Raw genomic sequence first — 72089 nt, forward strand, 5'->3', positions numbered from 1 at the left:
AAAGGATGTTCTGGGGCAAGAGACTCTAATTCTTCAGTTTCTTCTGTAATCTCAGGTTCTTGCGGTGTGTTCATCAACACATGAGGACCTTGTGTTCCAGACTCAGCTGTTGATACAGAGATATCAGTTCCTCGATCGGAAGAGGAAGAGCTGAAGTGCTGTAGTTCAAACCGAGATAGATCTGAATCTGAAATATATGACCCAGTTGAAGAGGAGGTAGACTCCGTAAAGATAGGAGGGTTTTGCTGTATAGCCATCTGTGTTTTAGCAGTCCTTTGTCTTTGAAGGCTTGGATGGAAAGGATGAGGGAGATGAGGATGTCCTTTTTGCAGGTTTGGATGCCGGTTTGGATGCTCGAGGGACCAAGTCTGAGATAGTAGCATATTGTTTAACAGGCATAACCGTGGACATAAAAGGGTGTGGTGTAGCAATGGGAAAATTTATTTGAGAAGAGGTAGACTGTTTAGAAGGGTAAAGATCTCTTTCTATTTCCCGGAGCTGCTCTTTCAGCCTTAAGATCTCTTTATCCTTTGCCGAATAAAGGTGATGTAGGCCGAGTTGCTGAATCGCTCCATCTCCCCGCTCAAGTTTAAATAGCCTAGACGAAAGCTTCGTGTGCATCCGTAAGGCTTCTTCTCCGAATGAGGTGACATGAGCTTCTATGGAACTGGTTTTTCATAGACTTGAAAGTCTATTGTCAATCTTTCCGGATAATGATTCGGGCAACAAGATTGTTTGTCCGCCAGCTCAAAACTTCCTCGAAATGAGAGGGGCTAAACTGCCTGCAGGTTGGACTGTATCCTTCACAATAAAAGGGCGGGCAGGAGCCTTAGTCTGTTCATTTTCTTTCCTTGCCAGAGGAGGAAATTCTTCTGAGTTGACCATAAAACATGGCACCGATGACTGGGATCTTTATTGGCTCAAAAGAACAGGAGCAAACTACTGGAGGAGGAGGACAAGTCAAGAGTCCTTCTTCCTTCAATATTTCAAAGCATCTCTTTAGATAGTCATCGTTGGACATCGGTTTGTTCTTCTCTAGTGGAAGACCGATCCAAGGTCTTTCTTTGTTTTTTGCAGGAACCTGAATGGAATCAGGTTGATCATCATCTTTGTCATCATATCTAGGTGGACTAGAGCATGTATGTTTTCTTTTCCAAGTCTTAGTCCCCTTTGATCCGATTTCTAGATCATCCAGATCATCTTGGCAGTTACATCCAAGATCACATCTGGAGGGATTAACATCCCAAATGAAGTGACCATCAATCTTGCTTTTATAAACTTCCCACCCATTTGATCCGTCGTGAATGGAATTTTCTTCTCATAAGATCTCCGCATCGGTTGAATCATGAGATAGTATGAGGATTTGAAGATGATGATAGGTATGAAACCTTGACGGACTTGTCAAGCCGTTTGATGAATATTGGATCTTGTTTCGGACAGTCGTGAGCTTTGGTGAAGCTTCTCATAATTTGTGATCCGGTAGGGGATCAACTTCTCCGCTTCTCAGGCAGTTGCCTAGGAGTTTGAACTATAGTGGGAGTAAGACCACCAAAGAAGATAAATAATGCGTCTCCACTAGAGAGACTGGGGTCCGCAGATTTATTGCATGGTCTTGAAGCCTGTAAACCATCCGATGATGAAGAGTAGCCGAAATGGTATCGCAACTGGTCAGCGCCTGTAACTGGACTTGAACCTTCAAGGCCCCGACTAAGATGTGAATCTTCTAATGACATGTTGAAATTAGGGAAAACGTTAGCACTACGCCTCCCCGCATTTAGTGTTGTAGCAATAGAGCCAATTACAGCATGTTCATAATTTAGATACCGGGTATCTAACAAGGAGAGTCTTGTCAGAATCGGAAGTCCTTGTCTCCCATGATAGGAGAGAACAAGTCCGATGGTTCAAGTGGAGGTGGGTATACCGTTGTTTCCACTGTTGGATGAAATGAGGTGGAATCTCTAAAGTCACGTACTGTTCAGTGGTTACAGAAGAGAGAACACACTGAGAAAGGGAAGACGACTGTACATATTCTTTTATATTGACAGAAGGTCTAGAAATAATATGTCTTAGTTGTCTAGAAAAAGACTGGTTACGTCGGAAGACAACATAAGGGTTGAGAATTGGGATAAGAGAATTTTGGACTTGAGCGGTTTCGGGAATATGGGAAATTTCTACTAGATTATCGATCTTATCTGTAATATACTGTTTACATGAAGTAGGTAGTGAGAGGGACGAGGTTTGAACAATAGGATTTGAAGTTGTTTCCATGATCTTATCAATTTCTTCTTCTCTCAACCTGGCTCTGATACCAGATGGACGCCGAGAGCTGTTCATGCTATAATCCTCATGCTGTAAACTCAAGGAGGATATCCTTACTCAAGGCAAGAGAGTTTCTTTAAGCTAAGACCAAAGAGGCACCTCGCCATGGGGGTCTTCAACCAGTACAGAGATCTTATGAGAAGAAAATTCCCATTCACAGCTTCAGATCAAATGGGTGGGAAGTTTATAAAAGCAAGATTGATGGTCACTTCATTTGGGATGTTAATCCCTCCAGATGTGATCTTGGATGTAACTGCCATCATTTGGGCCAAAAGCTGTGAGGCTGGGAGAAGAGATTACAAGCCCCTGAATCATTTTCTTTCAGATGACAAATTTCCAATTCCTAAAATCTCTTCTCTATTGGGGCAAGAGACTCTAATTCTTCAGTTTCTTCTGTAATCTCGGGTTCTTGCGGTGTGTTCATCAACACATGAGGGCCTGGCAATTTTTCCTATTATTTGACAATCAACAAGCATGGCAATATAGGCTCAGAAGGTTGGTTCTAAGGAATCTTCTCATTACAAGCAAAGAAAAGGAAAACAATTGAATTATATTTTAATATAAGAAAATAACCTCGTAAAAGCGGTATATTTATAAATATTAGAAAACAAACCCGTAATAGGAGTTTAATTGTGAGTATGAGAAAACAAAGGGGTATATTTTTTAATATGAGAAAACAACCCTGCAAAGGGGAGTATATTTGTAAATATTAGAAAACAACCACGTAACAGGGGTATAATTTTGAGTATGAGAAAACAACCACCGTAATAGGGGTATATTTGTAAATATTAAAATAAAACCATGTAAGAGGGGTATATTTGTGACTATGAGAAAACAACCTTATAATACGAGTATATTTATGAGTATGAGAAAACAACCCCGTAAGAGGGTTATATTTGTGAGTGTGATAAAACAACCTCGTAAAATATTTTTTAATATGAGAAAACAACCCCGTAAGAGGTGTATATTTGTAAATATTAGAACACAAGCCCATAACAAGGGTGTATTTGTGAGTATGAGAAAACAACCCCATAAATTGGGTATAATTGAAATATTTTTTAATATGAGAAAATAACCTTGTGATATGGACATGGCCAAGCTTAAAGATGGACTTGATGGAGAGGACAACAAGAAAACCAAAGATAAAGCTAAGGATCCATTGAGCATGCTACAAGGCCCAATTACAAGGTCAAGGTCCAAGAAGCTACAAGAAGCCTTAATTGGCTATATGCAAGATCGGGCTAGTCAAGGAAGCCCAATTGGTCATGCTAGGATAGGCCTAAGTAAAGACACATCTGAATGGGCTTTATTTAATGTTTTGCAAGTCCAAATACATGAAGACTAATGTGGGTTAATATTTGGGCTGAAATCTCTTCTTTAAGTTCAGAACAATGTTATTGCCTATTTTTCTTATGTGGCAGCTAGGGTTAATAGTTTTACTAGGGTTTATTATGTTAGGTGGCTATAAAAACGCCCCTTAAGTTGTGTTTTAAAACATTGGAATTTTGATAAAAAAATATAGTAGTTGTTTCCTTTGCATATTTGCTTGAATTCTTGAATTCTTGTTGAATGCGTAAACCACTTACCAAGGAATTGATCTATCCTTGTGGCGTGTTAAGGGTTAGGGTTTAAAGAACTTAGTTTTCTTTAGGTTCTGATCTTGATCAACCATACCTTGCAATCTGATTTAAGCGGTTCTTGGGTTTCTAAGATAGTAATTCACGGGTTCATAATCATTAGGGTTCGTGGTTCTAATCCTTGGAGGTTCTTAACATTTGGTATCAGAGCTTTGGCTCTTAAATCAGGTTATTTATCCCTTTTCTTTAAGTTATTGTTTGTTTTCCTTGAGTTCTTGATATTGTTCTTGAAGTATTCTTGGTATTCTTGAGATCTACATTGTTTAGTTCTTGATTCTTGTAGTTTTTGATTCTGATTCAAAAAAAAAAAAACGAAACAAGAAAAGAAAAATATCAGATCCGAATTAGCCAAAAAAAAAAAAAAGGAATAGGTCTGATTGGTTTGATTGTCTTTGTTAGTGGAAAAAGGTATTGAAATCATTGTTCTTGGGGTGATTATATAGATATTAGGGTTGTTAAAAGGTTTAGGGAGATTTTTACAATCCTACATAAATAAGGATTTGGTGGCTGTTTGGGAAGATTCAAAGGGACATTAAATTCCAATGACCTGAGCCTTATACATACCATCTTATTTGAATTGATTCAGCTCTAAATTCGTTTTTGTCCTTCATTTATTCTCCTCTTTGTGTGTCTTTTGAGTTTGGGCAGATTTGACACATTTAAAGCATAAAGAGGTAACCTTCCTTCTTGATCAACCTTCTTTGTGATTTTTACTTCTAAATCTGTTCCTTACATGTCTTATACATCAAATTGAAGTTTTAATTCGTTCTTGAGCTTGTTTCCAATGCTGTTTGGTTAGAGATTTCCATTCGGGTTGAAACTTGATTGCTTGGTTCTTGAACTTAATTTCTTGTTTCTTTCACCTTATTTTCGTTCCTTTTACATGCCCATTAATTCTTTTTGAGTTCTTCATTGTTCTTGATTCATTAAACACTTGTTCTTGTTACTGTTCCTTCTTTTTTTTTTTTTTCTTTCTTGACTTTGCGTTTTGCCTCAACTAAGCTTTTTAGATCATAATTCTTGGTGCATTACAAGCATAGTGAAATAAATTGATGTGTGGTTATTGATTCACATAAGAATCCTTGAAAACAAGCTGAGTGGTGTGAGTTTTCAGCCTTGTGTGATCATTCTTGATTGTGCGAAACACGAGTGACCATCCCCATTAATTGAGAGTAAACACGTGAGGGAGTGTTGGTGGTTCTAGTGGAGGTAATAATGTGCCAACTACCGGCATACCCACAGCACAAATGCATGAAAATGAGAGGGTGCAACGAAGCATAAGAAATATGAATGAGCAAATGGAGAGGTTGCAACTTGACATGGCAGCCCAATGAAGGGAAATGGCAACCAATCAACAAGCCATTATGGACCAAATTAATGCACTTGCCCGAGGTCTGGGAAATAGGCTTGATGAAGGGGGGAATGTGCAAGGTAATCATGGGCAGCCAATTGGGGTGAATGAGGATGACTTTGATGAGGGTTTTGAGGAGTATGATAATGGAGCCTATGGTGGGGTTGGTAGAGGCCTGGGTAGAGGAGCTAGGAGATACCAAAATCTTGGTAGAGGTAGAGGACACTTTGGTGGTGAGTTTGGTGGTTATGGGAACTTTGATGATGTTGATAGGAACTTAGGTAGTATCAAACTTAGTATTCCTACCTTCTTGGGAAAAACTGATCCGGAGGCATATTTGGAGTGGGAAAAGCGAGTTGACCTTATCTTTGATTGCCATAACTTTTCAGAGGAGAAAAAGGTGAAATTAGTGGTTACCCAATTTAGTGACTATGCTATAGTTTGGTGGGATCAGTTGGTGGTTAGTAGGAGGAGGAACATGGAAGAGCCTATTGGTAGTTGGATTGCACTCAAAACTATCATGAGAAGGCGTTTTGTACCCAGACATTACCATAGGGAGTTACATCAAAGACTCCAATCTTTGCGGCAAGGTACAAGGAGTGTTGAGGATTTTTATAAGGAGATGGAAATGCTCATGACTAGGGCTGATTTGGATGAGGATAGAGAAGCTACCATGGCACGATTCATTGGTGGGCTTAATAAGGAGATTGCTGATAGGGTAGAGTTGCAACATTATGTGGAGCTTGAGGAGTTAGTTCACCTTGCAATTAAGGTGGAAAAGCAACTAAAACCTAGAGGGACAGCAAGGTTTGAATATAAGGGCACTTCGAGTGGGAGGCCACATTGGTCTAATTCTTGGAAAGGAGGTAAGAAAGGTGATGATAAGGTTATTCCCAATGACAACAAAGGGAAAAGCATTTCAGGCAACAAAGACACATCTAAACCCGAAATTAACAAAGAAAAGAATAGAGACATCAAGTGTTTCAAATGCTTGGGGCGTGGCCATATTGCTTCACAATGTCCAAACAAGCGGGCAATGGTGGCTAGAGACCATGGGGAGATTGAAACAGCAAGTGAAGAGAGTGATAATGATGATGAGATACCACAATTGGAAGACGGCAGCGATGATTGCATTGAGGGTCCTATGGGAGGTGAGCTCTTGGTGGCTAGGCGCGCACTAAGTGTTCAAATGAAGGAAGATGATACCTTGGAGCAGCAAAGAGACAACATTTTCCACACAAGATGCCATGTACAAGGTAAGACTTGTCTTGTTATTATTGATGGTGGTAGTTGTACAAATGTTGCTAGCACTTTAATGGTTGAAAAATTGGATTTAAATCTAATTCCACATCCTAGACCTTATAAATTGTTATGGTTAAATAATTGTGGTGAGATCAAAGTGAATAAGCAAGTTGTTGTACCTTTCACAATTGGTAGATATTCGGATGAGGCGCTATGTGATGTAGTGCCAATGCATGCTGGCCATATCTTGTTAGGTAGGCCATGGGAATTTGATACGAGGGCCTTCCATGATGGCTTTCTAAATAGGTACTCATTTGTGAAGGATGGGAGAAAAGTTACTTTGACACCTCTTTCTCCTAAGGAAGTGTATGATGACCAATGTAAGTTGGAAAGAGAGAGGCGTGAGGCTGAAAATAACAAAAAGGAACATGAAAACCCAAAGGGTGAGATTCAGCCTAAAGAGAAAACAAAGGCAAAGGGTAGTTTTTTGGCTAGGGAAAGTGAAGTTAGGCATGCATTTCATTCAAGTCGGATGTTATTTGTTGTTACTTATAAAGATGTATATTTGAACACTACTGAACTTGATCTTTCCTTGCCGAGTGTGTTTGCTAATCTTTTGCAGGAATTTGCTGATGTCTTTCCGAGGAAATGCCAAGTGGATTACCTCCTCAAAGAGGGATAGAACATCAAATAGACTTCATACCCGGGGCTTCCATACCAAATAGACCAGCCTATAGAAGTAATCCAGAGGAGACAAAGGAGCTTCAAAGGCAAGTGGAAGAACTGATGTCAAAGGGGTATGTGCGTGAGAGCTTAAGTCCTTGTGCGGTTCCAGTGATTTTGGTTCCAAAGAAGGATGGCACATGGAGAATGTGTGTGGACTGCCGTGCAATCAATAAAATAACGGTAAAGTATCGTCATCCCATTCCTAGGTTAGATGATATGCTTGATGAGTTGCATGGTGCATGTTTGTTTACTAAGATTGATTTGCGTTCGGTTATTATCAAATTTGCATGAAAACTGGTGATGAGTGGAAAACGGCTTTTAAGACTAAATATGGTCTATATGAGTGGTTAGTTATGCCGTTTGGGCTTACAAATGCACCTAGTACTTTTATGAGGTTGATGAACCATGTCTTGCATGAGTGTCTTGGTAAATTTGTGGTTGTGTATTTTGATGATATCTTAGTTTATTCCAAGTCCATTGATGATCATGTCATGCATGTGCGTAGGGTTCTAAACATTCTTAGGGTAGAAAAATTGTATGCCAATTTGAAAAGTGTGCTTTTGCATGGATAAAGTTAATTTCCTTGGTTTTGTTATTAGTTCAAAGGGGCTCGAGGTTGATGTGGAGAAAGTGAAAGCAATTAGGGAGTGGCCAACACCTAAAAACATTAGCCAAGTTAGGAGTTTTCATGGCTTGGCTAGTTTCTATAGGAGGTTCATTAAGGACTTTAGTAGTATAGCTGCACCTTTGAATGAAATTGTCAAGAAAAATGTTGGGTTTACTTGGGGTGATGCACAAGAACATGCTTTTAATATGCTTAAAGATAAGTTGTGTGCTGCTCCTTTGTTGGTTTTACCTAACTTTGACAAAACCTTTGAGATTGAGTGTGATGCTAGTGGCATTGGGATTGGGGCTGTTTTGATGCAAGAAGGCAGACCTATATGCTATTTTAGTGAAAAACTAAATGGAGCAGCCCTTCGGTACCCAACCTATGACAAAGAACTCTATGCTTTGGTTCGGGCCTTGCAAACATGGCAACACTATTTATGGCCCAAAGAATTTGTCATCCACACGGATCATGAGAGTTTGAAGCATCTCAAGGGGCAAGACAAACTGAACCGAAGACATGCTAAGTGGATGGAGTTCATTGAGACATTCCCATATGTGATCAAATACAAGAAAGGTAAGGAGAATGTGGTTGCTGATGCACTATCTCGAAGGTATGCTTTACTTACTACTCTTGATTCTAAATTGTTGGGCTTCGAGTTCATAAAAGAGTTGTATGTGAGTGATAATGATTTCAGCGGCATGTTTACAACTTGTGCTAATGGGGCTGTTTCTGCTGATTTTTATGCGTTTGAGGGATTTCTTTTCAAGAAAAATCACCTTTGTATTCCTAATTGTTCTTTGCGGGCTGTATTGGTTAGGGAAGCACATGGGGGCGGTTTAATGGGTCATTTTGGGGTGCAAAAGACTTATGATATTCTGATTGAGCATTTTTATTAGCCATGCATGAAACGTGATGTGCATAAAATTTGTGGTCAATGCATTGTGTGTTTGAAAGCTAAGTCCAAACTGCAACCCCATGGGTTATATACACCTTTACCTATTCCTGATGTTCCTTGGACAGAATTGTCTATGGACTTTGTGCTTGGTTTGCCGAGATCTAGGAAAGGTAGAGATAGTATATTTGTTGTTGTGGATAGGTTTAGTAAAATGGCTCACTTTATCCCTTGCCATAAAAGTGATGATGCTGTCCATATTGCTGATTTGTTTCTAAGAGAAGTTGTGCGTTTGCATGGAGTACCTAAGACCATTGTTAGTGATAGAGATGTTAAATTTCTAAGTCACTTTTGGCGTGTGTTATGGGGTAAGTTAGGAACTAAATTGCTTTATTCTACTACTTGCCATCCACAGACAGATGGACAAACTGAAGTTGTGAATAGGACTTTGATTCAATTGCTTCGTGCTTTGATTTCTAGGAATTTAAAATCTTGGGAGGATTTATTGCCATATGTTGAATTTGCATATAATAGAGCTGTTCATAGCACTACACACACTTCACCATTTGAAATTGTATATGGTTTTAATCCTTTAACTCCTATTGATTTGATTCCTTTGCCTCTTAACAAGCTTGTTAGTGTTGAAGGTTCTTCTAAGGCAGATTTGGTTAAAAAGCTACACAAACAAGTTAAAGAGAGAATTGAGAAGCAAAATGCAAAAGTGGCCGAGAGGGTTAATAAAGGACGAATTCCAATGGCATTCCAACCTGGAGATTGGGTTTGGGTGCATTTTCTTTGCTTTGAAAGGTGAGTATAATGTGAGTGGTACATTTAATGTAGCTGATTTGAGTCCTTTTGATGTAGGTGATGAACTTGATTCGAGGACGAATCATCCTAAAGAAGGAGGGAATGATATGGACATGGCCAAGCTTAAAGATGGACTTGATGGAGAGGACAACAAGAAAACCAAAGATAAAGCTAAGGATCCATTGAGCATGCTACAAGGCCCAATTACAAGGTCAAGGTTCAAGAAGCTACAAGAAGCCTTAATTGGCTATATGCAAGATCGGGCTAGTCAAGGAAGCCCAATTGGTCATGCTAGGATAGGCCTAAGTAAAGACACATCTGAATGGGCTTTATTTAATGTTTTGCAAGTCCAAATACATGAAGACTAATGTGGATTAATATTTGGGCTGAAATCTCTTCTTTAAATTCAGAACAATGTTATTGCCTATTTTTCTTATGTGGCAGCTAGGGTTAATAGTTTTACTAGGGTTTATTATGTTAGGTGGCTATAAAAACGCCCCTTAAGTTGTGTTTTAAAACATTGGAATTTTGATAAAAAAATATAGTAGTTGTTTCCTTTGCATATTTGCTTGAATTCTTGAATTCTTGTTGAATGCGTAAACCACTTATCAAGGAATTGATCTATCCTTGTGGCGTGTTAAGGGTTAGGGTTTAAAGAACTTAGTTTTCTTTAGGTTCTGATCTTGATCAACCATACCTTGCAATCTGATTTAAGCGGTTCTTGGGTTCTGAAACTCAATTTGTTCTTGGGTTTCTAAGATAGTAATTCACGGGTTCATAATCATTAGGGTTCGTGGTTCTAATCCTTGGAGGTTCTTAACACCTTGTAAAACCGGTATATTTAAAATATTAGAAAACAAACCTGGAAGAGGAGTTTATTTTTGAGTATAAGAAAACAACCCCGTAAAAAGAGTAAATTCATGAATATGAGAAAACAAAAACAACCCCGTAAGAGGGGTATATTTTTTAGTATGAGAAAAAAATTCCGTAAAAGGGATATATTTATTAATATGGGAAAACAACCCCCTAAGAGTGGGTATATTTGTAAATATTAGAAAACAACCACATCAAGGGGGGTTTATTTTTTAGTATGAGAAAATAATTACCGTGAGGGGCATATTTGTAAATATTAGAATAAAACCCAGTAAAGGGGGTATGTTTGTGACTGTGAGAAAATAACCTTATAACAGGGGGTATATTTATGAGTATAAAAAAACAACCCCGTAAGAGGGTTATATTTGTGAGTGTGAGAAAACAACCTCGTAAAAAGGGCTCTATTTTTTAATATGAGAAAACAACCCCGTAAGAGGGGTGTATTTGTAAATATTAGAACACACCCCCGTAAAGGGATATATTTATGGGTATGATAAAACAACCTCGTAAAATAGGTACATTTACGAATATGAGAAAACAACCCCGTATGAGGAGTATATTTGTGAAAATAGTATATTATGAATACGAGTAAATAAACCCGTACGAGGGGTATATTTGTGTATGAGAGTCATTCAGTAAAAGGGGTATATTTATGGATATGAGAAAACAACCTTGTAAGTAGGGTATATTTTTAGGTATGAGAAGACAATTTGATATAATTGAATTATATTTTAATATAAAAAAATAACCTTGTAAAAGCGGTATATTTATAAATATTAGAAAACAAACCCGTAACAGGAGTTTAATTGTGAGTATGAGAAAACAACCCCGTAAAAAGAATACATTCATGAATATGAGAAAACAAACCCGTACAATTTGTGTATAGGTGAACATGAGAAAGCAACACAGTAAAAGGGGTATGTTAGTGAATTTTCGAAAACAACCCCGTAAGAGGGGTATATTTTTTAGTATGAGAAAACAATTCCATAAAAGAGGTATATTTATTAATATGAGAAAACAACCCCGTAAGGGTGGGTATATTTGTAAATCTTATAAAATAACCACGGCGCGGAGGTATATTTTTAAATATGAGAAAACAAACCACCGTAAGGGGTTATATTTATAAATATTAGAATAAAACCCCGTAAGAGTGGCATATATTTGTGACTATTAGAAAACAACCTTATAACAGGTATATATTTATGAGTATAGGAAAACAACATCGTAAGAGGGTTAGATTTTTTAGTGTGAGAAAACAACCTCGTAGAAAATGTTATATTTTTTAATATGAGAAAACAACCCCGTAAAAGGGGTATATTTGTAAATATTAGAACACAACCCCGTAACAAGGGTATACTTGTGAGTATGAGAAAACAACCTTATAAAAAGGATATATTTATGAGTATGAGAAAACAACCTCGTAAAAAGGCTATTTGTACGAATATGAGAAAACAACCCCGTATTAGGAGTATATTTGTGAGTATGACGGACCAACCCCGTAAGAGAGATATATTTGTAAATATTAGAAAATTACTCGTAAGAGGGTATAGTTGTGAGTATGAGAAAATAAACCCGTAACAAGAGTTTATTTGTGAGTATGAGAAAATAACCCCGTAAAAATAGTATGTTCATGAATATGAGAAAACAAACCGATACAAGGTGTGTATTTATGAATATGAGAAAGCAACACAATAAAATGGGTATATTAATGAATTTCAGAAAACAACCCCATAAGAGGGGTATATTTTTTAGTATGAGAAAATAATTCTGTAAAAGTGATATATTTATTAATTTGAGAAAACAACCCCGTAAGGGTGAATATATTTGTAAATATTAGAAAACAACCACGTCACAGGGGTATATTTTTTAGTATGAGAAAATAACGCCGTAAAAAGTGTATATATTTTAATATGAGAAAAGAACCTCGTAAGAGGGGTATTTTTGTAAATATTAGAATACAACCCCATATGAGGGGTATATTTGTGAGAATGAGAAAGCAACCCCGTAAATAGGGTATATTTATAAATATTTGAAAACAACCCCGTAAGAGGGGTATATTTGTGAGTTAGAGAAACCAACCCTGTAAAAAGAATATATTTATGAATATGAGGAAACAAACCCATACGAGGGGTATATCTGTGAGTATGAGACAGGAACCCAGCAAAAGAGGTATATTTATGAATATGAGAAGACAACCACATAAGAGGGCTATATTTTTTAGTATAAGAAAACAATACCAAAAAGGGGGTGTATTTTTTCATATGAGAAAGCAACCTTGTAAGAGGTATATATTTGTTAATATTACAAAACAACCACATAACAAGGGCATATTTATGAGTATGAGAAACTAATCTCATAAAAGGGGTATATTTATGAGTTTTAGAAAACAACCCCGTGAAAAGGGTATCTTTTTAAATATGACATAACAACCCCATAAAAGTGGTATATTTGGAAATATTAGCAAACAACCCCGGGAGAGGGGTATATTTATGAGTATAAGAAAAGCACCCCGTAAAAATGGTAAATTTATGAATATGAGAAAACTACTCCATACGGGGATATATTTGTGAAAATGAGAAAACAACCCCATAAAAGATATATATTTTTTAATATGAGAAATCAAATCCCGTAAAAGGGGTATATTTATAAATATTAAAAAACAAACCCGTACGAGGGGTATATTTATGAGCATGAGAAAAAACCCCGTAAAATGGGTATATTTATCAACATAAGAAAATAACCCCTTAAGTGGAGTACATTTGTGAATATGAGAAAACAACCTCGTAAAAGGTGTATTTTTATGAATATAATAAAACAAACCCGCGAAAGGGGTATATTTTTTTATATGAGAAGACAACACCGTAAGAGGGCTATAATAGAAATATTAGATAAAAACCACATAAATATATTTGTGACTTTGAGAAAACAACCCCATAAAAAGGGTATATTCATGAATATGAGAAAACAATCCCATATGAGGGGTATATTTGTGAGTATGAGAAAACAAACCCATAAGAGATATTTGTGAGTATGAGAAATTAACCTCATAAAAGAGATACATTTTTTAATATGAGAAAACAACCCTATAAAAGGGGTATATTTGTAAATATTAGAAAACAACACTGTAATAAGGGTATATTTATGAGTATGAAAAAATAACCTAGTAAAAGGGGTATATTTATGAGTATGACAAAACAACCTCGTAGGATAGGTATATTTATGAGTATGAGAAAACAATCCCGTGAAAGCGGTATGTTTTTTAATATGAGAAAACAACATCATAAGAGGGGTATATTTGGAAATGTTAGCAAACAACCGCGTAAGAGGGGTATATTTGTGACTATTAGAAAACCACCCTATAGAAATGGTAAATTTATAAATATGAGAAAAAAACCTCGTAAGACGGGTATATTTGAAAGTATTAGCAAACAACCCCGTAAGAGGCCTAAAGAAAACTAAGTTCTTTAAACCCTAACCCTTAACACGCCACAAGGATAGATCAATTCCTTGATAAGTAGTTTATGCATTCAACAAGAATTCAAGAATTCAAGCAAATATGCAAAGGAAACAACTACTATAATTTTATCAAAATTCGAATCCCTCAAAACACAACTTAAGGGCGTTTTTATAGCCACCTAACATAATAAACCCTAGTAAAACTATTAACCCTAGCTGCCACATAAGAAAAATAGGCAATAACATTGTTCTGAACTTAAAGAAGAGATTTCAGCCCAAATATTAGCCCACATTAGTCTTCATGTATTTGGACTTGCAAAACATTAAATAAAGCCCATTCAGATGTGTCTTTACTTGGGCCTATCCTAGCATGACTAATTGGGCTTCCTTGACTAGCCCGATCTTGCATATAGCCAATTAAGGCTTCTTGTAGCTTTTTGGACCTTGACCTTGTAATTGGGCCTTGTAGTATGCTCAATGGATCCTTAGCTTTATCTTTGGTTTTCTTGTTGTCCTCTCCATCAAGTCCATCTTTAAGCTTGGCCATGTCCATATCATTCCCTCCTTCTTTAGGATGATTCGTCCTCGAATCAAGTTCATCACCTACATCAAAAGGACTCAAATCAGCTACATTAAATGTACCACTCACATTATACTCACCTTTCAAATCAATCTTGTAGGCATTGTCATTGATCCTCTCAAGGACTTGAAATGGACCATCACCCCTCGGACTTAGTTTAGACTTTCTTTGATTTGGGAACCTTTCTTTGCGAAAATGCACCCAAACCCAATCTCTAGGTTGGAATACCATTGGAATTCGTCCTTTATTAACCCTCTCGGCCACTTTTGCATTTTGCTTCTCAATTCTCTCTTTAACTTGTTTGTGTAGCTTTTTAACCAAATCTGCTTTAGAAGAACCTTCAACACTAACAAGCTTGTTAAGAGGCAAAGGAATCAAATCAATAGGAGTTAAAGGAATTCAACATATGGCAACAAATCCTCCCAAGATTTTAAATTCCTAGAAATCAAAGCACGAAGCAATTGAATCAAAGTCCTATTCACAACTTCAGTTTGTCCATCTGTCTGTGGATGGCAAGTAGTAGAATAAAGCAATTTAGTTCCTAACTTACCCCATAACACACGCCAAAAGTGACTTAGAAATTTAACATCTCTATCACTAACAATGGTCTTAGGTACTCCATGCAAACGCACAACTTCTCTTAGAAACAAATCAGCAATATGGACAGCATCATCACTTTTATGGCAAGGGATAAAGTGAGCCATTTTACTAAACCTATTCACAACAACAAATATACTATCTCTACCTTTCCTAGATCTCGGCAAACCAAGCACAAAGTCCATAGACAAATCTGTCCAAGGAACATCAGGAATAGGTAAAGGTGTATATAACCCATGGGGTTGCAGTTTGGACTTAGCTTTCAAACACACAATGCATTGACCACAAATTTTATGCACATCACGTTTCATGCATGGCCAATAAAAATGCTCAATCAGAATATCATAAGTCTTTTGCACCCCAAAATGACCCATTAAACCGCCCCCATGTGCTTCCCTAACCAATACAGCCCGCAAAGAACAATTAGGAATACAAAGGCGATTTTTCTTGAAAAGAAATCCCTCAAACGCATAAAAATCAGCAGAAACAGCCCCATTAGCACAAGTTATAAACATGCCGCTGAAATCATTATCACTCACATACAACTCTTTTATGAACTCGAAGCCCAGCAATTTAGAATCAAGAGTAGTAAGTAAAGCATACCTTCGAGATAGTGCATCAGCAACCACATTCTCCTTACCTTTCTTGTATTTGATCACATATGGGAATGTCTCAATGAACTCCATCCACTTAGCATGTCTTCGGTTCAGTTTGTCTTGCCCCTTGAGATGCTTCAAACTCTCATGATCCATGTGGATGACAAATTCTTTGGGCCATAAATAGTGTTGCCATGTTTGCAAGGCCCGAACCAAAGCATAGAGTTCTTTGTCATAGGTTGGGTACCGAAGGGCTGCTCCATTTAGTTTTTCACTAAAATAGCATATAGGTCTGCCTTCTTGCATCAAAACAGCCCCAATCCCAATGCCACTAGCATCACACTCAATCTCAAAGGTTTTGTCAAAGTTAGGTAAAACCAACAAAGGAGCAGCACACAACTTATCTTTAAGCATATTAAAAGCATGTTCTTGTGCATCACCCCAAGTAAACCCAACATTTTTCTTAACAATTTCATTCAAAGGTGCAGCTATACTACTAAAGTCCTTAATGAACCTCCTATAGAAACTAGCCAAGCCATGAAAACTCCTAACTTGGCTAATGTTTTTAGGTGTTGGCCACTCCCTAATTGCTTTCACTTTCTCCACATCAACCTCGAGCCCCTTTGAACTAATAACAAAACCAAGGAAATTAACTTTATCCATGCAAAAAGCACACTTTTTCAAATTGGCATACAATTTTTCTACCCTAAGAATGTCTAGAACCCTACGCACATGCATGACATGATCATCAATGGACTTGGAATAAACTAAGATATCATCAAAATACACAACCACAAATTTACCAAGACACTCACGCAAGACGTGGTTCATCAACCTCATAAAAGTACTATGTGCATTTGTAAGCCCAAACGGCATAACTAACCACTCATATAGACCATATTTAGTCTTAAAAGCCGTCTTCCACTCATCACCAGTTTTCATGCAAATTTGATAATAACCAGAACGCAAATCAATCTTAGTAAACAAACATGCACCATGCAACTCATCAAGCATATCATCTAACCTAGGAATGGGATGACGATACTTTACCGTTATTTTATTGATTGCACGGCAGTCCACACACATTCTCCATGTGCCATCCTTCTTTGGAACCAAAATCACTGGAACCGCACAAGGACTTAAGCTCTCACGCACATACCCCTTTGACATCAGTTCTTCCACTTGCCTTTGAAGCTCCCTCTTTGAGGAGGTAATCCACTTGGCATTTTCTCGGGAAAGACATCAGCAAATTCCTGCAAAAGATTAGCAAACACACTCGGCAAGGAAAGATCAAGTTCAGTAGTGTTCAAATATACATCTTTATAAGTAACAACAAATAACATCCGACTTGAATGAAATGCATGCCTAACTTCACTTTCCCTAGCCAAAAAACTACCCTTTGCCTTTGTTTTCTCTTTAGGCTGAATCTCACCCTTTGGGTTTTCATGTTCCTTTTTGTTATTTTCAGCCTCACGCCTCTCTCTTTCCAACTTACATTGGTCATCATACACTTCCTTAGGAGAAAGAGGTGTCAAAGTAACTTTTCTCCCATCCTTCACAAATGAGTACCTATTTAGAAAGCCATCATGGAAGGCCCTCGTATCAAATTCCCATGGCCTACCTAACAAGATATGGCCAGCATGCATTGGCACTACATCACATAGCGCCTCATCCGAATATCTACCAATTGTGAAAGGTACAACAACTTGCTTATTCACTTTGATCTCACCACAATTATTTAACCATAACAATTTATAAGGTCTAGGATGTGGAATTAGATTTAAACCCAATTTTTCAACCATTAAAGTGCTAGCAACATTTGTACAACTACCACCATCAATAATAACAAGACAAGTCTTACCTTGTACATGGCATCTTGTGTGGAAAATGTTGTCTCTTTGCTGCTCCAAGGTATCATCTTCCTTCATTTGAACACTTAGTGCGCGCCTAGCCACCAAGAGCTCACCTCCCATAGGACCCTCAATGCAATCATCGCTGCCGTCTTCCAATTGTGGTATCTCATCATCATTATCACTCTCTTCACTTGCTGTTTCAATCTCCCCATGGTCTCTAGCCACCATTGCCCGCTTGTTTGGACATTGTGAAGCAATATGGCCACGCCCCAAGCATTTGAAACACTTGATGTCTCTATTCTTTTCTTTGTTAATTTCGGGTTTAGATGTGTCTTTGTTGCCTGAAATGCTTTTCCCTTTGTTGTCATTGGGAATAACCTTATCATCACCTTTCTTACCTCCTTTCCAAGAATTAGACCAATGTGGCCTCCCACTCAAGTGCCCTTATATTCAAACCTTGCTGTCCCTCTAGGTTTTAGTTGCTTTTCCACCTTAATTGCAAGGTGAACTAACTCCTCAAGCTCCACATAATGTTGCAACTCTACCCTATCAGCAATCTCCTTATTAAGCCCACCAATGAATCGTGCCACGGTAGCTTCTCTATCCTCATCCAAATCAGCCCTAGTCATGAGCATTTCCATCTCCTTATAAAAATCCTCAACACTCCTTGTACCTTGCCTCAAAGATTGGAGTCTTTGATGTAACTCCCTATGGTAATGTCTGGGTACAAAACGCCTTCTCATGATAGTTTTGAGTGCAATCCAACTACCAATAGGCTCTTCCATGTTCCTCCTCCTACTAACCACCAACTGATCCCACCAAACTATAGCATAGTCACTAAATTGGGTAACCACCAATTTCACCTTTTTCTCCTCCGAAAAGTTATGGCAATCAAAGATAAGGTCAACTCGCTTTTCCCACTCCAAATATGCCTCCGGATCAGTTTTTCCTAAGAAGGTAGGAATACTAAGTTTGATACTACCTAAGTTCCTATCAACATCATCATAGTTCCCATAACCACCAAACTCACCACCAAAGTGTCCTCTACCTCTACCAAGATTTTGGTATCTCCTAGCTCCTCTACCCAGGCCTCTACCAACCCCACCATAGGCTGCATTATCATACTCCTCAAAACCCTCATCAAAGTCATCCTCATTCACCCCAATTGGCTGCCCATGATTACCTTGCACATTCCCCCCTTCATCAAGCCTATTTCCCGGACCTCGGGCAAGTGCATTAATTTGGTCCATAATGGCTTGTTGATTGGTTGCCATTTCCCTTCGTTGGGCTGCCATGTCAAGTTGCAACCTCTCCATTTGCTCATTCATATTTCCTATGCTTCGTTGCACCCTCTCATTTTCATGCATTTGTGCTGTGGGTATGCCGGTAGTTGGCACATTATTACCTCCACTAGAACCACTTGACATGCTGCAATAAGAGTTAGTATGCAATAAAGAAAAAAAATAAATCGAAGGAAATTAAGGACCTCACCAACACTCCCTCACGTGTTTACTCTCAATTAATGGGGATGGTCACTCGTGTTTCGCACAATCAAGAATGATCACACAAGGCTGAAAACTCACACCACTCAGCTTGTTTTCAAGGATTCTTATGTGAATCAATAACCACACATCAAGTTATTTCACTATGCTTGTAATGCACCAAGAATTATGATCTAAAAAGCTTAGTTGAGGCAAAAAAACGCAAAAGTCAAGAAAATTAAACAATTAGTCACGCTTTCAATAAAATTAGGACTGCAAACAAGCGAAAACTTCAAACGGAAGCAAATGACATATGAAGAAACAATCTAGATGTAAGAAACAAGAAAGATACAGTTCAGCTTGAAATAGGAAAAGAAGGAACAGATTTAGGAAGCAAAAATCACAAAGAAGGTTGATCAAGAAAGAAGGTTACCTCTTTATGCTTTAAATGTGTCAAATCTGCCCAAACTCAAAAGACACACAACGAGGAGAATAAATGAAGGACAAAAACGAATTTAGAGCTGAATCAATTCAAATAAGATGGTATGTATAGGGCTCAGGTCATTGGAATTTAATGTCCCTTTGAATCTTCCCAAACAGCCACCAAAACCTTTTAACAACCCTAATATCTATGTAATCACCCCAAGAACAATGATTTCAATAGCAGAATACGTTTTTCCTCTAACAAAGACAATCAAGCCAATCAGACCTATTCCTTTTTGTTTTTTTTTTGCTAATTCGGATCTGATATTTTTCTTTTCTTGTTTCGTTTTTTTTTTTTTTGAATCAGAATCAAAACTACAAGAATCAAGAACTAAACAATGTAGATCGAATACCAAGAATACTTCAAGAACAATATCAAGAACTCAAGGAAACAAACAATAACTTAAAGAAAGGGATAAATAACTGATTTAAGAGTCAAAGCTCGATACCAAATGTTAAGAACCTCCAAGGATTAGAACCACGAACTCTAATGATTATGAACCCGTGAATTACTATCTTAGAAACCCAAGAACAAATTGAGTTTCAAAACCAAGAGCAAATCAGTTGCAAGGTATGGTTGATCAAGATCGAACCTAAAGAAAACTAAGTTCTTTAAACCCTAACCCTTAACACGCCACAAGGATAGATCAATTCCTTGATAAGTAGTTTATGCATTCAACAATTCAGACCAAGCAAATATGCAAAGGAACTACTATATTTTATCAAAATTCGAATCCTCAAAACACAACTTAAGGGCGTTTTATAGCCACCTAACATAATAAACCCTAGTATAACTATTAACTGCCACATGAAAAAATAGGCAATAACATTCGAACTTAAGAGATTTCAGCCCAAATATTAGCCCATTAGTCTTCATGTATTTGGACTTGCAAAACATTAAATAAAGCCCATTCAGATGTGTCTTTACTTGGGCCTATCCTAGCATGACCAATTGGGCTTCCTTGACTAGCCCGATCTTGCATATAGCCAATTAAGGCTTTTTGTAGCTTCTTGGACCTTGACCTTGTAATTGGGCCTTGTAGCATGCTCAATGGATCCTTAGCTTTATCTTTGGTTTTCTTGTTGTCCTCTCCATCAAGTCCATCTTTAAGCTTGGCCATGTCCATATCATTCCCTCCTTCTTTAGGATGATTCGTCCTCGAATCAGGTCCTTAATTTCCTTCGATTTATTTTTTTTTTCTTTATTGCATACTAACTCTTATTGCAGCATGTCAAGTGGTTCTAGTGGAGGTAATAATGTGCCAACTACTGGCATACCCACAGCACAAATGCATGAAAATGAGAGGGTGCAACGAAGCATAAGAAATATGAATGAGCAAATGGAGAGGTTGTGATATGGACATGGCCAAGCTTAAAGATGGACTTGATGGAGAGGACAACAAGAAAACCAAAGATAAAGCTAAGGGTCCATTGAGCATGCTACAAGGCCCAATTATAAGGTCAAGGTCCAAGAAGCTACAAGAAGCCTTAATTGGCTATATGCAAGATCGGGCTAGTCAAGGAAGCCCAATTGGTCATGCTAGGATAGGCCCAAGTAAAGACACATCTGAATGGGCTTTATTTAATGTTTTGCAAGTCCAAATACATGAAGACTAATGTGGGCTAATATTTGGGCCGAAATCTCTTCTTAAGTTCGAACAATATTATTGCCTATTTTCTTATGTGGCAGCTAGGGTTAATAGTTTTACTAGGGTTTATTATGTTAGGTGGCTATAAAACGCCCCTTAAGTTGTGTTTTAAAGAATTCGAATTTTGATAAAATTATAGTAGTTGTTTCCTTTGCATATTTGCTTGAATTCTTGAATTCTTGTTGAATGCATAAACCACTTATCAAGGAATTGATCTATCCTTGTGGCGTGTTAAGGGTTAGGGTTTAAAGAACTTAGTTTTCTTTAGGTTCCGATCTTGATCAACCATACCTTGCAATCCGATTTAAGCGGTTCTTGGGTTTTGAAACTTAATTTGTTCTTGGGTTTCTAAGATAGTAATTCACGGGTTCATAATCATTAGGGTTCGTGGTTCTAATCCTTGGAGGTTCTTAACATTTGGTATCAGAGCTTTGGCTCTTAAATCAGGTTATTTATCCCTTTTCTTTAAGTTATTGTTTGTTTTCCTTGAGTTCTTGATATTGTTCTTGAAGTATTCTTGGTATTCTTGAGATCTACATTGTTTAGTTCTTGATTCTTGTAGTTTTTGATTCTGATTCAAAAAAAAAAAACGAAACAAGAAAAGAAAAATATCAGATCCGAATTAGCAAAAAAAAAAAACAAAAAAAAGGAATAGGTCTGATTGGTTTGATTGTCTTTGTTAGTGGAAAAGAACGTATTTGGTATTGAAATCATTGTTCTTGGGGTGATTACATAGATATTAGGGTTGTTAAAAGGTTTAGGGAGATTTTCACAATCCTACATAAATAAGGATTTGGTGGCTGTTTGGGAAGATTCAAAGGGACATTAAATTCCAATTACCTGAGCCCTATACATACCATCTTATTTGAATTGATGCAGCTCTAAATTCGTTTTTGTCCTTCATTTATTCTCCTCTTTGTGTGTCTTTTGAGTTTGGGCAGATTTGACACATTTAAAGCAACCTTCTTTGTGATTTTTACTTCTAAATCTGTTCCTTACATGTCTTATACATCAAATTGAAGTTTTAATTCGTTCTTGAGCTTGTTTCCAATGCTGTTTGGTTAGAGATTTCCATTCGGGTTGAAACTTGATTGCTTGGTTCTTGAACTTAATTTCTTGTTTCTTTCACCTTATTTTCGTTCCTTTTACATGCCCATTAATTCTTTTTGAGTTCTTCATTGTTCTTGATTCATTAAACACTTGTTCTTGTTACTGTTCCTTCTTTCTTTTTTTTTTTTTCTTGACTTTGCGTTTTGCCTCAACTAAGCTTTTTAGATCATAATTCTTGGTGCATTACAAGCATAGTGAAATAACTTGATGTGTGGTTATTGATTCACATAAGAATCCTTGAAAACAAGCTGAGTGGTGTGAGTTTTCAGCCTTGTGTGATCATTCTTGATTGTGCGAAACACGAGTGACCATCCCCATTAATTGAGAGTAAACACGTGAGGGAGTGTTGGTGAGGTCCTTAATTTCCTTCGATTTATTTTTTTATTGCATACTAACTCTTATTGCAGCATGTCAAGTGGTTCTAGTGGAGGTAATAATGTGCCAACTACCGGCATACCCACAGCACAAATGCATGAAAATGAGAGGGTGCAACGAAGCATAAGAAATATGAATGAGAAAATGGAGAGGTTGCAACTTGACATGGCAGCCCAACGAAGGGAATTGGTTGCACTTGCCCGAGGTCTGGGATATAGGCTTGATGAAGGGGGGAATGTGCAAGGTAATCATGGGCAGCCAATTGGGGTGAATGAGGATGACTTTGATGAGGGTTTTGAGGAGTATGATAATGCAGCCTATGGTGGGGTTGGTAGAGGCCTGGGTAGAGGAGCTAGGAGATACCAAAATCTTGGTAGAGGTAGAGGACACTTTGGTGGTGAGTTTGGTGGTTATGGGAACTATGATGATGTTGATAGAAACTTAGGTAGTATCAAACTTAGTATTCCTACCTTCTTGGGAAAAACTAATCCGGAGGCATATTTGGAGTGGGAAAAGCGAGTTGACCTTATCTTTGATTGCCATAACTTTCGGGGAGGAGAAAAAGGTGAAATTGGTGGTTACCCAATTTAGTGACTATGCTATAGTTTGGTGGGATCAGTTGGTGGTTAGTAGGAGGAGGAACATGGAAGAGCCTATTGGTAGTTGGATTGCACTCAAAACTATCATGAGAAGGCGTTTTGTACCCAGACATTACCATAGGGAGTTACATCAAAGACTCCAATCTTTGAGGCAAGGTACAAGGAGTGTTGAGGATTTTTATAAGGAGATGGAAATGCTCATGACTAGGGCTGATTTGGATGAGGATAGAGAAGCTACCATGGCACGATTCATTGGTGGGCTTAATAAGGAGATTGCTGATAGGGTAGAGTTGCAACATATGTGGAGCTTGAGGAGTTAGTTCACCTTGCAATTAAGGTGGAAAAGCAACTAAAACCTAGAGGGACAGCAAGGTTTGAATATAAGGGCACTTCGAGTGGGAGGCCACATTGGTCTAATTCTTGGAAAGGAGGTAAGAAAGGTGATGATAAGGTTATTCCCAATGACAACAAAGGGAAAAGCATTTCAGGCAACAAAGACACATCTAAACCCGAAATTAACAAAGAAAAGAATAGAGACATCAAGTGTTTCAAATGCTTGGGGCGTGGCCATATTGCTTCACAATGTCCAAACAAGCGGGCAATGGTGGCTAGAGACCATGGGGAGATTGAAACAGCAAGTGAAGAGAGTGATAATGATGATGAGATACCACAATTGGAAGACGGCAGCGATGATTGCATTGAGGGTCCTATGGGAGGTGAGCTCTTGGTGGCTAGGCGCGCACTAAGTGTTCAAATGAAGGAAGATGATACCTTGGAGCAGCAAAGAGACAACATTTTCCACACTTGTCTTGTTATTATTGATGGTGGTAGTTGTACAAATGTTGCTAGCACTTTAATGGTTGAAAAATTGGGTTTAAATCTAATTCCACATCCTAGACCTTATAAATTGTTATGGTTAAATAATTGTGGTGAGATCAAAGTGAATAAGCAAGTTGTGGTACCTTTCACAATTGGTAGATATTCGGATGAGGCGCTATGTAATGTAGTGCCAATGCATGCTGGCCATATCTTGTTAGGTAGGCCATGGGAATTTGATACGAGGGCCTTCCATGATGGCTTTCTAAATAGGTACTCATTTGTGAAGGATGGGAGAAAAGTTACTTTGACACCTCTTTCTCCTAAGAAAGTGTATGATGACCAATGTAAGTTGGAAAGAGAGAGGCGTGAGGCTGAAAATAACAAAAAGGAACATGAAAACCCAAAGGGTGAGATTCAGCCTAAAGAGAAAACAAAGGCAAAGGGTAGTTTTTTGGCTAGGGAAAGTGAAGTTAGGCATGCATTTCATTCAAGTCGGATGTTATTTGTTGTTACTTATAAAGATGTATATTTGAACACTACCGAACTTGATCTTTCCTTGCCGAGTGTGTTTGCTAATCTTTTGCAGGAATTTGCTGATGTCTTTCCAGGAAATGCCAAGTGGATTACCTCCTCAAAGAGGGATAGAACATCAAATAGACTTCATACCCGGGGCTTCCATACCAAATAGACCAGCCTATAGAAGTAATCCAGGAGGAGACAAAGGAGCTTCAAAGGCAAGTGGAAGAACTGATGTCAAAGGGGTATGTGCGTGAGAGCTTAAGTCCTTGTGCGGTTCCAGTGATTTTGGTTCCAAAGAAGGATGGCACATGGAGAATGTGTGTGGACTGCCGTGCAATCAATAAAATAACGGTAAAGTATCGTCATCCCATTCCTAGGTTAGATGATATGCTTGATGAGTTGCATGGTGCATGTTTGTTTACTAAGATTGATTTTATGCCTGGTTATTATCAAATTTGCATGAAAACTGGTGATGAGTGGAAAACGGCTTTTAAGACTAAATATGGTCTATATGAGTGGTTAGTTATGCCGTTTGGGCTTACAAATGCACCTAGTACTTTTATGAGGTTGATGAACCACGTCTTGCGTGAGTGTCCTGGTAAATTTGTGGTTGTGTATTTTGATGATATCTTAGTTTATTCCAAGTCCATTGATGATCATGTCATGCATGTGCGTAGGGTTCTAGACATTCTTAGGGTAGAAAAATTGTATGCCAATTTGAAAAGTGTGCTTTTGCATGGATAAAGTTAATTTCCTTGGTTTTGTTATTAGTTCAAAGGGGCTCCGAGGTTGATGTGGAGAAAGTGAAAGCAATTAGGGAGTGGCCAACACCTAAAAACATTAGCCAAGTTAGGAGTTTTCATGGCTTGGCTAGTTTCTATAGGAGGTTCATTAAGGACTTTAGTAGTATAGCTGCACCTTTGAATGAAATTGTCAAGAAAAATGTTGGGTTTACTTGGGGTGATGCACAAGAACATGCTTTTAATATGCTTAAAGATAAGTTGTGTGCTGCTCCTTTGTTGGTTTTACCTAACTTTGACAAAACTTTTGAGATTGAGTGTGATGCTAGTGGCATTGGGATTGGGGCTGTTTTGATGCAAGAAGGCAGACCTATATGCTATTTTAGTGAAAAACTAAATGGAGCAGCCCTTCGTTATATCTCCCAATGGAAAAAGAAATTAGCAGTTGCTTATTTACCTTCACAACACCACTATCATTCAACCATTGCAACTTATAAGGCCTTGGATGTTTGGTAGTTGGTAATTTCAATTTCTTCATAAGCAAAGTACTAGCAACAGTAGTACAACTTCCGCTATCAACAATCATGTTACACAACTTATTAGTAATTAAACAATGAGTATGAAATAAATTTTCACTCTGCTCTCCATGTTCATCGTGTTTACATTGCAAATTAAGTGTGCGTTGTACTACTAACACATCCCCTTTAGCATACTCAACATCACTAACATCCTCTAAAGTTGGCATGTCATCATTCTCATCATCATTTTCATTGTCACTTTCAGATTCAACAATTCCATCTCTAACAATCATGATCTCTTATTAGGGCAATCACATGCATAATGATCATGTCCAAGACACTTAATACACTTCAAGTTTCTAGATTGATTAGCTTGATTCTCAGCTTTGTTTTTGCTGCCTATTTCATTTTTATTCTAATTGTCATCCACTTTAGGCTTAGCAAATTTATCATCCTTTTTACTCTAATTCGATTTCCAATTAGAAGAACTAGAACTCGAATTAAGTTTGGAATCAAACTTACTTGCACCTTTTCGCTTGAGTTGCCTTTCAATTTCCATGGCCACATTCACCATCTCCTCAAGCTCCACATAATGTTGCAACTCCACAAGATCAACAATATTCTTGTTTAGACCCTTCAAGAATCTTGCCATGGTGGCCTCTCTATCCTCCTCCATATTTGCTTTAATCATAGCCATTTCAATTTCTTTGTGGTACTCCTCCACACTCACGGTTCCTTGCCTTAGAGTTTGCAATCATTGATGCAAATCTCTATAGTAATAGTTAGGAATGAACCTCTTCCTCGTGATGCGTTTCATCTCCATCCATGACCCTACGGGTCTTTCTCCATTTCATCTCCTTTCCCTACACAATTGACGCCACCAAACACTAGCGTAATCACAGAACTCAACGGTAGCAAGTTTTACCTTTTTCTCCTCCGAATAGTTATGGCATTCGAAGATCATCTCCACCTTTTGCTCCCATTCCAAGTATACATCAGGATCATTCTTTCTTTGAAAGAAAGGAATTTTCATTTTGATGCTACCTAGGTTGAAATCTACACCATCTTGCCTTGATCTCCTATTGTGTGGCATTCGAAGATCATCTCCACCTTTTGCTCCCATTCCAAGTATACATCAGGATCATTCTTTCTTTGAAAGAAAGGAATTTTCATTTTGATGCTACCTAGGTTGCGATCTATACCATCTTGCCTTGATCTCCTATTGTGTCTCCTAGGATAGTCATCTCCATCAAAAGTGGTTGCTTGGTCATCCTCCAAGTCATCTTCGGCATCATAATCCTCTTGTTCAAATGCTAGTTGCCTTTCTCTTATAGGCTCGTTTTGAATCCTTATAATAATTTCACCTTGCCTTCTCACACTTTCAACAACATCATCCATCCGCCTATACATTCTTTCAAACTCCTTTTGCATTGCTTGCAAAGTTTGCTCAATGGATGCTCCAACACTACTTGAAACTTGTTCTTTTAACATTGCACAAAAACCTAAAAAAAAAAGTTAGTATAGCCTCACAAAAACACTCCCTCGCATGTTTCTCTTAATTAAAATGTTCACACCACTCGTGTTTCACTCAAAGTTTTGGCTTTTCTCGATGCTAGTCTCACCATTATTGCCTTTTACCTCTCTTGCTTTTGCTTTAGGTTCTTAGATGAACTGATCACCTAAACAAACTAAATCAGATTATGGCAATTCAATGGAGTGAAAGAAAAAAAGGTTGGTCTAGATCAAGTTGTTAAGTAAGGCCAAATTGAAAGTAGCTAGACACAAGAAAGCAATGAAATAAAATAATAGAATAGGACTTCTAAGCCATCTAAACTTTCTTTTTGTTTGATCTTTTGATTCTTTTTTTTTTTATTTTTTAATGACAATAACACAAGTGAAAAGAAATTATGAATAACACAAATTTCTTTTTAGCAAGGAACAACAAAGTTTTACTTTATGAACATAAAGGTGTAAACTTTGAAAAGAAAGAGTACTTAGAAGGACAAAAAATTGAAACAAAAAGAATTCGACACAAATAAAGAAAAAATGAAAAAGATGAGAAACTTCAATAACACACAAAACACAAAGATAAGCAAACCTCAACTTGAAGCAAGCTCTGATACCAAATGATAGGAAAATAGTTTGATAAGTTCAAAGTTCATGCAAGAACTTAAGCAAAAATACTCACAAGGAGCAAACGAAGATTATCATTCATCAATTCTATATTTACAAATGGATTTGGCTTTGATATTTATAGTCAAAACAAGACAAAGAAACCTAAATGGATGTCTTTTGAGCTTCCCCACGTTTTTCCCTTTAATTCCCCTTAAAACTTATTAAAAGTGGCTGTTTTTACATTGATGACACTCATTTTGTAAACTCCCAAATGACAACTAATTATATGCATCCATTTTGTAACTCTAAATGACAACTAATTACACCATAACTTAAGAAAAACCTAATAAAAATGAAAATAAAAAGGCTTCAAATGAATTTTATTGGACCTATGAGTTCAACCTAAACTTATTGCACTAAATTGATGATTTTGGATCCTTTTTACAATCCTAAATCTTAGGGTGAGCCTTGTTATGTTTGAAGACTCCAAATGTCTTTAATTAAGCCCAACAAAGCTTGTTACATCCTTTTGGACTTGGATCTTATCGTTGGACCTCCTTAAAAGCTTAAAAGATCATTTGTAATTCTTATTTTTATTGCATTAAAGCAACTTTGTAAAAGGGGTATATTTATAGATATGAGAGAACAATATCGTAAGAGGGGTATATTTATGAGTATGAGAAAACAATATCGTAAGTGGTGTATATTTCTGAGTATGAGAAAATAATCACATTAGAGGGGTATATTTGTGAGTATAAGACAATCCTGTAAAAGGGGTATGTTTTTTAATATGAGAAATAACACCGTATCAGTGATATATTTGTAAAAGATAGAAAACAACCCCATAAGAGGGGTATATTTGTAAGTATAAGAAAATAACCCCATAAAAATGGTATCTTTATCAATATGAGAGAACAACCTCATATGAGGGATATATTTAAGAATATGAGAAAGGAATCCCATAAGAAGGGTATATTTATAGATATTATAAAACAACCCTGTAAAGGGTGTATATTTACGAGTATGAGAAAATAACTCTGTAAAAAGAGTATATTTATGAATATAAGAAAAAAAAACCCATATGAGGGGTATATTTGTGAGTTTGAGAAAGCAACCCAATAAAAGAGGTATATTTCTGAATATGAGAAAATAATTTCGTAAGAGGGGTATATTTTTTGGTATGAGAAAACAATTCCGTAGAAGGACACATCTGTTAATATGAGAAAACAAACCCATAAGAGGGGTATATTTGTAAATATTAGAAAATAACCCCATAAGAGGGATATTTTTTTAAGTGTGAGATAACAACCCCGTAAATAGGATATATTTTTTTAACATGGGAAAAGAACCCTGTAAGAGGGTTATATTTATGATATTACAATGTAATTCTGTAAGAGGGGTATATTGGTGCGTTTGAGAAAACCACGTCGTAAATAGGGTATGTTTATGAATATGAGAAAACAATTCCGTATGAGGGGTATAATTGTTAGTATGAGAAAGCAACCCAATAAAAGAGGTATATTTCTGAATATGAGAAAATAACCCCATAAGAGAGGGATATTTTTTAGTATGAGAAAACAATTCCGTAGAAGGGGTATATTTTTAATATGAGAAAACAACCCCATTAGAGGGGTATATTTATAAATATTAGAAAATAACCCCATAAGAGGGATATTTTTTTAAGTATGAGATAACAACCCCGTAAATGGGATATATTTCTTAACATAGGAAAAGAACCCTGTAAGAGGGGTATATTTATAAATATTAGAACGTAATTTCGTAAGAGGGGTATATTTGTAAGTTTGAGAAAATCACATCATAAAAAGGGTATATTATGAATATGAGAAAATAACCCCGTACGAGGGGCATAATTGTTAGTATGAGAAAGGAATCCCGTAAAAGGGGTATATTATAAGTATGAGAAAGCAACCCTGTAAGAGCGGTGTATTTATGAGTGTGAGAAATTAACCCCGTAAAAGACGTATATTTTTTAATATGAGAAAATAACCCCGTAAGAGGGGTATATTTATAAATATGTAAAAAGAACCCCCATAAAATGGGTATATTTATGTGTATAAGAAAATAACCTCGTAGAAGTAGTATATTTATGAGTATGAGAAAATAAGAACATAAGAGTGGTATATTTCTGAGTGTGAGAAAAGAACCCCTTAAAAGGGATATATTTTTTAATATGAGAAACAACAAGGTGAGAAAGGTATATTTGTAAAAATTAGAAAACAACCCCGTTAGAGGTGTATATTTGTGAATATGAGAAAATAACCTCGTAAAAGGAGTATATTTTTTAATATGAGAAAACAATCTTGTAAGAGGGGTATATTTATAAATATTAGACAACAACCCCATAACAGGGGTATATTTGTTAAAGTGAGAAAATAACCTCGTAAAAATGGTATATTCAAGAGTGTGAGAAAATAACCTTGTAGAAGGAGTATATTTATGAGAAAACAACTCCCTAAAAGGGATATATTTGTGTGTATGAGATAACACCCCGTAAAAAGGATATTTTTTAATTTGAGAAAAGAACCCCGTAAGAGGAGTATATTTGTAAATATTAGAAAGCAACCCCATAAAAGGGGTATATTTGTGAGTATGAGAAAACCACCCTGTAGAAAGGGTATATTTATAAATATTAGAAAACAACCCTGATAGAAAGGTATATTTATGAGTATGAGAAAATAACCCCGTAAAAGGGTTGTCAATATAAGAAAATAACCCTGTAAGTGGGATACATTTGTGAGTTTGAGAGAACAACTTCATAAAAGAGTCATATTTCTTAATATGAGAAGACAACCACGTAAGAGGGTGATATGCTTGATGAGTTGCATGGTGCATGTTTGTTTACTAAGATTGATTTGCGTTCTGGTTATTATCAAATTTGCATGAAAACTGGTGATGAGTGGAAAACGGCTTTTAAGACTAAATATGGTCTATATGAGTGGTTAGTTATGCCGTTTGGGCTTACAAATGCACCTAGTACTTTTATGAGGTTGATGAACCACGTCTTGCGTGAGTGTCTTGGTAAATTTGTGGTTGTGTATTTTGATGATATCTTAGTTTATTCCAAGTCCATTGATGATCATGTCATGCATGTGCGTAGGGTTCTAGACATTCTTAGGGTAGAAAAATTGTATGCCAATTTGAAAAAGTGTGCTTTTTGCATGGATAAAGTTAATTTCCTTGGTTTTGTTATTAGTTCAAAGGGGCTCGAGGTTGATGTGGAGAAAGTGAAAGCAATTAGGGAGTGGCCAACACCTAAAAACATTAGCCAAGTTAGGAGTTTTCATGGCTTGGCTAGTTTCTATAGGAGGTTCATTAAGGACTTTAGTAGTATAGCTGCACCTTTGAATGAAATTGTTAAGAAAAATGTTGGGTTTACTTGGGGTGATGCACAAGAACATGCTTTTAATATGCTTAAAGATAAGTTGTGTGCTGCTCCTTTGTTGGTTTTACCTAACTTTGACAAAACCTTTGAGATTGAGTGTGATGCTAGTGGCATTGGGATTGGGGCTGTTTTGATGCAAGAAGGCAGACCTATATGCTATTTTAGTGAAAAACTAAATGGAGCAGCCCTTCGGTATCCAACCTATGACAAAGAACTCTATGCTTTGGTTCGGGCCTTGCAAACATGGCAACACTATTTATGGCCCAAAGAATTTGTCATCCACACGGATCATGAGAGTTTGAAGCATCTCAAGGGGCAAGACAAACTGAACCGAAGACATGCTAAGTGGATGGAGTTCATTGAGACATTCCCATATGTGATCAAATACAAGAAAGGTAAGGAGAATGCGGTTGCTGATGCACTATCTCGAAGGTATGCTTTACTTACTACTCTTGATTCTAAATTGCTGGGCTTCGAGTTCATAAAAGAGTTGTATGTGAGTGATAATGATTTCAGCGGCATGTTTACAACTTGTGCTAATGGGGCTGTTTCTGCTGATTTTTATGCGTTTGAGGGATTTCTTTTCAAGAAAAATCGCCTTTGTATTCCTAATTGTTCTTTGCGGGCTGTATTGGTTAGGGAAGTACATGGGGGCGGTTTAATGGGTCATTTTGGGGTGCAAAAGACTTATGATATTCTGATTGAGCATTTTTATTGGCCATGCATGAAACGTGATGTGCATAAAATTTATGGTCAATGCATTGTGTGTTTGAAAGCTAAGTCCAAACTGCAACCCCATGGGTTATATACACCTTTACCTATTCCTGATGTTCCTTGGACAGATTTGTCTATGGACTTTGTGCTTGGTTTGCCGAGATCTAGGAAAGGTAGAGATAGTATATTTGTTGTTGTGGATAGGTTTAGTAAAATGGCTCACTTTATCCCTTGCCATAAAAGTGATGATGCTGTCCATATTGCTGATTTGTTTCTAAGAGAAGTTGTGCGTTTGCATGGAGTACCTAAGACCATTGTTAGTGATAGAGATGTTAAATTTCTAAGTCACTTTTGGCGTGTGTTATGGGGTAAGTTAGGAACTAAATTGCTTTATTCTACTACTTGCCATCCACAGACAGATGGACAAACTGAAGTTGTGAATAGGACTTTGATTCAATTGCTTCGTGCTTTGATTTCTAGGAATTTAAAATCTTGGGAGGATTTGTTGCCATATGTTGAATTTGCATATAATAGAGCTGTTCATAGCACTACACACACTTCACCATTTGAAATTGTATATGGTTTTAATCCTTTAACTCCTATTGATTTGATTCCTTTGCCTCTTAACAAGCTTGTTAGTGTTGAAGGTTCTTCTAAGGCAGATTTGGTTAAAAAGCTACACAAACAAGTTAAAGAGAGAATTGAGAAGAAAAATGCAAAAGTGGCCGAGAGGGTTAATAAAGGACGAATTCCAATGGTATTCCAACCTGGAGATTGGGTTTGGGTGCATTTTCGCAAATAAAGGTTCCCAAATCAAAGAAAGTCTAAACTAAGTCCGAGGGGTGATGGTCCATTTCAAGTCCTTGAGAGGATCAATGACAATGCCTACAAGATTGATTTGAAAGGTGAGTATAATGTGAGTGGTACATTTAATGTAGCTGATTTGAGTCCTTTTGATGTAGGTGATGAACTTGATTCGAGGACGAATCATCCTAAAGAAGGAGGGAATGATATGGACATGGCCAAGCTTAAAGATGGACTTGATGGAGAGGACAACAAGAAAACCAAAGATAAAGCTAAGGATCCATTGAGCATGCTACAAGGCCCAATTACAAGGTCAAGGTCCAAGAAGCTACAAGAAGCCTTAATTGGCTATATGCAAGATCGGGCTAGTCAAGGAAGCCCAATTAGTCATGCTAGGATAGGCCCAAGTAAAGACACATCTGAATGGGCTTTATTTAATGTTTTGCAAGTCCAAATACATGAAGACTAATGTGGGCTAATATTTGGGCTGAAATCTCTTCTTTAAGTTCAGAACAATGTTATTGCCTATTTTTCTTATGTGGCAGCTAGGGTTAATAGTTTTACTAGGGTTTATTATGTTAGGTGGCTATAAAAACGCCCTTAAGTTGTGTTTTGAGGGATTCGAATTTTGATAAAATTATAGTAGTTGTTTCCTTTGCATATTTGCTTGAATTCTTGAATTCTTGTTGAATGCATAAGTTGGATACCATTGGAATTCGTTGTCATAAGTTGGATATTTCAAGCTAGCTCCATTCAACTTTTCACTAAAATAGGCTATTGGCTTCCCATCTTGCATTAAAACAGCTCCAATACCTACACCAGAAGCATCACAATCAATTTCAAAAGTTTTGGAAAAATCCGGAAGTGAAAGAATGGGAGATGAAGTAAGTTTGTCCTTTAGCATATTAAATGCGTTTTCTTGTTGTTCTCCCCAATGAAATTTCACGTTCTTCTTTACAAGCTCGTTAAGTGGTGCGGCAAGGGTACTGAAGTCCTTGACAAACCTCCTATAGACTAACATTCTTTGGTCTTGGCCACTCCTTAATTGCTTTTACCTTATCTTCATCGACCTGAATTCCATTTTCACTAACAACAAAACCAAGAAACACAAGTTTGTTTGTGCAAAAATCACACTTAGCAAGGTTAGCATATAAAGAATTCTCACGCAAAACCATCAACACCATCCGAACATGTTCAACATGCTCACTAAAGCTCTTACTATAAATCAAAATATCATCAAAGTATACTACCACAAATTTACCAATATACACACGCAAAACATGGTTCATTAGTCTCATAAAAGTACTTGGTGCGTTAGTTAGGCCAAAAGGCATGACCAACCACTCATACAAACCAAATTTAGTTTTGAATGCTGTTTTCCACTCATCACCTATATTCATTCTAATTTGGTGATAGCCACTTCTCAAATCAATTTTAGTAAAGATAACACTTCCATGCAATTCATCTAACATATCATCTAACCTAGGAATAGGATGACGATATTTAATGGTAATCTTGTTAATTGCACGATAATCAACACACATACGCCAAGACCCATCTTTCTTAGGGACTAACAAAACAGGAACAGCACATGGGCTAAGACTTTCCCTAACATAACCTTTACTTAGTAGTTCCTCAACTTGGCGTTGCAGCTCTTTGGTGTCCTCCGGATTGACTCTATAGGCTGGTCTATTTGGAATGGATGACCCCGGCACAAAGTCAATTTGGTGCTCTATCCCCCTTAGTGGTGGCAACCCACTAGGTAACTCCTCGGGAAACACATCGTCATATTCCTGCAAAACACTTACAAACACACTAGGAAGAGAAGAGTTAAGATTATTAGTGTTAAATAAAGTCTCCTTGTACATAAGTACAAGTACTTGCCTATTTTCACTCAAAGCCTTTCTCATGTCTCGCTCTCTAACTAAGAAACTCACTTTTTTCTTGCTTGCCTCCCCTTTTTCTTGCGCCTTACTCGTTCTTTTGCTCACATTCTTGCGCAAACCCTCACTAAACTCTCCTTTTACCACTCGTTGCTCTCGCCCCTCATTATTTTCCACACAACTCCCCGTTTGCTTGTTCACCTTTTCTTTTTCATATGTACTCTCACACTTTCTTTTTTCTTTCTCATATGCTTCCATTCAGTCCTTTACAACTTTTTGTAATTCACAAACTTCTTTAGGACTTAATGGTGCCAAAACATACGGTTTTCCATCCATTACAAGAGAATATGCATTGGTTCGACCATTATGAATTACAGATCTATCATATAATCATGGTCTACCTAGCAACATATGACATGCTTGCATGGGAATAACATCACATAATACCTCATCATTATACTTCTTTACACTAAATGCAATCTGTACTTGCTTAGTAACTCTAATCCCACTTTGATCATTAAGCCATTGCAAGGTGTATGGCTTAGGATGCTTAATAGTTGGAAGTCTAAGTTTATCAACCATCATAGCACTGGCTACATTAGTACAACTACCCCCATCAATGATTAAACTACAATTAGCATCATGGTTTTGTACTTTACATGTAGTATGGAATATGTTTTCCCTTTGAGCGTCATCATCAATAGGTTGTAAATTAAGAGCTCTAAAAGTTATAAGTAAATTAAGAGCTCTAAATGTATAGGTAATCCTCCTCACCTGGTTCGGATTCTTCATCACTCTCAAAGACCACTTCACCACCTCGAATTGCCATGGTTCGCTTGTTTGGACATTGGGAAGATATATGTCCATACCCCAAACACTTGAAGCATTGCACTTTCTTTGATTTGAGGTCACTTTGCGTCGTTGGTTTAGTGTTAACATCAAATTTAGGGGCTGGCTTGATGTCCTTTGATGCCTCACGACCCTTGTTAGGGGGCTGGTTGCTCCCTTTCCATGCGTTACTCCATTTTGAGCTAGGGGCAGCACTTCTGCTCTTGGTTTTTAATTGCTTTTCCACCTTTATGGCCATGTGCAACATATCCTCCATCTCTACATAATGCTGCAATTCAATTATGTTAGCAATATCACGATTCAAACCATGCAAAAATCTTGCCATTGTGGCTTCCCTATCCTCATCTATATTGGCTCTAATCATAGCTATCTCCATAGATTGCCAATACTCCTCAACACTCTTACTACCTTGTACTAGATTTTGTAACTTGTTGTACAAATCCCTTTGGTAGTGCGATGGCACAAACCTTTTACGCATAATGCGTTTAACCTCATCCCATGAACCAACTTCGTGTTCCCCATGACGCCTACGACCACTCACCAATTGATCCCACCAAATGGCAGCATAATCACAAAATTCAACAACAGCAAGTTTAACCTTTTAGACTCACTATAGTTATGACATTCAAAACCCTTTCAACCTTCTTTTCCCACTCCAAATAAACTTCAGGGTCACTCTTACCATGAAAAGATGGTATTTTCATCTTAATGCTACCCAAATTAGTGTCAATTTTGGGTTGGAGATTATGTCTAGACCCTTTAGACTCACTTTCTTGGTCATTATCAGAACCATCCCCTTTAGACGTTTTAGGCATATCATTCAATAACCTAGTTAATTTGTCATCTTGTTTTTGAAATTGTTTTGTCATATGTTCTACTACATCTCTCAATGTATAAGCTAAATTTTCCAAAGTCAATGATGGTTTAGATGACATGGTTAAACCAAAAGACTAAGAAAGAAAACAAAAAAAAAGGACGTGATCAAGTTTTATACTCTGGAGGCTTCTTATAGTTAAAGGCAAAACAAGAAAAGATCACTCCCTCACGTGTTTCACTCACAAAGAATTGAATTCCTTATAGAAATTAAATCAAATTGTTCTAGTAATCACAAGAACAAGTTTTTCACCTCTTAACGTTTATTAATTCTGAAGTCCAATAGAACACTCGTGAATCAATAAAACGAATTATAAGCATGTGAACAAAACAAGCTTACAACTAATCGAACAAGACTCAATTAACCCAAAAGAAAAGCCTTTTAAGAGAAAACAAACAAAATTACCCAAATCAGAATTATAAGAATGAAGAACAGCTCCAATTAATTAAAAGGAATTGCGGAATGAATCAATCAAGAGTCAATTCTTCGAGAACTACCCAACACAAATGGTTAGGGTTAGTTTTCCGTTCCTTCCCTTTTTTTTTTGGAAATCTGCCTTGGTATGCGGGCAGCAATGAAAATAGTATACTTTCTTTTTTTATTTATAATGATGCGAACAGAAATTGAGATGAAATAGAAGACAGACTCTTTAATTGAAAAAACATGAACCAACTAACAAGTTTGGCTCTGATACCAAATGATATGAACTCGAACCGGATACATTCAAACACCAAGATAAGTAATGGTGAGAAAATCAAACTGATAAACGCTCTCCCTATTTAAGAGGAAGCACCCTTACCAATAAGTTCGAATTTGTCGCCCCAAGATCTAACTTGAAAGTTTGCAATTGATTATGGAACTAACAAACTTAGCAATAGAACTACTAAGCCCTTTAGTTATAAATAGATGAAGAATGTTCAAACAACTCAAGAAACTAATAAAAAGTTAATTGATTGATCAAACATATAGATGTGAAACTAAATCAAACAAGTTAATTTAATCTCAAAAATTCAATAAGGAACACCTTAAGGAATAAGAGTTAACAACTCAAATAAAACTTCATTCAGCTGAAATACATAGCTCTATTTATAGAGTTTTGAAATGATTCTAACCCTAAAAAGGACTAAGAGATAAGCAATAAAGAATCAAACCCTAAAAGACTTCTAATGTGCGGCTGCCTCCTTCTCTAAGCATAAGTGATGGCTGCCCTAGAGTTAGGTGAGACCTCCAATGCTTCTATAAACCCTAATGTGCGACCCAATGCTTCTAGAAACCCTAATGTGCGGCCCAATGCTTCTAGAAACCCTAAGAAAACCTATTGACTTTGATCCTTGATCTTTGACCTTGACCTTGTTCCATGATCAGAAGTTTAAGCTTCATTAATAGCAATTAATGTCACTATCTTCAAGGCGTTGTTATCTTCATTAAAAGCACCATCATTAGCCATCTTCAAAACATGCTCCAAGTAAGAATTTAAGGCTTGCTTGAACCTTTTACTCCTTGCTCGTGTCATCGGTCCTCCATAGGCTAGTGGATCCATGCTAGTTGACTTAGATGCATCTTTGGTTGCATCAGAATACAACCTCATGAGAGTGGTACATTTGTGAGTATAAGAAAACAACCCTAGGAAAGGTGTATATTTTTTAATATAAGAAAACAACCCCGTAAGAGTGGTATATTTATAAATATTAGCAAACAACCGCGTAAGAGGGGTATATTTGTGAGTATGAGAAAACAACCCCGGAGAAGCATTGCTAAAGAACTTATGCAACAGGGATTATCTTCAAATCAAATGCAAAGAGAAACACTGTGACTGCAGATCAAAAAAGAAAAAACATTTTTCTTCTTATTCCAAGGAATCCTCTCATTACAAGCAGAAAAAGGGAAGAAAGATACGCTGGTTCAGAAAGAAGTCAACAAACAAGCGTAAATCAGATCGGTGCTACATCTGTGGCCAAAGAGGGCACTATGCAAAGAAATGTCCTAATAAGCCAAAGCAGACTGTTGCTCTTCTTCATCAATTGAAAGATTCATGTCCAGAAGATTTATCGGACCATGATCTTGAGTCACTTTTTTCAGAAGAAGAAATGGCTTCTTCCCAAACACTCTTTGCCTTTCCTTGCTCAGATTCCAGTTCAGATGAAGATTCTTCTGATGAAGAAACTTCAATCTTAACCATAGGACCTACACTCCAAGTCAAAATTGAACCTCCAGACAGTCCACAGACTCAGACTCCTGAAAACTTTCATTGGCTATCTCCTTTACCATCACCAGAAACCATCCTTGCAGGATATAGCCCATCGCATTCCTGATGAACCACATCCCTACATAATACCTACACGATGCAGTCCAACTCTTCTTCCTCAACACTATCTATTCCTAGTTTTCCAGGAAAACATAGGAAGTCCATCTTCTCCGAATCTCCAGAAATCACCACAGCACAACCAGTTCATCCTACACCCCTGGTTTCTATTCACATCCTTCCGGCAAATATGACCTACTGTTCACATTCGCACTATTGGACACTGGTTCTCATTGTACCATGTTGAATCCAGATGCTCTGCCCAGTTCAGCTTGGAGAAAGAAAATTTATCATTTCACGGCAGCTGACGGCAAAAGATTCCAAACTACGATGGTCTCAAAAAATAAAGTTGGAATACAGTTCTTCCCAGACTGCATCGTATGGATCTATGTCATTGGATCTTACTTATTTGGTAGAGATCTTCTTGTCGGATTCGACACCTATCATGCTGCGGAGAAACTTCAAATTTTGCCAACAGGACTTAAGTATAAGCGTCAGTTTCAACCTTATACTCAAAGTCCCAATCAATTCTCCATAACAGAGGTCCCATCTGATTTTGCACATTTAAAAGAATTATTTGTGCCATGCCTCCGACTCCCACTTGAGTTTCCATCATCCCTCTCCTCTGTACAGAAATCCAAATTTCTTCATTACCCTTCCTTTCAAGCTAAATGAAGACATTAATCCAACCAAAGCCAGTCATCCTGGAATGTCTCCTTCTGACTTAGCTTTGGCAAGACAAGAATGTCAAGAACTGCTTCAACAAGGTTTAATTGAACCAACCCAGTCTCCTTGGGCATGTCAAGCATTCTATGTGGAAAAACGAACAGAAAAGTTAAGGGGAAAGAAAAGGCCTGTGATTGACTATAAGCCTTTAAATCATTTTCTTTCAGATGATAAGTTTCCAATTCCGAAAATCTCTTCCCTACTAGTTCGTCTTCAAGGAGCGACTCTCTTCTCAAAGTTTGACTTAAAGTCAGGGTTCTGGCAGTTAGGCATTCACCCTAATGACAGATACAAGACTGCTTTCTGCATTCCAGACGCACAATATCAGTGGACCGTCATGCCCTTTGGCCTTAAAACGGATCCTTCTATTTTTCAAAGGGCAATGGTCCGGATTTTTGAGCCACTTCTGGATACTTGTATCATCTACATAGATGATATTCTCCTCTTTTCTAAATCTGTCAAGGAACATGAAGAGCTTCTTCAGCGTTTTCACAGCTTGGTTCATTCCTATGGTATAATGCTCTCAGAAAGGAAATCATACATTGGGCAATCTGAAATGGATTTTCTTGGCCTGAAATTAAAGAATGGGCAATATGAAGCAGGCCCTCATTTGGCCCAAGAACTGAGGCATTTTCCTGACGAGAATTTATCAAAAAAGCAAGTTCAACAATTTCTGGGCATAATCAACTACATTCGAGACTTTATTCCAAAGGCCGCAGCCCATACAAAGGTTCTAACTGCTCAACTGAAGAAGGAAGCTAGCCCATGGGCCCAAGCCCATCTTGAAGCAGTTAAACTACTAAAACAATTGGCCCAAAAGACTCCGCCACTCTCTATCCCTGCTGATGATGCACAGTTGATTCTGCAAACTGATGCTAGTGACCTTGCTTGGGGTGCTCTCCTTCTGCAAGAACAAAACAAGAAGGAATCATTATGCAAGTATGTATCAGGACAGTTTAAAGACAGTGAGCTTCACTATCATTCCAACATAAAAGAAATTCTGGCGGTTAAGTATGCAATTCAAAAATGTGAGTTCTTCCTTGCTTCAAGACATTTCATTGTCAGAATGGACAACTCCAATTTTCCTCGTATTCTGGAGTTCAAAGGTCGCCAAATTCCTGATAAACAGCTTCTCCGCCTGAAAGAATGGTTCTCTCTATATGATTTTGAAGTTCAACACATCCAGGGCAACAAGAACCTCATTCCTGATTTCTTATCTCGCCTCTCCAAGCCCTTCACAAATCCCCCTAGTCCTTCTTTCTTTATCTTTATGGCTCAGTTTAGCCATCGAACCACACACCCAGATCAACCAGCCAACCTGTCTATTCCTGAATTCGAACTTTGGGTTTATGACGCATCTTAGCCTTTTATAAAGATGTGGTTCCTCATCCAGAAGACTTCTCTGCTTCATTTCCATGGAGACTTTTTCCTACCATAACAGAGACATTTCCCTCAACATCTGAGCAATTCTGGTACCTTTGGTATCTTACATGTCTATATCATCTTCCCATAGAGCTTCCACTACTACAGACCTTATGGTTTTTGCATAGGGAAGAAAATAAGTCACATCCTGCCTGGCAGTTTTTTCTGTTATTTGAAAATCATTATGCATGGCAACATCGTCTCAGAAGATTAGTTCATCAAGCAGGCCTCCTCAATATGACAGATCATGCAAAGGCTTTAACCTACCACACCATCCTCTTTCTTCACCAACAACACAATAAAGAAGACACTGTCTCAACAACCATCACTCCCTGGAAAACCTTCCATGGCCGCTTTGAAGAAATGCCTTTCACTATCAAACATGCTCTACTTCATAAGGGGAATGAACTCAATCACTCAACTAATGAGGCATTTCCAGTAATCAGCATGCATAGGAGACCCTCAGATCAAAGACGACTGATTTCTCCTACTTCTTCAACACCTTCAACTTCATCCAGTCATCCAAATGAAGCCACATCATCAATGGAGTTAAACCCAGCTTTCCTAGAACCATGGTCGCAACCAGAAGAACCTCCTCCATCAGATTCTCAAGGCGTTCTCTAACCCAAATCTTGTGTTTGATTCTTAACTTATCAAATCATACTTGGTTTGTGGCGTTTGGAGTTGAATTCAAGTGCTAGTTTCATTGTTGGAACTAGTTTTTGTCCTAACTTCACTTGAGGAGATCCTTGGGTTTTGGAATCATCTTGATTGGAGGGTGTTTTCTTGCATTCCATATGTATCATAACTCATTAGTTATTGGGGTGTGTGGTTGCTAAGATGATGATTTCCTATCATTTGGTATCAGAGCTTGCTTCAAGTTGAGGTTTGCTTATCTTTGTGTTTTGTGTGTTATTAAAGTTTCTCATCTTCTTTATTTTTTTTTGTGCCAAATTCTTCTTGTTTCAATATTTTCCTTCTAAGTACTCATTCTTTTCAAAGTTTACACCTTTGTGCGCATAAAGTAAAACTTCGTTGTCCCTTGCTAAAAAAAAAAAAAAAAATTTGTGTTGTTCATAATTTCTTTTCAGTTGTGTTATTATCATTAAAAAAAAGAATCACAAGATCAAAAAAAAAAAAGAAAGTTTGGGTAGCATAGAAATCATATTCTATTATTTTATTCTATTGCTTTCTTGTGTCTAGCTACTTTAAATTTGGCCTGACCTAACAACTTAATCTAGACCAACCTTTTTTTTCTTTCTTCTTTTCACTCCATTGAATTGCCATAATCTGATTTGGTTTGTTTAGGTGATTAGTTCATCTAAGAACCTAAAGCAAAAGCAAGAGAGGTAAAAGGCAATAGTGGTGAGACTAGCATCGAGAAAAGCTAAAACTTTGAGTGAAACACGAGCGGTGTGACATTTTAATTGAGAGAAACACGTGAGTGAGTGTTTTTGTAAGGCTATACTAACTTGTTTTTCAGGTTTTTGCGCAATGTCAAAAGAACAAGTTTCAAGTAGTGTTGGAGCATCCATTGAGCAAACTTTGCAAGCAATGCAAAAGGAGTTTGAAAGAATGTATAGGCAAATGGATGATGTTGTTAAAAGTGTGAGAAGGCAAGGTGAAACTATTACAAGGATTCAAAACGAGCCTAGAAGAAAAAGGCAACTAGCCTTTGAACAAGAGGATTATGATGCCGAAGATGACTTGGAGGATGACCAAGCAATCACTTTTGGTGGAGATGACCATCCTAGGAGACACAATAGGAGATCAAGGAAAGATGGTGTAGATCGCAACCTAGGTACCATCAAAATGAAAATTCCTTCCTTTAAAGGAAAGAATGATCCTGATGTATACTTGGAATGGGAGCAAAAGTTGGAGATGATCTTCGAATGCCATTACTATTCGGAGGAGAGAAAGGTAAAACTTGTTGCCGTTGAGTTTTGTGATTACACTAGTGTTTGGTGGCATCAATTGTGTAGGGAAAGGAGATGAAATGGAGAAAGACCCGTAGGGTCATGGATGGAGATGAAACACATCATGAGGAAGAGGTTCATTCCTAACAATTACTATAGAGATTTGCATTAACGACTGCAAACTCTAAGGCAAGGAACCATGGGTATGGAGGAGTACCACAAAGAAATGGAAATGGCTATGATTAAAGCAAATATGGAGGAGGATAGAGAGGCCACCATGGCAAGATTCTTGAATGGTCTAAACAAGAATATTGCTGATCTTGTGGAGTTGCAACATTATGTGGAACTTGAGGACATGGTGAATGTGGCCATGAAAATTGAAAGGCAACTCAATCGAAAAGGTGCAAGTAAGTTTGATTCTAAACTTAATTCGAGTTCTAGTTCTTCTAATTGGAAATCAAATTGGAGTAAAAAGGATGATAAATTTGCTAAGCCTAAAGTGGATGAGAATAAGATTAAAAATTAAATAGGCAGTAAAAATAAAGTTGAGAATCAAGCTAATCAATCTAGAAGCTTGTATTGTTTTAAGTGTCTTGGACATGGTCATTTTGCACGTGATTGCCCTAATAAGAGGACCATGATTGTTAGAGATGGAATTGTTAAATCTAAAAATGAAAATAAAAATGTTGATGAGAATGATGACATGCCAACTTTAGAGGATGTTAGTGATCTTGAATATGCTAAAGGGGATGTGTTAGTAGTACAACGCACACTTAATTTGCAATGTAAACACGATGAACATGGAGAGCAGCGTGAGAATTTGTTTCATACTCATTGTTTAATTGCTAATAAGTTGTGTAACATGATTGTTGATAGTGGAAGTTGTACTAATGTCGCTAGTACTTTGCTTGTGGAGAAATTGAAATTACCAACTACCAAACACCCAAGGCCTTACAAGTTGCAATGGTTGAATGATAGTGGTGTTGTGAAGGTAAATAAGCAAGTGCTAATTTCTTTTTCCATTGGGAGATATAAGGATGAGGTGCTTTGTGATGTGGTTCCCATGTATGCCGGACATGTTTTATTGGGATGACCTTGGCAATATGATAGGCGTGTGATTTATGATGGGTTCAAGAATCGATATTCCTTGATTATTGATGGACAAAAGTTCAATCTTGGACCATTACCTCCCAAGGCCATTTTTGATGATCAAGTGAGAATTAAACAACAATATGAAGAGCTTGAATCTTCATATGGGGAATATCAGGGGAGGGAGCAAGAAATAGTGAAAAAAGAAAAAGGTGAGGTAAGTGGTAAAAGTGAGTGTAATAGGAAACATAAGGTGAGAGAAAACAAGGGAGATGAGAATGAAAGAAAGATGAATGTGTATGCAAAGCCAAGTGATGTGAGGAGAACACTAACCTTGAGGCAGCCCTTACTTGTACTCATGTACAAGGAAGTTTTGATGATTTCTAATGATCTTAATAAGGATTTGCCTTGTGTTGTTCTTGAGCTTTTGCAGGAATATGAAGAGCTATTTCCCGAAGATGTGCCTAAAGGATTACCACCAATTCGAGGAATTGAACATCAAATTGATTTCATTCCGGGTGCAAGCATACCTAATATGCCAGCATATAGATGCAACCCCGAGGAGACAAAAGAAATCCAAAGGCAAGTGAGTGAGCTTATGGATAAGGGGTACGTAAGAGAAAGCATGAGTCCTTGTGCGGTTCCTGTAATTTTAGTGCCTAAGAAAGATGGTTCATGGAGGATGTGTGTTGATTGTCGTGCCGTCAACAAAATAACGGTAAAGTATCGCCATCCTATACCTAGGCTAGATGACATGTTGGATGAATTGCACGGTGCTTGTGTGTTTTCTAAAGTGGATTTAAAATCTGGATATCATCAAATAAGAATGCGTGAGGGTGATGAATGGAAAACCGCTTTCAAAACAAAACATGGATTATATGAGTGGTTAGTCATGCCGTTTGGTTTAACTAATGCTCCAAGTACTTTTATGCGATTGATGAATCATGTTTTGCGCGCTTTCATTGGAAAGTTTGTAGTGGTTTATTTTGATGATATTCTTGTGTATAGCAAATCTTTAGATGAGCATGTAATACACTTAAAGCTGGTTTTTGATGTGTTAAGGCAAGAGACATTATATGCTAATCTTAAGAAATGCACTTTTGCACTAATGAAATTACTTTTCTTGGATATATTGTTAATGACAAGGGAATTCATGTTGATCAAGAAAAAGTAAAAGTAATTAGAGAGTGGACAAAACCTACTAGTGTGCATGATGTTAGGAGTTTTCATGGTCTTGCTAGCTTTTATAGGAGATTCATTAAAGATTTCTCTACAATTACTGCACCTTTAACTGAATGCATTAAAAAGAATGTGGGTTTCAAGTGGGGAAAAGAACAAGATGATGCTTTTAACTTGCTAAAAGAAAAACTTAGTTCAGCACCTTTACTTGCTTTGCCTGACTTTGCTAAAACCTTTGAGGTTGAGTGTGATGCAAGTGGAATAGGTATTGGTGGAGTCTTGATGCAAGAAGGAAGACCAATTCGCGTTCTTTAGTGAGAAGCTAAGTGGAGCAAGTCTAAACTACCCAACTTATGACAAAGAGTTTTATGCTTTGGTAAGAGTTTTAGAGACATGGCAGCACTATCTTTGGTATAAGGAATTCATTATACACACCGACCATGAGTCTTTGAAATATCTCAAAGGACAACGGAAGCTAAGCCGTAGGCATGCTAAATGGGTGGAATTTATTGAATCCTTTCCATACATCATCAAGTACAAACAAGGTAAAGAGAATGTTGTTGCCGATGCTCTATCTAGAAGGTATGCTCTAATTTCTACACTTGATGCAAAATTATTGGGTTTTGAGTTCATTAAGAAATTATATAATTCAGACCATGATTTTGCTAATGTATATGGGGCATGTGAGAGAGGGGGGTTTGACAAGTTCTATAGACATGATGGTTTTCTTTTTAAAGAAAATAAGTTATGCGTGCCTCAATCTTCTTTAAGAGAGTTGCTTGTGAGGGAGGCACATGGTGGGGGTTTGATGGGGCACTTTGGTGTGAGAAAAACTTTAGATGTTTTAGAAAATCATTTCTTTTGGCCACAAATGAAAAGAGATGTTCAAAAAATATGTGAGAGATGCATCACTTGTAAACAAGCTAAATCTAAAGTGATGCCTCATGGGTTGTATACTCCACTTCCCATACCTAATAAACCTTGGGTAGACATTTCTATGGACTTTGTTCTAGGATTACCTAGGTCAAGGGGAGGGAAAGATTCTATTTTTGTTGTTGTTGACAGGTTTAGCAAAATGGCACATTTCATTCCATGCCACAAGACAGATGATGCAACTCATATTGCGGGGTTATTCTTCAAAGAAATTGTAAGATTGCACTTCCCATCACACAGCTCAAGTGCAAGATAATGATGCTACGGTCCATGCCTTGCTAGTGCATGAAAATGCTAAGCAAAGATCAGAACATTTCATGGGATTCTCATCAAAACAAACCTTTATCACTTGCCTTAATTGGATGGTTGAATAAAAGCTTGAGAAGGGGAATATTTGCTGCTCATTATGTTCAGTTTTTGTTGTTCGTAAAGGTGGACGTTTTTGGAGTTATTCCTTACTCTATTTGCTGCTCATTATGTTCAGTTTTTGCTGTTCATAAAGGTGGACGTTTTTGGAGTTATTCTTTGTTTAATTTGCTGTTAGAATTTCAGTTTTAAATGTGTAATAAAACCTTTGTAATCAGCCTTTAATAGCTGTTACAAAGATTTTCTTTATTTAGCACTTTTATTTGCTGTTTAATTAGGGATGTTACAAGGGAATGTGAATCCTTGTAGCTGGTCAGTTTTTAGGAGGAAGTTGAAGAGTTTATCTATGTCATGTAACTCTTCTAGTGGTTGAGTATAAATAGAACTCATGGCCAAGCTTACATGAGAATGTGCGTACTCAAATAGAGAAAAGAAATCAACAATATCAAAAGCAACACAACAAGGGGAGAAAGAAAGTTGTATTTGAACCGGGTGACTGGGTTTGGGTAAATTTGAGAAAGGAAAGATTTCCAAGCCAAAGGAAGTCTAAATTAATGCCAAGAGGGGATGGGCCATTCCAAGTTCTTGAAAGAATTAATGACAATGCCTATAAGATAGATTTGCCAAGTGAGTATGGCAATGTGAGTGCTTCTTTTAATGTTGCTGATCTTTCTTTATTTGATGTAGGTGATGAAGTTGACAATGAGGCTGATTCGAGGACGAATCCTTACGAGGAGAGAGGGAATGATGCAATAAAGACAAGAATTACAAATGATCCTTTAAGCTTTCAAGGAGGTCCAATGACAAGATCCAAGTCCAAAAGTATGCAAGAAGCTTTGTTGGGCTTAATTAAAGACATTTGGAGTGTTCAAACACAACAAGGCTCAGTCCAAGATTTAGGATTGCAAAAAGGATCCAAAATCATCAATTTAGTGCAATAAGTTTGGGCATGACTAACCACTCATATAATCCATGTTTAGTTTTGAAAGCGGTTTTCCATTCATCACCCTCACGCATTCTTATTTGATGATATCCAGATTTTAAATCCACTTTAGAAAACACACAAGCACCGTGCAATTCATCCAACATGTCATCTAGCCTAGGTATAGAATGGCGATACTTTACCGTTATTTTGTTGACGGCACGACAATCAACACACATTCTCCATGAACTATCTTTCTTAGGCACTAAAATTACAGGAACCGCACAAGGACTCATGCTTTCTCTTACGTACCCCTTATCCATAAGCTCACTCACTTGCCTTTGGATTTCTTTTGTCTCCTCCGGGTTGCATCTATATGCTGGCCTATTAGGTATGCTTGCACCCGGAATGAAATCAATTTGATGTTCAATTCCTCGAATTGGTGGTAATCCTTTAGGCACATCTTCGGGAAAAAGCTCTTCATATTCCTGCAAAAGCTCAAGAACAACACAAGGCAAATCCTTATTAAGATCATTAGAAATCATCAAAACTTCCTTGTACATGAGTACAAGTAAGGGCTGCCTCTTCTGGACATGAATCTTTCAATTGATGAAGAAGAGCAATATTGTTGTTTAATTCTCACTTGATCATCAAAAATGGCCTTGGGAGGTAATGGTCCAAGATTGAACTTTTTTCCATCAATAGTCAAGGAATATCGATTCTTGAACCCATCATAAATCACACGCCTATCATATTGCCAAGGTCTTCCCAATAAAACATGTCCGGCATACATGGGAACTACATCACAAAGCACCTCATCCTTATATCTCCCAATGGAAAAAGAAATTAGCACTTGCTTATTTACCTTCACAACACCACTATCATTCAACCATTGCAACTTGTAAGGCCTTGGGTGTTTGGTAGTTGGTAATTTCAATTTCTCCACAAGCAAAGTACTAGCAACATTAGTACAACTTCCACTATCAACAATCATGTTACACAACTTATTAGCAATTAAACAATGAGTATGAAATAAATTCTCACGCTGCTCTCGATGTTCATCGTGTTTACGTTGCAAACTAAGTGTGCGTTGTACTACTAACACATCCCCTTTAGCATACTCAACATCACTAACATCCTCTAAAGTTGGCATGTCATCATTCTCATCATCATTTTCATTTTCACTTTCAGATTCAACAATTCCATCTCTAACAATCATGGTCCTCTTATTAGGGCAATCACGTGCATAATGACCATGTCCAAGACACTTAAAACACTTCAAGCTTCTAGATTGATTAGCTTGATTCTCAACTTTGTTTTTGCTGCCTATTTCATTTTTATTCTTATTCTCATCCACTTTAGGCTTAGCAAATTTATCATCCTTTTTACTCCAATTCGATTTCCAATTAGAAGAACTAGAACTCGAATTAAGTTTAGAATCAAACTTACTTGCACCTTTTCGCTTGAGTTGCCTTTCAATTTTCATGGCCACATTCACCATGTCCTCAAGCTCCACATAATGTTGCAACTCCACAAGATCAGCAATATTCTTGTTTAGACCATTCAAGAATCTTGTCATGGTAGCCTCTCTATCCTCCTCCATATTTGCTTTAATCATAGCCATTTCCATTTCTTTGTGGTACTCCTCCACACTCATGGTTCCTTGCCTTAGAGTTTGCAATCGTTGATGCAAATCTCTATAGTAATAGTTAGGAATGAACCTCTTCCTCATGATGCGTTTCATCTCCATCCATGACCCTACGGGTCTTTCTCCATTTCGTCTCCTTTCCCTACACAATTGATGCCACCAAACACTAGCGTAATCACAAAACTCAACGGCAGCAAGTTTTACCTTTTCTCCTCCGAATAGTTATGGCATTCGAAGATCATCTCCACCTTTGCTCCCATTCCAAGTAGACATCAGGATCATTCTTTCCTTGAAAGGAAGGAATTTTCATTTTGATGCTGCCTAGGTTGCGATCTACACCATCTTGCCTTGATCTCCTATTGTGTCTCCTAGGATGGTCATCTCCACCAAAAGTGGTTGCTTGGTCATCCTCCAAATCATCTTCGGCATCATAATCCTCTTGTTCAAAGGCTAGTTGCCTTTCTCTTCTAAGCTCGTTTTGAATTCTTGTAATAGTTTCACCTTGCCTTCTCACACTTTCAACAACATCATCCATTCGCCTATACATTCTTTCAAACTCTTTTTGCATTGCTTGCAAAGTTTGCTCAATGGATGCTCCAACACTACTTGAAACTTGTTCTTTTGACATTGTGCAAAAAACTTGAAAAACAAGTTAGTATAGCCTCACAAAAAAAAACACTCGCTCGCGTGTGTCTCTCAATTAAAATGTCACACCGCTCGTGTTTCACTCAAAGTTTTGGCTTTTCTCGATGCTAGTCTCACCACTATTGCCTTTTACCTCTCTTGCTTTTGCTTTAGGTTCTTAGATGAACTAATCACCTAAACAAACCAAATCAGATTATGGCAATTCAATGGAGTGAAAAGAAGAAAGAAAAAAAAGGTTGGTCTAGATTAAGTTGTTAGGTCAGGCCAAATTTAAAGTAGCTAGACACAAGAAAGCAATAGAATAAAATAATAGAATATGATTTCTATGCTACCCAAACTTTCTTTTTTTTTTTTTGATCTTGTGATTCTTTTTTTTTAATGATAATAACACAACTGAAAAGAAATTATGAAGAACACAAATTTTTTTTTTTTTTTGCAAGGGACAACGAAGTTTTACTTTATGCGCACAAAGGTGTAAACTTTGAAAAGAATGAGTACTTAGAAGGAAAATATTGAAACAAGAAGAATTTGGCACAAAAAAAAAATAAAGAAGATGAGAAACTTTAGTAACACACAAAACACAAAGATAAGCAAACCTCAACTTGAAGCAAGCTCTGATACCAAATGATAGGAAATCATCATCTTAGCAACCACACACCCCAATAACTAATGAGTTATGATACATATGGAATGCAAGAAAACACCCTCCAATCAAGATGATTCCAAAACCCAAGGATCTCTTCAAGTGAAGTTAGGAAAAAAAACTAGTTCCAACAATGAAACTAGCACTTGAATTCAACTCCAAACGCCACAAACCAAGTATGATTTGATAAGTTAAGAATCAAACACAAGATTTTGGTTAGAGAACGCCACAAACTAAAAATAGTTTGATAAGTTCAAAGTTCATGCAAGAACTTAAGCAAAAACACTCACAAAGAGCAAACAAAGATTATCATTCAAAATTCTATTTCTACAAATGAATTTGGCTTTGATATTTATAGCCAAAACAAGACAAAGAAACCTAAATGGATGTCTTTTGAGCTTCCCCACGTTTCCCCCTTTAATTCCCCTTAAAACTTATTAAAAGTGGCTGTTTTTACATTGATGTCACTCATTTTGTAACTCCCAAATGACAACTAATTATGTGCATCCATTTTGTAACTCCAAATTATGACTAATTATGTGCATCTATTTTGTAACTCTAAAAGACAACTAATCACACCATAACTTAAGAAAAAACCTAATAAAATGAAAATAAAAAAAAAGGCTTCAAATGAATCTTATTGGACCTATGAGTTCAGCCCAAACTTATTGCACTAAATTGATGATTTTGGATCCTTTTTGCAATCCTAAATCTTGGACTGAGCCTTGTTGTGTTTGAACACTCCAAATGTCTTTAATTAAGCCCAACAAAGCTTCTTGCATACTTTTGGACTTGGATCTTGTCATTGGACCTCCTTGAAAGCTTAAAGGATCATTTGTAATTCTTGTCTTTATTGCATCAGACATTTTAATTAGCTAATGGTGTTAAATTTTTAATTGGAAAATATTTAGCAATTGATTAATTAAATTAATTGTGTTAGGATTAAATTGGAAATTTATTTTGAAATAAGGATTAAAAATATAATTTTATTAATATGGGGTTTTAATGAAAATTTGTATGTTTTGTATTTTTGTAATTAAATATGTCGGCAAGGGCTTTTTGGTAATTTTATATTTAAAAGCAAGGATAAATAAGTAATTATATATTTTCAATAATACTAATTTGGCCCAAATTATATACTTAGGGGCTTAATTGAAAAGCTAGAGAAAATTTTAAGGGTTAATTGGAAATTTTGCAGGACGAAATTGTTAGTAATTAAGAAAAGTTGAGGGACTAAATGGTGAAGAAGAAAAGTTGAGAGACCTAATGTCGATAATGAATGAAAGAAAAGAAAAGAAGGAAGAAGGAGGAGATGTCGGGGGAGAGGGGAGCTGGGGGACGGCTTTCATGGCAGCGGGAATTGTGTCCGTCTAGGTCATGGCGGAGCGAGCCGGAAGTGCTGCTGGCGTCGGCGAGCCCGATGGTGGCGGTGGCAGCAGCTGGCTGCGTGGGCAGACGGCGAAGCATGCGGAGGACGACTGCAGCTTATCACCATTGTAGAAGGTGTTTCCGACAACCATGGCTCTGGTCTCAAAATGACCAGCAACCGGCGAGCTTTCTTCTTTGCCCATCATCTCCCCTTGAGGCTGCTGGAATTGCAAGATCCAGCAAGGTGAAAAGAGTTGGCGCAACTGGCATTTTCTAGCCTTTCCAGCGAGGGATGGATGATCGAAGGGCATATCCAGACTCGACTCAGCTCAAGCTTTCCAATGGCATCGATTTTGTGGCGAACGGACTCCGTTTGAAATCAATGGCCGAGATCATCCGTAAATCTCTTCGGATGATTGGGGGTTGGATCGAAAGATCGGAAGCGGGGATTGTCATCAACGCGTCATTTCATGTCTGTTGGTGTGTTCAAATCGTCGATCGGACTCCGGCAACTAGAGGCGAGTTGACCGAGCGATCAAGTGTCTCGGTAATTCTCTAGCCCGTTGATTTTAGAATTCTTTGGTAAAGTTATGTGTTTATTGATTTGTTTTGAGCATTAGAAAAATATTTTGAGTTAAAATAATTAATTGTTGGACTATCTGCCTTTCATCGTGAATTGTGATGTGTGGCGGAGTCGGAAAAAATAATGAAGTCTTGGGGACCCGACTCCCGTTAAAAATAAATTATTGGAAATTTAAAGTGTTTTCTGGCAAGTCCTGGACCCGTTATACGGGGGGTAAATGTCCGTGATTTAGGGGAGGTTCTGCCGAATTTTCGGTAGAATTCTTCCGAGTCGAGATTCTTAGGATTGATTGTCAAATGTTTTAATGTTATTGATTAAGTTGTTTTCCGTGATTAGATAATCCGTCAGTTCGGCTCGCTCCACCCGAGGCATCGGAGCAGAGCTAGGAGGTCGTCAAAGCTATGAGTTAAAGTCATATATTTGTTATGCACGTGTCATGCGCAAATTTTAAATAGCGATTGTGATTAATTGATTATAAGTTTAAATTATTCATTTAATTACTATTCATATATATCATTTTCTTCATCATTGAATTTATTATTGTATGATGACTCGGGATGGGACGACAGTAGAACATACTATTTGCTGAGTTACACCGGTATGAATCCGAGACTGATAATAAAAGGGCAAAAAGGCTAAATTTAAAAAGGTAAATTTAGGAGTGTAGGTCCCTAGTCGAGCATTTCTCTCTGTGCGCCGGCTTATTTGGAAACCTAAGTGACCAGACTCGAGTTAAGGATCCTGGTCGAGCTTTGCTCTCTAGGGGCCAGTTCTGTTAGAATGAGAGAGTCGTGATGTTAGTGTTGGGTTTAGGGGTTCTACTGAAATACTCCGTCCCGTAGTATGTGAAAGTTATTTTTATTTAAGCATGGCATGACACGGATAGTTTTGCATGACTTAATATTTATCTCAAATTAAATAAATGTGTTATTGAAGCATTTGTAATTGTTTTTCAATATATGATTTTAACTCACTCTCGAGACTGACAGTCTCAATTTCACTGTTTTTCAGGTGGTTGTTAGTCTTCCCGCAGTCTCATCTCAATTTTGGTATGCTTGACTTGTAAAATTTTAGATTCTCCGCAGTGGAAATAATAGACTTATCAGTTGTAATTTTATGTAAATTTGGGTCTTGCCTAATTATGCTGAGAGACCGAATTAAATATGTAGAATTTAACGGTTAAGATTAATTGTGAATCAGTGCTTTGTACTGAGTCCGAATTTCAATTTGTTTGAGTTAGTGAATGGTCGGCTTACTATGGGATTCGGTTGCCTTACGCCTACCCTTTCCCTAGTGCCAGTCACGGGCCCACAGGTCGGGTCATGACATTTCTCATCTCGCAAATATATCCCTGTTACGTGGTTGTTTACTCATACTCATAAATATACCCCTTTAACGCGGTTGTTTTCTCATATTAAGAAATATACACCTTTTACGAGGTTGTTTTCTCATACTCCCAAATATATCGTTCTGATAGGGTTGTTTTCTCATACTCATAAATATACCGCTTTTTATGGGGTTGCTTTCTCATATTCATAATTATACCCCTCATACGGGGTTGTTTTCTCATATTCATAAATATACCCATTTTACGGGGTTCTTTCCTCACACTTCCAAATATATCCTTCTGATGGGGTTGTTTTCTCATACTCATAAATATATCCTGATATGGACATGGCCAAGCTTAAAGAAAAGGGATAAATAACCTGATTTAAGAGCCAAAGCTCTGATACCAAATGTTAAGAACCTCCAAGGATTAGAACCACGAACCCTTATGATTATGAACCCGTGAATTACTATCTTAGAAACCCAAGAACAAATTGAGTTTCAAAACCCAAGAACCGCTTAAATCAGATTGCAAGGTATGGTTGATCAAGATCAGAACCTAAAGAAAACTAAGTTCTTTAAACCCTAACCCTTAACACGCCACAAGGATAGATCAATTCCTTGATAAGTGGTTTATGCATTCAACAAGAATTCAAGAATTCAAGCAAATATGCAAAGGAAACAACTACTATAATTTTTATCAAAATTCGAATTTTTCAAAACACAACTTAAGGGGCGTTTTTATAGCCACCTAACATAATAAACCCTAGTAAAACTATTAACCCTAGCTGCCACATAAGAAAAATAGGCAATAACATTGTTCTGAACTTAAAGAAGAGATTTCAGCCCAAATATTAGCCCACATTAGTCTTCATGTATTTGGACTTGCAAAACATTAAATAAAGCCCATTCAGATGTGTCTTTCCTTGGGCCTATCCTAGCATGACCAATTGGGCTTCCTTGACTAGCCCGATCTTGCATATAGCCAATTAAGGCTTCTTGTAGCTTCTTGGACCTTGACCTTGTAATTGGGCCTTGTAGCATGCTCAATGGATCCTTAGCTTTATCTTTGGTTTTCTTGTTGTCCTCTCCATCAAGTCCATCTTTAAGCTTGGCCATGTCCATATCATTCCCTCCTTTTTTAGGATGATTAGTCCTCGACTCAAGTTGATCACCTTGCACTCTCTCATTTTCATGCATTTGTGCCGCGGGTATTGCCGGTAGTTGGCACATTATTACCTCCACTAGAACCACTTGACATGCTGCAATAAAAGTTAGTATGCAATAATAATAAAAAAAAAATAAATCAAAGGAAATTAAGGACCTCACCAACACTCCCTCACGTGTTTACTCTCAATTAATGGGGATGGTCACTCGTGTTTCGCACAATCAAGAATGATCACACAAGGCTGAAAACTCACACCACTCAGCTTGTTTTCAAGGATTCTTATGTGAATCAATAACCACACATCAAGTTATTTCACTATGCTTGCAATGCACCAAGAATTATGATCTAAAAAGCTTAGTTGAGGCAAAACGCAAAGTCAAGAAAAAAAAAAAGAAGGAACAGTAACAAGAACAAGTGTTTAATGAATCAAGAACAATGAAGAACTCAAAAAGAATTAATGGGCATGTAAAAGGAACGAAAATAAGGTGAAAGAAACAAGAAATTAACCAAACAGCATTGGAAACAAGCTCAAGAACGAATTAAAACTTCAATTTGATGTATAAGACATGTAAAGAACAAATTTAGGAAGTAAAATCACAAAGAAGGTTGATCAAGAAGGAAGGTTACCTCTTTATGCTTTAAATGTGTCAAATCTGCCCAAACTCAAAAGACACACAAAGAGGAGAATAAATGAAGGACAAAAACGAATTTAGAGCTGAATCAATTCAAATAAGATGGTATGTATAGGGCTCAGGTCATTGGAATTTAATGTCCCCCTTTTAACAACCCTAATATCTATATAATCACCCCAAGAACAATGATTTCAACACCAAATACGTTTTTTTTCCACTAACAAAGACAATCAAACCAATCAGACCTATTCCTTTTTTTGTTTTTTTTTGCTAATTCGGATCTGATATTTTTCTTTTCCTGTTTCGTTTTTTTTTTTTGAATTAGAATAAAAAACTACAAGAATCAAGAACTAAACAATGTAGATCTCAAGAATACCAAGAATACTTCAAGAACAATATCAAGAACTCAAGGAAAACAAACAATAACTTAAAGAGAAGGGATAAATAACCTGATTTAAGAGCCAAAGCTCTGATACCAAATGTTAAGAACCTCCAAGGATTAGAACCACGAACCCTTATGATTATGAACCCGTGAATTACTATCTTAGAAACCCAAGAACAAATTGAGTTTCAAAACCCAAGAACCGCTTAAATCAGATTGCAAGGTATGGTTGATCAAGATCAGAACCTAAAGAAAACTAAGTTCTTTAAACCCTAACCCTTAACACGCCACAAGGATAGATCAATTCCTTGATAAGTGGTTTATGCATTCAACAAGAATTCAAGAATTCAAGCAAATATGCAAAGGAAACTACTATAATTTTTATCAAAATTCGAATTTTTCAAAACACAACTTAAGGGACGTTTTTATAGCCACCTAACATAATAAACCCTAGTAAAACTATTAACCCTAGCTGCCACATAAGAAAAATAGGCAATAACATTGTTCTGAACTTAAAGAAGAGATTTCAGCCCAAATATTAGCCCACATTAGTCTTCATGTATTTGGACTTGCAAAACATTAAATAAAGCCCATTCAGATGTGTCTTTCCTTGGGCCTATCCTAGCATGACCAATTGGGCTTCCTTGACTAGCCCGATCTTGCATATAGCCAATTAAGGCTTCTTGTAGCTTCTTGGACCTTGACCTTGTAATTGGGCCTTGTAGCATGCTCAATGGATCCTTAGCTTTATCTTTGGTTTTCTTGTTGTCCTCTCCATCAAGTCCATCTTTAAGCTTGGCCATGTCCATATCATTAATGTTAAGAAAAAAAAAAGAAGGAACAGTAACAAGAACAAGTGTTTAATGAATCAAGAACAATGAAGAACTCAAAAAGAATTAATGGGCATGTAAAAGGAACGAAAATAAGGTGAAAGAAACAAGAAATTAACCAAACAGCATTGGAAACAAGCTCAAGAACGAATTAAAACTTCAATTTGATGTATAAGACATGTAAAGAGGAGAATAAATGAAGGACAAAAACGAATTTAGAGCTGAATCAATTCAAATAAGATGGTATGTATAGGGCTCAGGTCATTGGAATTTAATGTCCCCCTTTTAACAACCCTAATATCTATATAATCACCCCAAGAACAATGATTTCAACACCAAATACGTTTTTTTTCCACTAACAAAGACAATCAAACCAATCAGACCTATTCCTTTTTTTGTTTTTTTTTTGCTAATTCGGATCTGATATTTTTCTTTTCCTGTTTCGTTTTTTTTTTTTGAATTAGAATAAAAAACTACAAGAATCAAGAACTAAACAATGTAGATCTCAAGAATACCAAGAATACTTCAAGAACAATATCAAGAACTCAAGGAAAACAAACAATAACTTAAAGAGAAGGGATAAATAACCTGATTTAAGAGCCAAAGCTCTGATACCAAATGTTAAGAACCTCCAAGGATTAGAACCACGAACCCTTATGATTATGAACCCGTGAATTACTATCTTAGAAACCCAAGAACAAATTGAGTTTCAAAACCCAAGAACCGCTTAAATCAGATTGCAAGGAATGGTTGATCAAGATCGGAACCTAAAGAAAACTAAGTTCTTTAAACCCTAACCCTTAACACGCCACAAGGATAGATCAATTCCTTGATAAGTGGTTTATGCATTCAACAAGAATTCAAGAATTCAAGCAAATATGCAAAGGAAACTACTATAATTTTTATCAAAATTCGAATTTTTCAAAACACAACTTAAGGGACGTTTTTATAGCCACCTAACATAATAAACCCTAGTAAAACTATTAACCCTAGCTGCCACATAAGAAAAATAGGCAATAACATTGTTCTGAACTTAAAGAAGAGATTTCAGCCGAAATATTAGCCCACATTAGTCTTCATGTATTTGGACTTGCAAAACATTAAATAAAGCCCATTCAGATGTGTCTTTCCTTGGGCCTATCCTAGCATGACCAATTGGGCTTCCTTGACTAGCCCGATCTTGCATATAGCCAATTAAGGCTTCTTGTAGCTTCTTGGACCTTGACCTTGTAATTGGGCCTTGTAGCATGCTCAATGGATCCTTAGCTTTATCTTTGGTTTTCTTGTTGTCCTCTCCATCAAGTCCATCTTTAAGCTTGGCCATGTCCATATCATTAATGTTAAGAAAAAAAAAAGAAGGAACAGTAACAAGAACAAGTGTTTAATGAATCAAGAACAATGAAGAACTCAAAAAGAATTAATGGGCATGTAAAAGGAACGAAAATAAGGTGAAAGAAACAAGAAATTAACCAAACAGCATTGGAAACAAGCTCAAGAACGAATTAAAACTTCAATTTGATGTATAAGACATGTAAAGAACAAATTTAGGAAGTAAAATCACAAAGAAGGTTGATCAAGAAGGAAGGTTACCTCTTTATGCTTTAAATGTGTCAAATCTGCCCAAACTCAAAAGACACACAAAGAGGAGAATAAATGAAGGACAAAAACGAATTTAGAGCTGAATCAATTCAAATAAGATGGTATGTATAGGGCTCAGGTCATTGGAATTTAATGTCCCCCTTTTAACAACCCTAATATCTATATAATCACCCCAAGAACAATGATTTCAACACCAAATACGTTTTTTTTCCACTAACAAAGACAATCAAACCAATCAGACCTATTCCTTTTTTTGTTTTTTTTTTGCTAATTCGGATCTGATATTTTTCTTTTCCTGTTTCGTTTTTTTTTTTTGAATTAGAATAAAAAACTACAAGAATCAAGAACTAAACAATGTAGATCTCAAGAATACCAAGAATACTTCAAGAACAATATCAAGAACTCAAGGAAAACAAACAATAACTTAAAGAGAAGGGATAAATAACCTGATTTAAGAGCCAAAGCTCTGATACCAAATGTTAAGAACCTCCAAGGATTAGAACCACGAACCCTTATGATTATGAACCCGTGAATTACTATCTTAGAAACCCAAGAACAAATTGAGTTTCAAAACCCAAGAACCGCTTAAATCAGATTGCAAGGTATGGTTGATCAAGATCAGAACCTAAAGAAAACTAAGTTCTTTAAACCCTAACCCTTAACACGCCACAAGGATAGATCAATTCCTTGATAAGTGGTTTATGCATTCAACAAGAATTCAAGAATTCAAGCAAATATGCAAAGGAAACTACTATAATTTTTATCAAAATTCGAATTTTCAAAACACAACTTAAGGGACGTTTTTATAGCCACCTAACATAATAAACCCTAGTAAAACTATTAACCCTAGTTGCCACATAAGAAAAATAGGCAATAACATTGTTCTGAACTTAAAGAAGAGATTTCAGCCCAAATATTAGCCCACATTAGTCTTCATGTATTTGGACTTGCAAAACATTAAATAAAGCCCATTCAGATGTGTCTTTCCTTGGGCCTATCCTAGCATGACCAATTGGGCTTCCTTGACTAGCCCGATCTTGCATATAGCCAATTAAGGCTTCTTGTAGCTTCTTGGACCTTGACCTTGTAATTGGGCCTTGTAGCATGCTCAATGGATCCTTAGCTTTATCTTTGGTTTTCTTGTTGTCCTCTCCATCAAGTCCATCTTTAAGCTTGGCCATGTCCATATCATTAATGTTAAGAAAAAAAAAAGAAGGAACAGTAACAAGAACAAGTGTTTAATGAATCAAGAACAATGAAGAACTCAAAAAGAATTAATGGGCATGTAAAAGGAACGAAAATAAGGTGAAAGAAACAAGAAATTAACCAAACAGCATTGGAAACAAGCTCAAGAACGAATTAAAACTTCAATTTGATGTATAAGACATGTAAAGAGGAGAATAAATGAAGGACAAAAACGAATTTAGAGCTGAATCAATTCAAATAAGATGGTATGTATAGGGCTCAGGTCATTGGAATTTAATGTCCCTTTGAATCTTCCCAAACAGCCACCAAATCCTTATTTATGTAGGATTGTGAAAATCTCCCTAAACCTTTTAACAACCCTAATATCTATATAATCACCCCAAGAACAATGATTTCAACACCAAATACGTTTTTTTTCCACTAACAAAGACAATAAAACCAATCAGACCTATTCCTTTTTTTTTTTTTGGCTAATTCGGATCTGATATTTTTCTTTTCTTGTTTCGTTTTTTTTTTCTTAACATTTGGTATCAGAGCTTTGGCTCTTAAATCAGGTTATTTATCCCTTTTCTTTAAGTTATTGTTTGTTTTCCTTGAGTTCTTGATATTGTTCTTGAAGTATTCTTGGTATTCTTGAGATCTACATTGTTTAGTTCTTGATTCTTGTAGTTTTTGATTCTGATTCAAAAAAAAAAAATTCGAATTTTGATAAAAAATATAGTAGTTGTTTCCTTTGCATATTTGCTTGAATTCTTGAATTCTTGTTGAATGTATAAACCACTTATCAAGGAATTGATCTATCCTTGTGGCGTGTTAAGGGTTAGGGTTTAAAGAACTTAGTTTTCTTTAGGTTCTGATCTTGATCAACCATACCTTGCAATCTGATTTAAGCGGTTCTTGGGTTTTGAAACTTAATTTGTTCTTGGGTTTCTAAGTCATTTGCATCCGTTTGAAGTTTTCGCTTGTTTGCAGTCCTAATTTTATTGAAAGCGTGACTAATTGTTTAATTTTCTTGACTTTTGCGTTTTTTTGCCTCAACTAAGCTTTTTAGATCATAATTCTTGGTGCATTACAAGCATAGTGAAATAACTTGATGTGTGGTTATTGATTCACATAAGAATCCTTGAAAACAAGCTGAGTGGTGTGAGTTTTCAGCCTTGTGTGATCATTCTTGATTGTGCGAAACACGAGTGACCATCCCCATTAATTGAGAGTAAACACGTGAGGGAGTGTTGGTGAGGTCCTTAATTTCCTTCGATTTATTTTTTTTTCTTTATTGCATACTAACTCTTATTGCAGCATGTCAAGTGGTTCTAGTGGAGGTAGGATGACGCCGAGAGCTGTTCATGCTAAAATCCTCATGCTGTAAACTCAAGGAGAATATCCTTACTCAAGGCAAGAGAGTTTCTTTAAGCTAAGACCAAAGAGGCACCTCGCCATGGGGGTCTTCCTGCTTCTTTGAAACTCGAATAGCCGAGTGGTTGAGTTAGCCCTTTTGGATTATAACAGAAACAGATCGTAGCAACAGCTAATTCATTGCCATAGGATAGAGAAGAAGAACAGAGAGAAATTAGAAAGCCATGAAAGATAAGAGAAATATCAGTGTTTATTTCTTACACCACTTGATTTACAAGAGAGACGATCCTTCCTTTATATAGGAGGAAGGGAGATGTCAAGATAAACTTACAAACCACAATTTCTTGCCACCTGGCAAGAGTACTATGCTTAATGCATGCGTAAAAAGGAATATATTCCTTTTCATAAAGACGAAAACATGTGACATAAGAAGCCAAAAAACATGTGACATAAAAAGCCAAAATATCTACTTTAAGTACAATAATATAGAGCATCTTCTTAGTGGAGCATCTTGCTTTTTGTGAGTGCTTATCTGCTCTTCACCAAATACGCTTATTGGTGGGTCCATGTTCTGAGTAGTCTTCATCAGAGTCGTCTGACTCACTTATGCCATAATTATGACGAATGCGTCGTGATGGGCCAGGTGTGTCAGATGAATGGCATCGAGGAGATTTTTGAGATATCTCTTGAGACAATAATTGAGAATCTGATGGAGGAGGTTCTTCTGGTTGCGACCATGGTTCTAGGAAAGCTGGGTTTAACTCCATTGATGATGTGGCTTCATTTGGATGACTGGATGAAGTTGAAGGTGTTGAAGAAGTAGGAGAAATCAGTCGTCTTTGATCTGAGGGTCTCCTATGCATGCTGATTACTGGAAATGCTTCATTAGTTGAGTGATTGAATTCATTCCCCTTATGAAGTAGAGCATGTTTCATAGTGAAAGGCATTTCTTCAAAGCGGCCATGGAAAGTTTTCCAGGGAGTGATGGTTGTTGAGACAGTGTCTTCTTTATTGTGTTGTTGGTGAAGAAAGAGGATGGTGTGGTAGGTTAAAGCCTTTGCATGATCTGTCATATTGAGGAGGCCTGCTTGATGAACTAATCTTCTGAGACGATGTTGCCATGCATAATGATTTTCAAATAACGGAAAAGCGCGGTAGGGATGTGACTTATTTTCTTCCCTATGCAAAAACCATAAGGTCTGTAGTAGTGGAAGCTCTATGGGAAGATGATATAGACATGTAAGATACCAAAGGTACCAGAATTGCTCAGATGTTGAGGGAAATGTCTCTGTTATGGTAGGAGAAAGTCTCCATGGAAATGAAGCAGAGAAGTCTTCCGGATGAGGAACCACATCTTTATAAAAGGCTAAGATGCGTCTGTAAACCCAAAGTTCGAATTCAGGAATAGATAGGTTGGCTGGTTGATCTGGGTGTGTGGTTCGATGGCTAAACTGAGCCATAAAGATAAAGAAAGAAGGACTAGGGGGATTTGTGAAAGGCTTGGAGAGGCGAGATAAGAAATCAGGAATGAGGTTCTTGTTGCCCTGGATGTGTTGAACTTCAAAATCATATAGAGAGAACCATTCTTTCAGGCGGAGAAGCTGTTTATCAGGAATTTGGCGACCTTTGAACTCCAGGATACGAGGAAAATTGGAGTTGTCCATTCTGACAATGAAATGTCTTGAAGCAAGGAAGAACTCACATTTTTGAATTGCATACTTAACCGCCAGAATTTCTTTTATGTTGGAATGATAGTGAAGCTCACTGTCTTTAAACTGTCCTGATACATACTTGCATAATGATTCCTTCTTGTTTTGTTCTTGCAGAAGGAGAGCAACCCAAGCAAGGTCACTAGCATCAGTTTGCAGAATCAACTGTGCATCATCAGCAGGGATAGAGAGTGGCGGAGTCTTTTGGGCCAATTGTTTTAGTAGTTTAACTGCTTCAGCATGGGCTTGGGCCCCTGGGCTAGCATCCTTCTTCAGTTGAGCAGTTAGAACCTTTGTATGGGCTGCGGCCTTTGGAATAAAGTCTCGAATGTAGTTGATTATGCCCAGAAATTGTTGAACTTGCCTTTTTGATAAATTCTCGTCAGGAAAATGCCTCAGTTCTTGGGCCAAATGAGGGCCTGCTTCATATTGCCCATTCTTTAATTTCAGGCCAAGAAAATCCATTTCAGATTGCCCAATGTATGATTTCCTTTCTGAGAGCATTATACCATAAGAATGAACCAAGCTGTGAAAACGCTGAAGAAGTTCTTCATGTTCCTTGACAGATTTAGAAAAGAGGAGAATATCATCTATGTAGATGATACAAGTATCCAGAAGTGGCTCAAAAATCCGGATCATTGCCCTTTGAAAATAGAAGGAGCCGTTTTAAGGCCAAAGGGCATGACGGTCCATATTGTGCGTCTGGAATGCAGAAAGCGATCTGTATCCTCATTAGGGTGAATGCCTAACGCGAACCCCGACTTTAAGTCAAACTTTGAGAAGAGAGTCGTTCCTTGAAGACGAACTAGTAGGGAAGAGATTTTCGGAATTGGAAACTTATCATCCCGGCCAGAAATGATTTAAAGGCTTATAGTCAATCACAAGCCTTTTCTTTCCCCTTAACTTTTCTGTTCGTTTTCCACATAGAATGCTTGACATGCCCAAGGAGACTGGGTTGGTTCAATTAAACCTTGTTGAAGCAGTTCTTGACATTCTTGTCTTGCCAAAGCTAAGTCGGGAAGGAGACATTCCAGGATGACTGGCTTTGGTTGGATTTATGTCTTCATTTAGCTTGAAAGGAAGGGTAATGAAGAAATTTGGATTTCATGCAGGAGGAGAGGGATGATGGAAACTCAAGTGGGAGTCAGAGCAGCATGGCACAAATAATTCTTTTAAATGTGCAAAATCAGATGGGACCTCTGTTGTGGAGAATTGATTGGGACTTTGAGTATAAGGTTGAAACTGACGCTTATACTTAAGTCCTGTTGGCAAAATTTGAAGTTTCTCCGCAGCATGATAGGTGTCGAATCCGACAAGAAGATCTCTACCAAATAAGTAAGATCCAATGACATAGATCCATACGATGCAGTCTGGGAAGAACTGTATTCCAACTTGTGAAGCAATATGGCCACGCCCCAAGCATTTGAAACACTTGATGTCTCTATTCTTTTCTTTGTTAATTTCGGGTTTAGATGTGTCTTTGTTGCCTGAAATGCTTTTCCCTTTGTTGTCATTGGGAATAACCTTGTGGCCTCCCACTCGAAGTGCCCTTATATTCAAACCTTGCTGTCCCTCTAGGTTTTAGTTGCTTTTCCACCTTAATTGCAAGGTGAACTAACTCCTCAAGCTCCACAAAATGTTGCAACTCTACCCTATCAGCAATCTCCTTATTAAGCCCACCAATGAATCGTGCCATGGTAGCTTCTCTATCCTCATCCAAATCAGCCCTAGTCATGAGCATTTCCATCTCCTTATAAAAATCCTCAACACTCCTTGTACCTTGCCTCAAAGATTGGAGTCTTTGATGTAACTCCCTATGGTAATGTCTGGGTACAAAACGCCTTCTCATGATAGTTTTGAGTGCAATCCAACTACCAATAGGCTCTTCCATGTTCCTCCTCCTACTAACCACCAACTGATCCCACCAAACTATAGCATAGTCACTAAATTGGGTAACCACCAATTTCACCTTTTTCTCCTCCCGAAAGTTATGGTAATCAAAGATAAGGTCAACTCGCTTTTCCCACTCCAAATATGCCTCCGGATCAGTTTTTTCCAAGAAGGTAGGAATACTAAGTTTGATACTACCTAAGTTCCTATCAACATCATCATAGTTCCCATAACCACCAAACTCACCACCAAAGTGTCCTCTACCTCTACCAAGATTTTGGTATCTCCTAGCTCCTCTACCCAGGCCTCTACCAACCCCACCATAGGCTGCATTATCATACTCCTCAAAACCCTCATCAAAGTCATCCTCATTCACCCCAATGGGCTGCCCATGATTACCTTGCACATTCCCCCCTTCATCAAGCCTATTTCCCGGACCTCGGGCAAGTGCATTAATTTGGTCCATAATGGCTTGTTGATTGGTTGCCATTTCCCTTCGTTGGGCTGCCATGTCAAGTTGCAACCTCTCCTAGAAAGCCATGAAAGATAAGAGAAATATCAGTGTTTATTTCTTACACAACTTGATTTACAAGAGAGACGATCCTTCCTTTATATAGGAGGAAGGGAGATGTCAAGATAAACTTACAAACCACAATTTCTTGCCACCTGGCAAGAGTACTATGCTTAATGCATGCGTAAAAAGGAATATATTCCTTTTCATAAAGACGAAAACATGTGACATAAGAAGCCAAAAAACATGTGACATAAAAAGCCAAAATATCTACTTTAAGTACAATAATATAGAGCATCTTCTTAGTGGAGCATCTTGCTTACTTTAAGTACAATAATATAGAGCATCTTCTTAGTGGAGCATCTTGCTTTTTGTGAGTGCTTATCTGCTCTTCACCAAATACGCTTATTGGTGGGTCCATGTTCTGAGTAGTCTTCATCAGAGTCGTCTGACTCACTTATGCCATAATTATGACGAATGCGTCGTGATGGGCCAGGTGTGTCAGATGAATGGCATCGAGGAGATTTTTGAGATATCTCTTGAGACAATAATTGAGAATCTGATGGAGGAGGTTCTTCTGGTTGCGACCATGGTTCTAGGAAAGCTGGGTTTAACTCCATTGATGATGTGGCTTCATTTGGATGACTGGATGAAGTTGAAGGTGTTGAAGAAGTAGGAGAAATCAGTCGTCTTTGATCTGAGGGTCTCCTATGCATGCTGATTACTGGAAATGCTTCATTAGTTGAGTGATTGAATTCATTCCCCTTATGAAGTAGAGCATGTTTCATAGTGAAAGGCATTTCTTCAAAGCGGCCATGGAAAGTTTTCCAGGGAGTGATGGTTGTTGAGACAGTGTCTTCTTTATTGTGTTGTTGGTGAAGAAAGAGGATGGTGTGGTAGGTTAAAGCCTTTGCATGATCTGTCATATTGAGGAGGCCTGCTTGATGAACTAATCTTCTGAGACGATGTTGCCATGCATAATGATTTTCAAATAACAGAAAAAACTGCCAGGCAGGATGTGACTTATTTTCTTCCCTATGCAAAAACCATAAGGTCTGTAGTAGTGGAAGCTCTATGGGAAGATGATATAGACATGTAAGATACCAAAGGTACCAGAATTGCTCAGATGTTGAGGGAAATGTCTCTGTTATGGTAGGAGAAAGTCTCCATGGAAATGAAGCAGAGAAGTCTTCCGGATGAGGAACCACATCTTTATAAAAGGCTAAGATGCGTCTGTAAACCCAAAGTTCGAATTCAGGAATAGATAGGTTGGCTGGTTGATCTGGGTGTGTGGTTCGATGGCTAAACTGAGCCATAAAGATAAAGAAAGAAGGACTAGGGGGATTTGTGAAAGGCTTGGAGAGGCGAGATAAGAAATCAGGAATGAGGTTCTTGTTGCCCTGGATGTGTTGAACTTCAAAATCATATAGAGAGAACCATTCTTTCAAAGTGGAGAAGCTGTTTATCGGGAATTTGGCGACCTTTGAACTCCAGGATACGAGGAAAATTGGAGTTGTCCATTCCGACAATGAAATGTCTTGAAGCAAGGAAGAACTCACATTTTGAATTGCATACTTAACCGCCAGAATTTCTTTTATGTTGGAATGATAGTGAAGCTCACTGTCTTTAAACTGTCACGATACATACTTGCATAATGATTCCTTCTTGTTTTGTTCTTGCGGAAGGAGAGCAACCCAAGCAAGGTCACTAGCATCGGTTTGCAGAATCAAGCGTGCATCATCAGCAGGGATAGAGAGTGGCGAGTCTTTTGGGCCAATTGTTTTAGTAGTTTAACGCTTCAAGATGGGCTTGGGCCCATGGGCTAGCATCCTTCTTGATTGAGCGGTTAGAACCTTTGTATGGGCTGCGGCCTTTGGAATAAAGTCTCGAATGTAGTTGATTATGCCCAGAAATTGTTGAACTTGCTTTTTTGATAAATTCTCATCAGGAAAATGCCTCAGTTCTTGGGCCAAATGAGGGCCTGCTTCATATTGCCCATTCTTTAATTTCAGGCCAAGAAAATCCATTTCGGATTGCCCAATGTATGATTTCCTTTCTGAGAGCATTATACCATAGGAATGAACTAAGCTGTGAAAACGCTGAAGAAGTTCTTCATGTTCCTTGACAGATTTAGAAAAGAGGAGAATATCATCTATGTAGATGATACAAGTATCCAGAAGTGGCTCAAAAATCTGGATCATTGCCCTTTGAAAAATAGAAGGAGCCGTTTTAAGGCCAAAGGGCATGACGGTCCACTGATATTGTGCGTCTGGAATGCAGAAAGCAGTCTTGTATCTGTCATTAGGGTGAATGCCTAACTGCCAGAACCCTGACTTTAAGTCAAACTTTGAGAAGAGAGTCGCTTCTTGAAGACGAACTAGTAGGGAAGAGATTTTCGGAATTGGACACTTATCATCCCGGCGGAAAATGATTTAAAGGCTTATAGTCAATCACAAGCCTTTTCTTTCCCTTAACTTTTCTGTTCGTTTTTCCACATAGAATGCTTGACATGCCCAAGGAGACTGGGTTGGTTCAATTAAACCTTGTTGAAGCAGTTCTTGACATTCTTGTCTTGCCAAAGCTAAGTCAGAAGGAGACATTCCAGGATGACTGGCTTTGGTTGGATTTATGTCTTCATTTAGCTTGAAAGGAAGGGTAATGAAGAAATTTGGATTTCTGTACAGAGGAGAGGGATGATGGAAACTCAAGTGGGAGTCGAGCGGCATGGCACAAATAATTCTTTTAAATGTGCAAAATCGGATGGGACCTCTGTTGTGGAGAATTGATTGGGACTTTGAGTATAAGGTTGAAATCGACGCTTATACTTAAGTCCCATTGGCAAAATTTGAAGTTTCTCCATGACATGATAGGTGTCGAATCCGACAAGAAGATCTCTACCAAATAAGTAAGATCCAATGACATAGATCCATACGATGCAGTCCGGGAAGAACTGTATTCCAACTTTATTTTTGAGACCATCGTAGTTTGGAATCTTTGCCGCCTTGGTGAAATGATAAATTTTCTTTCTCCAAGCTGAAGGCAGAGCATCTGGATTCAACATGGTACAATGAGAACCGGTGTCCAATAGTGCGATGTGAACAGGCCTGTCATATTTGCTAGGAAGGATGTGAATAGAAACCAGGGGTGTAGGATGAACTGGTTGTCTTTGTGGTGATTTCGGAGATTCTGGAGAAGATGGACTTCCTATGTTTTCCGGAAAACTAGGAATAGATAGTGTTGAGGAAGAAGAGTTGGGTATCTTGGTGTAGGTATTATGTAGGGATGTGGTTCATCGGGAATGCGATAGGTTATATCTGCAAGGATGGTTTCGGTGATGGTAAAGGAGATAGCCAATGAAAGTTTTCGAGTCCGAGTCTGTGGGTATGCGGAGGTTCAATTTTGACTTGAAGTGTAGGTCCTATGGTTAAGATAGAAGTTTCTTCATCGGAAGAATCTTCATCCGAACTGGAATCCCCGAGCAAGGAAAGGCAAAAGTGTTTGGGAAGAAGCCATTTCTTCTTCCGAAAAAGTGATTCAAGATCATGGTCGGATAGATCTTCCGGACATGAATCTTTCAATTGATGAAGAAGAGCAACAGTTTGTTTCCGGCTTGTTAGGACATTTCTTTGCATAGTGTCCTCTTTGGCCACAGATGTAGCACCGATCTGATTTACGCTTGTTTGTTGACTTCTTTCCGAACCAGTATCTTTCTTCCCTTTTCCGCTTGTAATGAGAGGATTCCTTGGAATAAGAAGAAAAATGTCTTTTCTTTTGATCTGCGATCACGGTGTTTCTCTTTGCATTTGATCCGAAGATAGTCCCTGTTGCATAAGTTCTTTAGCAACGCTTCTCCTTTGCAATTTTTTGAATATTTTCTGCTGTTCACACATCTTGTCCGAGTGGCTAGAGTGAATTGCCGGATTTCCCGAGAGAAATATGAGTGATATCTCATGAGTCTCTGTCATCATGCGTTGAATTTCAGGCTGCATTTCTTCCCAGAGAGCTAACAAAAGTATATTTGAGATCATCAGTGTTGGGCCCAGCGAGTTCATAATAGAGTTTGGACATATGAACATAGTGGGTTTCTAGATCTTTTCTCTTCATGGAACAGCATTTACGATCAAAATATTCTTGTTTCCGTTGTCTGAAGATTAAATTGTAATCACCCAAAAATTGTTGGTGAATATGCGCCAGAGCTTGAGCAACAGAACCAAGTTGAACAAATTGTATCCTTTGATACTCAGATAAATGGGAAAACCATTCTCTTAAGGTGCCAGTAAATCTTGATGTGAATTCAGTTAGGACTGCTTGGAGATTGGACTGAGGATTTATCATCTGGAGATCAAGCCAAGCATTGAATTCTAAGATTTTATTCCTCCATTGAGATGGTGGCACTGTATCTAGAGAAAACCAAGGACCAGAGGCTGGTTTTGGAGGGAGAGAAGTTTCTGGAGCGAGAGATTCTCGATCTTCCGTTTCTTCTGCAAAGTCTGGCTCTTCTGTAATGTCTGGTTCTTGTTGTGTGTTCATTAACACATGAGAACCTACAACCTGGGATTCAGCTGTGGATACAGAGGATCTAGTTTCTTGGTCAGAAGAGTAAGAACTAGATCGTTGAAGTTCGAACTGTGACAGATCTGAATCTGAAACATACGACTCTGATGAGGCAGTTGAAGAAGGAGTTGTATGCTGAATGGCAAACTGTGGCTTTGAAGGTCCTTTGTCTTTTGTAGGCTGGGAGAAAGAAGATGAAGTTTTAGAAGATACCCTTTTTGCTGGCTTGGATGCTCTGGGTACCAGATCTGAAACTGTGGCATATTGTTTGAAGGGTATAACCGAAGACATAAAAGGATGAGATAAAGATCTCTCTCTATTTCTCTGAGCTGCTCCTTCAGCCTTAAGATTTCTCTATCCTTTTGCAAGAATAGAGGTGATGTAGGCTGAGATGCTAGTATCTGTTGCATTTCTTGCTCAAGTTTAGACAGCCTGGATGAAAGCTTTGTATGTAGTTGCAAGGCTTCTTGTCTGAAAGAAGTAACATGAGCTTCAATAGAACTTGTTTTTCATAGACTTGTGAAAGTCTATTATCAATCTTCTTGAATCGGTTGAGCAACATTATTGGTTTGACAATTTAAGACTTCTTCTGCGGTGAGAGGAGCTAAGGTACTGCAGGTTGTCTGTATCTTTGCAATAAAAGGACGTGCAGGTATCTTTGATTGCTCATTTTCCTTTCTTTCCAAAGGTGGAAAATCTTGAATTTATCATGAAGCAAGAAACCGCGGCTACCTCTGGAACTTTCTTGGTTCAAAGGAGCAAGAACAAGCGGTGGAGGAGGACAGGTCAAGAGTCCTTCTTCCTTCAAGATCCTGGAAGCATCTTTGTAAATAGTCATCTTCAGTCATGGGTTTGTTCTTTCCGGAGGGAGTCCGATCCAAGGACTAGCTTTCTTGGGTTGAGAAGGAGCATGGAAGGGATCAGGCCGATCATCATCCTTATCATCTTGTGGTCGATACAAGCATGTTTCCTTCTCCAAGTTTTGTTTCTTTTGGGTCTGATTTCAAGATCATCAAGATCTTCTTGACAAGTACATCCGGGATCACACTTTGAAGGATCACAATCCCAGATAAAGTGTCCATTGATTTTAGAGACATAGACTTCCCACCCATCTGATCTGAAACTATGAATGGGAATCTTTTTCTCGTAAGTCCTCCTCACTGGTTGGATCATGGAAATAGAATGAGGGGTTGAAGAGGATGTCGCTGTGGAGGACAAATAGGAGACTTTAACAGTCTTGTCAAGTTGCTTGATAAAAATAGGATCCTGTTTTTATGCAGTCGAGAACTTTGGTGCAGCTTTTCATAGTTTGTAATCCACACAGGAAGGGATTAACTTTTCCAACTCTTCACGGGGCAGTTGTCCGGGAGTCCGAACTATTGTAGGAGTGAGACCACTATCGAAAGATGAAAACCGCATCACCGTTAGAGAGGCCAGAGTCTGTAGGTTAATGGCATGGTCTTGTAACTGTAGACTAGCTCGGTGATGAAGAGTAGGCCGAGATTGTGTCGGCAACTTGATCTGCGCCTGTGATTTGTACCTGTACTTTCAGGGCTTGACTGAGATGAGGATCTTCTAGAGACATATTAAAATTAGGAAAAAACGTAAGTACTACGCTTCCTACATTAAGAGTAGTGACAATAGAGCCAATCACAGCATGTTCATAGTTTAGATAACGAGTATCTAACAAAGAAAGTCTGGCAGTGACTGGAAGTCCTTGTCTTCCATGATAGGAAAGTACAAGTCTGATGGCACCAAAATGGAGATGGGTATATTTTTGTTGCTTCCATTGTTGAATGAAGTGAGATGGAATTTCTAAAGTCACGTACTGTTCAGTGGTTACAGAAGAAAGAACACACTGAGAAAGAGAAGATGACTGTACATATTCTTTTATGTTGACAGATGGTCTAGAAATAATATGTCTCAGTTGTCTAGAGAAAGACTGGTTGCGTCGGAAGACAGCATAAGGGTTGAGAATTGGGACAAGAGAATTTTGAATTTGAGCGGTTTCTGGAATATGGGATATTTCTACTAAATTATCGATCTTATCTGTAATGTACTGTTTACATGAAGTAGGTAATGAGAGAGAAGAGGTTTGGACAATAGGATTTGAAGTTGTTTCCATGTTTGTAGATGAGTTTCTTCTTCTCTAAACACTTTAGGCTCTGATACCAGGATGACGCCGAGAGCTGTTCATGCTATAATCCTCATGCTGTAAACTCAAGGAGAATATCCTTTCTCAAGGCAAGAGAGTTTCTTTAAGCTAAGACCAAAGAGGCACCTCGCCATGGGGGTCTTCCTGCTTCTTTGAAACTCGGATAGCCGAGTGGTCGAGTTAGCCCTTTTGGATTATAACAGAAACGGATCGTAGCAGTAATTCATTGCCATAGGATAGAGAAGAAGAACAGAGAGAAATTAGAAAGCCATGAAAGATAAGAGAAATATAAGTGTTTATTCCTTACACAACTTGATTTACAAGAGAGACGATCCTTCCTTTATATAGGAGGAAGGGAGATGTCAAGATAAACTTACAAACCACAATTTCTTGCCACCTGGCAAGAGTACTATGCTTAATGCATGCGTAAAAAGGAATATATTCCTTTTCATAAAGACGAAAACATGTGACATAAGAAGCCAAAAACATGTGACATAAAAGCCAAAATATCTACTTTAAGTACAATAATATAGAGCATCTTCTTAGTGGAGCATC

The 72089-nt window shown here is 37.6% G+C and overlaps 2 pseudogenes; both read left to right on the plus strand.

Annotated features, from left to right (window-relative positions):
* Positions 1-5296: 5296 nt before the first annotated feature.
* Positions 5297-7847, plus strand: LOC125369860 (annotated as a pseudogene).
* A 14823-nt stretch (positions 7848-22670) lies between these two features.
* On the plus strand, positions 22671-33223 carry LOC125369861 (annotated as a pseudogene).
* The last annotated feature ends 38866 nt before the right edge of the window (positions 33224-72089 follow it).

This window comes from Ricinus communis, chromosome 4 (assembly GCF_019578655.1).
Source record: "Ricinus communis isolate WT05 ecotype wild-type chromosome 4, ASM1957865v1, whole genome shotgun sequence".
Classification (NCBI taxonomy): Eukaryota; Viridiplantae; Streptophyta; class Magnoliopsida; order Malpighiales; family Euphorbiaceae; genus Ricinus; species Ricinus communis.